We start from the raw sequence: 72089 nt of genomic DNA, 5'->3' as shown, positions 1-72089 counted from the left end.
AATCCAAATAAAAAACTCCCAAATGTTGAACTCATGATTATGTCTAAACCTTTGCACTGTAAAACAAAAACCTGCAAATTAACAATAATTCTATCTTGTCCCATCTCTTTTTACATATTATAGGAGTTTCTAAACCAAATAATCTCATACTTAAGTCTTTCTTATCTTTTGACTTATCTTTTGAATCAAGTTGTGAAGTATTTTAGTTATTTTTTATTGTAGTCTTGTTTACTTAGACTTCCACAAGGCCAAAGGATTCAACAGACTGCACTACCCAAACACATTTATTTATTCTCCTTCCACTTTTGTGCCAAAACTATGTATCATTATTATTATTATTATTATTATTATACATTTTTGTGTATATTTTGATTTTTTTTTCAATATTCAAACTGTATTCAAACTGATACTTATACCCATACTATAAGTGTAACACTGTAAAACATATTAATACTACATTATGCACACATGTATTTACATCTGAAAGCTAATTTATTTGAATAAATAAATAAGTATTATTAGTATAATAAATTAGTATAATAAATATTTCAATAAATGAAATAAGTAATTTAATAGGTTTTTGTTTTTTGTTTTTTTTCACCCACTGCTTAAACTCTCATATTTAAATCCTAATTTGGCTGGTCCTTATTTGTATAATTTTTCACACTTAAAGCTGTTAATTTCTTGAGTCTAAATCTTGTCACGTTTTCCCTTTACTAATCCTCTGTCTCCCCCGTGTGGTCGTCGGTAACATTGCACCATTTCGATTTAATGCTATTCCCTGCAATTACACCTTTGGCCTATTCCAAAATGTTATGAAATTTCCAGGTACAATATTGTAGCTATTTCTATGTAACCTACTATATAATTTATACTAGATATGTCCCATAACCCTCTCTTTTACAAAAAACCTATATTTTGCCTGGGTCATTTCATTAGCATATCCAATCACTGAATTTAACTGTACTACTTCTGAGCTGGGGGATAAAAATCTTACAAAAAAAAAAAAACCTCCTGTCTGCATTGGAAGCCATTATCACGTCCTAATAGCTTGCTCAATGGTGCAATGTGTTATGAGGGTTCACCGGTCAACCAAGACACAGCCCATTAGCTTAGCAAACGTTGCCGTATTCGCGTACCTTATTTGTATCACATTAGCTAGCCGATGTGGCATAGCATATTCCAACAACAGCTGCAATTTATCATGCAATTTTGGCACTGTTTTGCATCGCTAGCACCATACAAAGCAATACCAGAGCTATAACTTCAATTCTCTGTATCAGTGGAAGGGTTCGGGGGAAGCTGCAGAGCCAAATAAATTAAACATGTGTCATTGGGCATGCTAAATGGCTTGCAACACATAATCATCTAAATAATTATGAGGCTCCCATTAAAGTGAGCGAGATGGATGGAGGATGAGGCAAAACTGCAGCTAATGGTCCACAGTGGAGGAGAGGGGAAATGCAGTACTTTCACTCTGCAGTTTTTCAGCCTGGAATAGTAGACAGACAGACAGATATGGGACCAATGCAGGATTCATCATGTGAAATACAGTATGTAGGCTAGAGAAGTGTCTCGAGTATCCCTTTGTCTCATACTTCTAGTACTTCCTAACTTGTGTAGTAGTGATTATTTAGTGAGGGATCCAGCTTTAAGTACCTGCCATTGACTAAGTCCCTATACTTTGACTAGTATAAGGACTGAGAATGGTATTTTCACCCCAAAACACAGTTAACTTCTACAAAATTGATCCAAAATTGCGCTTTGTGATGTTCTTTTTTTGTTTTATCCTGCAAGTAACTACTGAAATGGTAAATAGCCACATTTTTCATTTTTATATAGCGCTTTTCCACCTTCAAAGCACATCAAGAAACCACTCACCCATTCACGCACACATTCATACACCAATGTACGCAGACGCTGGTGGGTTATGTGTCTTGCCCAAGGACGCAATGACAGCATTCATCTGTGCGAGCTGGAATCGCATCGTCAAACCCATGGGTCAGTGGATCTGAATGATGTTTATGTCGAGAGCGGGATTCGAATTGCTAACCTTCGGATCAGTGGACAAACACTCTACCAACTGAGCCACTGTCGCCTGAGCAGCTCTGTATATATAATAGTTCAAACATTATGAGACGTTGTAGGCCAAATTCAGACAGTAAATAGGCTTATTACATCAAATTAATCCACTGACTCGATATCATGGGACCGATATCTGATCTGTATACTCATGTAATACCAACAGTTTGAATCATGTGTTCATAATTGTTCATTAATGTATAAAATGTAATATTGATCCAAAGTAACATTTCTATTAAAATACTACTCAATTTCACCTACTTTTAAAATCTGAACTCATTCCAAGTACTTAAAAGTGTCCTGTCACTTTTGGAGTAAAGGGTCTGTCGTCTGCTTGTTTCCATTTAGTTGCTATTGCTTTGCCTTGAATTTCCCAAAGTATGGCATTAACCTTACATGCAGTATTTCCATGGAGACAAGCTAATGACAATAGGCCAAGTTACAGGTCTAATCTATGGAGAGAGGACAAAATTCACATAAATGTTAGACAGATAGTTTAATGCCATACTGTGGGATAGCAGAGCGGTGAGACCCACTGACCCACAGGTTGGCGGTGCGATTTCAGCTCCCACAAATGAATGCTGTCATTGTGTCCTTGGGCAAGACACTTAACCCCATCGCCCACAGTGTCTTCGTACAACGGTGTCTGAATGTGACCACTGACCATTGATGTTACAGACAAAGCAAGAGCATCTCCATGGAGACAAGCAGGTGACAAAAGAACTGTACTTTACAAATAATATTAATACTTTACAACTCAAGAACACCCCTGCTTTACAATAAAAATACACACTTACCTTTATTATTAAAATGATTTGACTTTTTCATAAATGCAGCGCAGTACAGTACATTTCCCCTTCAGTATAATTTGTAACCTACAAAATGGGTTATTACACATGTTTTTGTCGCCCCTCCCAGGTCGTTTCAGATTCGTGGCTTCTATCTACACCACAAATGAACCTGTATTCATTATCGGTGGCAGAACTTTTTGAACTGGAGTTGCAAATTGATCCCACGAGTTAAAAAGTGCACTCTGTTCTTGACTTTTTCCACCTCGCTGTTGCTAAACCAGGACCCGGGGCACAGTCAGCGGGACAATGAGATGATTAGCCCAATCAGAACCCGCAGCAAGGGATTGTGGGTAGCCGGCGTCCGCGTAGTCGTCTTTTTGTGCTTCCTCATTTCATTAATCAACAACCTTAGGCCCCAAATCAGTTCTGCCGATTGTGCGCTTTGTTCCCCGCTCGGCAATCAGAAACGAAAACCAACCGAGTTCACCACCTTTGCTCCGTTCGCTGACATTATAAACCGAGCTTTTGTATTCTTATTGTTACCTGCAAAATGCATGTTCCCGATTCCAGCGCGACCTGTATTAACCTCGGCCGACGAGACATTTCTGAGCCCCGAGCTCATTCTAACAATAGAATTCATTTTATCACCTGTAAAAACATAAAAAGTAAATCTCCGAAATGACAGTGTTTTAATAGGGCTCATGTATCAGCCTAATGATGCGTAATGCCGCCATACATCGCCGTATTTGAGCGTATTCACGGAGGTTATTGTTCACGGAGCTATTGTTTCACATTTTAACAGTTCATTAGTGCGACCGGTGCAGACGCTGATGGAGATAATAGGACGGACTTTAAATAACAGGACAAAGTGTTTCAAAATGATGAGCAATATACATGTATATTCACGTATATTCATGTGTGAGTCTATGGACAAATGTAAAGAAGATGTGAGAGGAAATAAACGACACAATAGAGTGGAGTAGTTCACTTGCAGTAGTAGTAGTAGTAGTAGTAGTTGCTGTATATAGTAGTAATAGTAGTGGTGGTAGTAGTAGTGCTGCGCAAACTTTTGACAGCAAGTACCTAAAGCAGGCAAAAGACGATAATTTGTAACAGTAGTAGTAGTGGTAGTAAAGTGGTAGTACTAGTAGTAGTAGTCTAGTAGTAGTAATAATAGAAGTAGTAGTTGCAGTAGTGGTGGTAGTAGTAGTATTAGCAGTAGTAGTAGCCTAGTAGGAGTAGTTGCATAGTGCTAGTAGTAGTAGTAATAGTAGTAGTAGTACTAGGAGTAACAGTAGTAGTAGTAGTAGTAGTAATAGTGCTGCTCAAACTTTTGACAGCAAGTACCTGAAGCCGGCCACAGTCTACAGGATAATTTGCCCGGTTTAGGACCCGAATTCCTTCTGTAAGACATGACCTGTTGCCGCGGTGCTCCTCCGGTGTGTGGTGTCAGTGCGACTCTGAGCTGCTCTTTCGTATTGTAACCACAAAACATCGATAACATCCAATAAAACAGAGCGTCAGGGGCAGACGGAGTGACGGACACAGAGGTACAAAATACAAACTCAGGAAACGTCGTAAAGTTGTAAAGTTAAACTGTAGAATTTCATCCAAAACAACAATATTAATCCAATATTAATCCACAAGATGCTCAAAACTTTAGCTTGTGGTACACGGTCCCTTCGCTCCCACATCCCACTGCAGTCTTTGTGCTCTGGGATTTTAAACCTCATCCGATTCTCCTTATGTATGCAGTCTGCGCTTTTTGATGCACACTTAAAAATGGCTAAGACTGAAAAATCCTGTAGTTTGTTACGGGTTTGAAAAGAAAATATTTGGCCTTGTGAGTACCACCAGATCTAAACCAGGTCTAAAAGAGGACTATACCATCTGAAAAAAGACTTACCCAAAAGAAAACTAAATGTGAATTAAACTGATTCTGTATAGTCTGTGGAGTAAGAGGATCTATAAAGTCTGTATAAATAAAAAGTAAATAAACAGTGTACAAATGAAATACAGGCTACTAGAAAATAGGCACTGAGTTCAACATAAGGAATTCCATGAATGTTTTATTTTCCATAAATATGTCGCTATGGAGCTGACTGGAATTTTGTAAATAAAATACATTGATTGATTGATTGCATCCACAAACAAAATCAAAAGGAATTCTGCAGCTGCTCTTCTCGATAAGCATTGTCCCATAATCAGGAAGTGCACGTAGTATAGTAGCTGCGGTTAGCGTCATGGCAAAACTCCACCCTGGTCTCTAAAAATTGTGAAATTAGGATGTGCGGAATGCTTAACGTAAGAGTGAGGACTAACAATGGACCACAGCAAAGCGTTTAAAATGAAGTACCGTATTTTCTGGAGTATAAGTCGCACTGGAGTATAAGTCGCACTGGAGTATAAGTAGCACAGGAGTATAAGTCACTCCGAAGTATAAGTAGCACAGGAGTATAAATCACACTGGAGTATGTCGCACCAGCCAAAGATTGCATAATAATGAAGAAAAAAACATATTTCCCATATAAATCGCATCTGAGTATAAGTCGCACATCCATCCAAACTATGAAAAAAAGAGCGACTTATAGTCCAGAAAATATGGTAATTATGTTTTTTATGGTTTTAAGAATGTAAAAAACACCTTTAGTTAAGTACTTAAGCCAGAATTTTCAGCTTTATACTAAAATTCCAAACGTTGTAATGGAAGCTAAACCCAAAAACACATCATTTTTAAAAAGTCATTTGTCGAAATAATTAAATTGTTCCTTTTTCATTATAAAAACCCACATTTGTCCAGATACCATCCTACTGCAAACAGACAGGGGGCTTATCCAGGGACCACTGATTGCTCTCTGCTCCTCTGGGATATAAAATGTGCTAAACCTTATCCAAACAAAATGAACCAATCAGAGACACATCCTGCAGCCAATAAACAAACAGTCTGTGTGAGCCTATGGACCAGAGCTGCTCAAATGGGACCCGATTTCCCTGCGGAGCCCTACATCCACTCAGCTACACAACGAATGAGCAGGACAAACACGAGGAGGGGGATTATAAACAGGAATTGTGATACTGACACTGGTGACCTTTAAGAGAGTGACCCCTGTTGGTGATTAACTCAATAAAGTCGTCATTCAATCGGATATGGCGCTGAAATTAAATATTGAGTTATAGAGCTGATCTTGTGCGTAAATAGAGTTTGGTTTGCATAAATTGTTAATGTTCTTTCCAAGCTGTTTTCATATTCAAACTGTTTCAATTGGTTATATTGACAATTATGTAAAGTGCTGTGATAGAGACCAACCGATATGTTGTTTTTTTTTTTTTTCCATGTGCCGATTCGATTGTTTGGAATACAGAGCAGCCGATGTGCTGATTTTGATTAGTAATGTGTGTGGCAGGTTTGAGAAAATATCTTTTATATCCTGCTAGTACCACCAGATCTAAACCAGGTCTAAAACAGGACTATACCAGGTTTAATCTAGGACCGACCCAAGTGTAAAATAGGACTAAACTATTTCTCTACTAAGTAAAAAAAACAAAACAATAAAACAAGCCACCCAAAATAGGACAAAATGTGGATTAAATTGACTCTAAATTCAATAAATGGACAAATCGGTATGGCTTTTTTACGGCCGATTCCAATACCAATTTTTCCCAAGTTATGTCATTTAAATTGACTACAAATTCCCCCCAAGCCCTTTTTTCATGTTAATGTGTTCATATAAAGGTTCGTGTGTACGGCATGTGCTGGAGATATATCGGCCAACTGATATATCAATCTTTCTCTACTCTGAGGTGGTTGCTGTTGTCATTTTAGACTTGAATTGCATAAAAATAATGATCTGTTTAGTTTATGTTTCCTCATATTTTGATGTAAATAACCCAGATGCCCCTCAGCAGCAGTTAATTTAACACTATCTTTAATCTTAGATATTTTAGTCGGCCGGAATAGCTTTTTATGATTTCATTATTTAGTTGCATTGAGGAAGATACAGTCTCTGCCCTGAGATGTCCAACTGCTCTGATGACTCCACAAGCTCTTACTATATTTGCTAGTCAAACGTCACATTTGTAACTTAATGAATGAATAAACTTTATGAGATGTCAAATCCCACATTTACTTTTCTAATTCACTTAAAGCCTCATCATGTAAGTTGAAAGCCAAACAAAAAAAGGAAAAAAAAAAAAGAAATAAAATAGAATAGAATAAAAGCATATATTTTCATGTTTTTATTTCACTCAAAATTCTTGGAAAAATATGCACCCTCATTGTGAGCAGGTTTTCATCTATACAAACTTGACTGGGCCTGGAGGGAGGCCTGCTCCAGCTCATTTTATAATATTCCAAAGTGGGGCATAAGACATATCTTTAGACGTAGTTTTAAACATATTTTAGACGCATCTTCAGACATATCGTTAGACGTAGCTTTAGGAACATCTTTAGACATAGTTTTAGACATATCTTTAGACGTAGCTTTAGACGCATCTTTAGACGTAGTTTTAGAGATGGCTTTAGACGTATGTTTAGATGTATCTTTAGACGCATCTTTAGACACATCTTTAGTATGGTTTAAACTCTGATTCAGAATCATGCAGGTGACATGGCTCCACCATTTGTCTGTCGTTCTCCACATATTCTCCTGCGATGATACAAACAGGTTATACGGCTGCAGAAACAAAGCTTGACGTCACAGTGACCTGCTGTATTTACTGTACACAGGTGTAGTGTTGGTCATAATTTAACTTGTCTCAAGAAGTCTAAGTTGTTTTATGGCTCAGTGCTATAATTTGAAAATAAACAGTTGACTTTAGCAGAGTTCAGTCTCCTAATTCCAAGGTGCCATTTGTAACTTTTAGAAGTTCACTACCTCCATGAAGATAACATTTATTTATTTCTTAATTCTTTATCAGGGACCATGTACAAATGCATCAATCTTACAAAAGAAAAGATTATTTGTGCCAGATTTAGCTGCTGCTGGTTTCCATGTGCAGTCCCTGTGCAGGTGAACACACATTAAAAATACACGTACATTATAAGAGCAGTTCTTCATTAACATTAGCAGTAAAATACAGTAAAATGTCACAATTTAACACATGTTTCCTACAGAACATACAGATATTAAAATCATTATGTGCAAGTTTTTACAGTGAAACAGAACAGCACAAATGCACCAGACTGAGGCTGACACACTTGATTATCTGAAATGAGCTTTTTCAAATTTCTACTGAATTTATTCAGATCTACAGACAGTTTGAGTCTGGAGCTGATTCTCTGTCTGATGGATTGAAAAGAAAAGGCGACTGAGCAAAGGCCGAGGATCTTTTTGGAACTGTGCAGTTTGGGTTCACAGACGACCCAGTGGATGGAGGAGTTTTGGAACAAAGTTTACTACATTTTTTCAGTAGAGCTGCATTATTAATGATTTTGAATACATTTTAGATTTGAATACACAAATTGTTCAAATTGAGCATTTTTTCTATATACTTAAGATATTACAGTGGTGACATGTTTGGTTTTTTTAAAAATTGCCTTTAATAATATGTGGATGTGAGAGATTTGAGCCGCTCTCATTGGCCTGAGCAGGACACACAGTGGGTCATGTGGGGATCATCATGGCATTGAAACATGTGAAAATGGCCTTGACCTTCAGGCTGTTCCTTGTGTGTCTTAGGGAAGAGATGTTGAATCAGAGTGAGTTGCGTACTCTTTTATATGCTTTTTGAAGGACAAAGGCCCAAATAAAGCCCAAGGTACTTTGTCTCTGTTGCAATATTTATTTTTACTTCGTTAACAAAGATGTTTGGCCTCTCTTTAATTTTGTTAGTTTTCGTAAAATACATACCGACTATTTTATTCATGTTTAGTGTCAGACATGAAGATTGGAGCCAATTACCAATTTTGTCCATAGCAGAGGAGCAAATAACCCCACAGCATGAGGCTGCCACCCCCATATTTCACAGATGGGATGGTGTTCTTAGGTTTGGAAGCTTCCCCCTTTTTTCTACAAGCGTAACAATACAATCAATGTATGACCAAAGAGTTCTATTTTAATTTTGTCAGACCACAGGACAAATTAAGATCTTTGTCCCTGTGTGCGTTTGCAAACTGTAATCTGGCCTTTTTTATGTTTCTTTTGGAGTGATGGCAGAGAGTACTTGTTTCACTGTGGATAATGACACACTCTTACCATCTTCAGCAGCATCGTCACGAGGTCTTTCGTTTTTGTTCTTGGGTTGATTTGCGCAGACACTGAAAAAAAAAACAACATATGTGTCTTTTATAGAGTATGGATATATAGTATTAGAGTTTATAGAGCATATTTGTATGTAAACTTCTGGTTCCAACTGTAAGTGAAAGTGTTGATAATTTATTAGCGTAAATGTAGTGATATTGATAAAAAATTATACATATTTTGGTCAACAGTTGCAATACAAATCAAATACTTAATTTTTCTTATGAATTTTGTGTATTTATTTTTGTTTGCTTAAAGCCAAAGCTTGAATTTGAAAACTTCACTCAAGATGTTACTACAAACAGGGTAAAAATTGTCACACCGGTAAACTGGACTCAAATGCAACACGAAGTGAACCGTCAAATGTCTCAAACTACAACAGAAAGTGTCCTTTAAGCAGGTAATTCAGAATATGCTAAATCAGGGACTAAATAACTGAGGAATAAAGTCTTACTTAATGTCAACGAAAAGCTCTTCCACACTGGGGATTCAAATGGGGAAACAGGCTGGACCAATAAACTCAGGAACAGGTAACTCCAACAGATATAAATGCAAACAACAGAGTATATCGGAGGAGCTTGAAAGTTGCTCTTGTCTAGTCAACAATCTAGCAAGAACTAACTGAACAGAAGCAGTATATATAGGCTACCCTGAGCTGATTAGCACAATGAGAGGCAGCTGCTGGGAAACCAGGGAGGTAACAAAAGAAGGGCCGGAACAAGCTGAAAAACGGAGCCGGACTGAGGAAAACAAACAAGCAAACAGGTAGAACTATGACAAAAATAACCATTCAAATCATATGAAAAGTACTTTTTACTTTTCTGTCCAGTTAAAAAATGTAGTGAAGTAGAAAGTACAGATACTGCTCTCAAATGTAGTGAAGTAAAAGTAATTAAAGCCACAAGCGGCACTTTGCACTTGGATGACATGACACTCCCTAAGGGAGCAATAACACTAATGTCACAATTAAACAACTGCACCCCTTACAGTTTATGTGTAGGAGAATTCCAGAAAAGAAGAGGCAGAAATACTAGTAAATAGTCTACAGGCTACATAGACTAAAAATGCACTTGTGAAAAAGTTTGAGCTTATTATGTTCATTGTTCAGGAATATTGTCTCAGAAGTAGGCCTTGTCTCTGTTTTTTTTTTTTTTTCTTTTGCGGCTTTGGGCTTTTAAAAAATAAATGTTTTGAATTTTGGGCAAAACCCTACGCCCTGTAGGGGCTCGGGCTTAATAATATTTTTTAGCTAAAACAATATATCAGTTAGCATTGCGATGACACATTATATGTTTTTTGAAAGCTCTCGACTTTCCCCACATCACCGTGGGGTCAATGGCGAATGGCGAGCGCTGACGTGCTCACCATTCGCCATGGGCCTAAAATATGTATTTATATCAAGTGAAGTTGTCTGTAACATTTTATCAGTCAGTGCAGAACGATGTAGCTCTCACACTCTCAGCAAATGATGCAATTCAAACGCAAGCTATAATCACACAGCTTCGAAGGCGTAATTAATTTAGCAAAAGACCATAAGCAGCTGTCTGGGGATCCGTTTGCATTTATTCGACACAGTGAATGTTCTGTGTTGGGGTGAAGCTCGGGTGTCGTTGTATCAGATGACAGACTGAGATGAAGACATGTAAAAGGGATGAGGAGGAGGAAAGAAGGAGGAAGAGGAGAGATCGACTTGAGTTCCAGCTGCTGTGTTCATTTGTGCACAGCACAGGCCTGTCCTCTGCACTACCCCATAGAGAGAAGAGAGGCCTGGAGGGATACAGCTAATGCAAAGGAAAATACTGTCTCTCCAGCACTGTGAAAGGGAATAACTGAAGTCAAAGGACCCATAATACTCTATTTTCTGATCTATGTTATACAGGAAGTGGTCCACTATGTTTTTACCCTCCATACGCCTTCACTAGAATCATTTGAATGATTTCAGCTCTAGAATTGCCAATCTCTAATGAACTAAAACATTTTCAGCTTTTAAGATGTAGACAGACTAATAATAAAGGGTTATTCAGTATGTGTGAATGGAACAAGGAGGAGGTAACAGCATTTTAACATGGCTCAAAGTTCACAAAAGTCAATTTTGTGTAATATAAGACCTTTAAAAACTGGAGAGAGCTTATAGAAAAATGTAATAAGGATGTAATAAAGATGGTGCGCTCTTACGATTAAACAAATAAAGATTAGGAGAGCAGATCTGACAGGAAGTCAGTGGAACAGTTTCTGTTACTTTGTCGTGTTAGCTCATTATTGTGGTCTATATTGAAGTGTAAAATATGTGAAACTAATGTAAATTGATAATATATCTTCCTTGTGTATTCAGTGGTGGAAGGTAACACAGTAAAAGTAGTAACGTTTTGTACTCAAGTAGATTTTTTTAGGCATCTGTACTTTACTTAAGTACATTTTACAGCGGATACTTTTTGCTTTTACTTCACTACATTTGAGAGCAGGTATTTGTACTTTCTACTCCACTACATTTTTGAACTGGACTAAAGAGTAAAAAGTACTTTTCATATGATTTCAGGGGTTATTTTTATCTTGTTCTTGGTAACATCCTGACTAATGTTTTGTTCAAGTTTCAACTTTAAGCAAACAAAAATAAATACACAAAATTCATAAGAAAATGTAAGACATCAATTCATATTGTTACTTCTATATATTTTTGTTAATCAATATCACTCCATTTACACTTTAACAAATGAACAACACTTTTTAGAGATACTTTTTTTTTCTTAAGTAGATCTTTTCATGTGATACTTTTACTTAAGTAACAAAACTGAGTACTTCATCCACCACTGGCTGCATTGCTCTGCCTTTATATAAAATGAAGTGATGTTTTGTATTGTGTGTAAGTAGGTTGTTGGCGTTGTCATGCTCAGTGTTGTTTTTCCTGGTTCACTTTTCAAAGGTCAGAAAGGTCCAAAGTCTAAGGTGAGGTCTAAGCAGTGTCTGAAGCAGAGTCTAAACAAGGTGAGATTACACCAGTGTTTTATAACCCTCCCAGAATGAGGGTTACACATTCTACAAATAAGAAATTTAAAGCAAAGTCGAACAGGGTGAGTGTTTTATAACTCTCCCAAAGTGAGGGTCACACATTCCTGAGATGAAAGGGGCTACAGATGAGAAATGTGGCCTTAACCAAAATGACCAGAACATATCTGTAGTCTTCCCTTGGTGTCAATGTTTATTTAAATTCGTACAAGTTCAACAAATGATCAGGTCAACACTAAGACCTAATGCACAACCTTAAGGCCTGTGGGCCAAATGTGGCCTGCCACGTCATTTTATGTGGTAATTTACCACGAGAAAGTAAATTAAAAAGTTTGACTGTCATTTTAAAATAAGCCTATGCTGCTTTAATGCGTGCATTGACCATACCTAATGAGACTTTCCCAACAAGTGGAACTTAGAAATATTTAAGACTATTGATCCCAAAATGCCCAGAAAAAGGAAAATTGATGCAGATGGAAGGCAGTTTGAAGAAAGATGGGAAGGTGAATACATGCTTGTGCTTCAAGGAGAAAAACGTGTATGTTTTTTGTGCTATGAGGCGGTGTCGGGTGTCAAAGGGTTAAGGTTACAGTCAGTACAATGTACTTTCTGACACCAAACACAGAGCTAAGTATGCAAAAGTTAGCCTTCAAGAAAAAAAACCAACAAATTGTCCAAGAATTAAAAGGCAAACTGTGATCACAGTAGAATATGATCACAAAAACATGTGGCAGTGAATCTAGCTTTACTGTAGGTGAGTCTTTTTTAGAGGGTGTGGTTTTGAAGCAGTGCTGAAGATCTGAGAGGTGTGCCCAGACCAGATACAGACTTTTAAAAAATGTCAGTTTACCAGGACATATGCAGTTACACAGACATATTTTACATCTATGCAAATGCATTTGTCATATATTTAACTTAAATAAGTAATAAATACAGAAACAGTTATATAACACGTTAGTAGTTACATTTATTTTACATTACTTTTGGTTTCATTTATACTGCTTTACAGTTACATCTGGCTCTCTTGAGGGCAACCATTTCGCTGATGTGGCCCTGTGTGAAAATGAGCCCTCTGGCTTACTGTATCTGTGTAATAACTGTGCATTTTGGTTGTAATTCGTCTCGTTTACCACCAGATGGAGACAAGAGGTTAAACTCAGCGCAGGAATGCAACGAGGAGGCGTCCATTTATCTTCATTGGACTCTGTCAGTGCATTTCATCTGCGCTATTTTATTATGATGCACTGCTGGTGTGTCTCAGATAGGTGTAATGCAATGCCCTTAACAACAGGCTATTTATCCCACCACTTTGAAAAATAAATATTGATTGGACTGACTGTAACTGCAGACGTTAACCCTTTGAAAATAGAAAAAAAAGATTAATAAAAAATAACTCCTCCTCCTCCATCTCCTCCTCCTATTACTACTACTACTACTACTGACACTACTAATACTGCTACTAATACTATAAATGCAACATTACATCATAATTAACATTGTTGTCCAGCTTATTGGAAATATTATCAACCAAACTTGTCATTGCGCTGCTATTTGTCGACTATACCTAAATGAATGTATTTAATGAATGGGGGCAGAGCAGATCCAAAGATAATTGAGGATGGGGACTACAGAGGGAATCCACACGCTGTCACGAATTACCTCCCACCGGCATCTCTCCCCCCGCCCATCTGTCATCACTCTACCCTCCCATTGGATACTGCAAAGCATTCGATGGGCTCTGATTGGCCGAGAGAGACGTCAGTCACACGTGCTCTGTCGGCTCTATGCTAATGAGGAGGATAGACACGGAACAGGGAGAAGGAGAGCATAGCGGGCATTCATAGGAAGCCCGTGTGTCCTTCACAAGTTACTCGCACAATTTTGTACATTTTGGAGCTTGCTGTCATTTATCTGTTCGCTTTGCTGGAAGAATTACATGCAAAATGGCACAACCGGACCACAGCAAGAAGATATTTTTCGAGAATCTCTCCGGAGCAGGGAAAGCCATCGCTGTACTGACCAGCGGTGGTGATGCGCAAGGTAAAGATACGGGGAGTTTTAAGCATTTGTTGCCCGTTATTAGCTGCAAAATCAATTTAAAATCACTTGTCATCACCTGTACATATGCTGATGATGACTTGAAAGTGTATCTGCTGATCTATACCATTGCGCAGTTGTTAAATCCAAAGCGATGCTAGCTGGTGCATTTTTGCTAACGCGCTAACTGACCTAACTGCATCCGCGCGCATTGATTTGATGCACGTCGACGTAACGTTTCTTAATTAAGACGTATTATTGTAAAGATCACGACTCAACTGAACCGGTGCCTTTTATGATAATATTTGATATATTTGGGGATAGATACGAGTGCATGGGATTGGCACTGTTGAAACTAGAATGTAAATGTCATTTTTTAAGTTTTTAACTGTCATGAATTAGATGAGTAGCTGAGAATAGAGTGTAGCCGCAGTGGAGGGATGCTCGTATCCTGTGTACGTGATGAGCGGCATACATCCTTTTTACGTGCGTCTTTTTTGCGTCGTGCGTCAGAGAGGAAACCCCAGTCACGTGCTCCCCGGTTCTTATCCTGATTGGTTAAAACGACCCAGACAATTATAGCAGTATCCAATTAGAGAGACAATTACGCTTTGACGAGCACTTTTGAACAGTGAAGTGCTAAAAGAATGGCATCCTTTATGTGGGTCTACAGCCTAGCCTTGTTTGATTACATAACTCCAACAGTGCATCAGCAATAGTCTAGTCCTTAACAACAATAGCGGGAAGAGAGCCAAAACTGTAATTTATTTTTTATGTTTATTCTATAAACAGTAATGGGAAGAATACTTTGAAAATGTATTTAGTTACACAATACTGTGTACCTACATTAAAATGTGGTCCCAACAGAGTGCTTTATTCTGAATATTTCAGGCAGGGTTAGTGTTAACATGCTGCTTAAATTGCATGATCAAGTACTAAAAAGTTCCTGATTCCTTGGTTTTATGAAAGTAACCGTGTTTTAAATACCACCAAATGAACAAGTAACTGTACTCCAATACAGGTACTCAAAAAATTGTATTCAGAATATGTATTCTCGGTACATGTATTCAGTTACTTCCCAACACTGCCTACAAACATGTTTCTATTCTTATTGTACATGTGATTATGCTGATGAGGGGTTTACTGATAACCTTGGCAAAGTCAACAAAGGCAAGTTGTAGATTGTAATGGCAACTTGTATATTACATTGTAATGTAATAACCGGTGTGTTCACATTCACGCTGGTTCTGTTTTGAAATGAGCCCTAGTTTAGTCCTTATGTGTTGGTTTGGTTATGTCCAAGTCCTCGTCAGGTCCTGGTCAAGTCCTGATCAGGTCCAGGTTCAGTTCTGGGTTTAGTTCCGGGTTTAGTTTCTGTTTAGTCCCACTTTTTATATAGTATGTGTCCAGTGTGAACTCAGCCTTAAACAATTACCAAGTTTCGGTACAATTTAGAGCATTATTCATTCGCTACAGTCAATCAGTCACTCATTTATATTAAGCCAAGTAGGTGAAGTGTCTTGGCAAAGGACATGCAACAAATACTTACAGTACCTGTTGCTGGAATTTACCCAACAGCCTTTCAGTTAGTGGGGTGAATGTGAATATGTCTGTCCTAATATGTTGTTTAGGGCCAGTCCAGACCTGCCAACAACATTATGTAGCTATTTTCTTTACTATATAGGAATGACCTATCCCAGCTGACTTGAATAGTTTGTTTTTTTTCTTGATGGAATGTACCGATTATATTTTACACCCATATTTAATGAAATGGTGTGTGCAACAAAACCTTTTTAAATTTTTATTCTTGTGTGAATGCTAAAACGTGTGCATGCTAACTTCAAGGCTCATCATTATGCACTCTTGTTAGTTATTCATTCCTACAGGGTAATTTCTGAATGACTAAACCAGCACCAGTTTTCTCTCCAAGCACGTAGCATAGCCCTCCTATGTACTTCTACCAGAGACTCAGGAGCACGCATGACAGGATCAGTGCCTATAAGGCCTTTGTGCACCCTGGGCCTTCCACTGTGGCTGAGACCTAGTCACGCAGAAGAACCAGCACACCACACAACATACCAGCACCAGGGTTTTATAAGTCAAATAAACCACGAGGATTGTAATAAACCAGTATCTTTTATTGATATTTGGACTTTTCAGCGTATCTGCTATCAGGCTTAAATCTCCAGCCAAGGCCAATATTTTGTTTTGGTCAATTTGCTGCTTAAAAATCCACCCAGACCTATATCTTAACACTTTAATACAAAGAGACAGCTGCACAAAACATGAATACACACGGCTCAAAAAGACCAGCAGAGTTTATCAGCCATCGGTTGCTCTGTATTGGTATGGGCCATGAAAAAACCCATATTGGTCCATCTCTAGTCACGATATAAAAATTTCAAACTCGATTTCAATACTAAGGAAAAGGCTTGATTCTCGATGCCAGTTTTGATATCATGATGATGAAAAAAACTGTTTTGGTGTTTTAAAAGTTCAAGGTTACTCTAAGGTCAAATGTTGTCACGTTTATGGGATTTCTTTCAGATAACTTAAGTATTTATTTTTTTGATACGGGTTTTAATAGACTTTAGTATAATATTTTCGATACGTTGACAACCCTAGTACATTCATGACATCCATTTTGTGTTTTGTCCTAATAAGGCTGTGTTCACTGGTTTGGTCCTAGTTTAGTCCTGATGTGGACTTTGCTTGGCTCAGTTCTAGTTTTGGTTTAGTCATGGTCTAGTCCAGGTTTAGTCCTAGTTTAGTCCCGATAATATATATGGTGTATGCTGCTAGTGAATGTAGTTTAAATCTCCTCCTGTCTCTCCCTTATATGGTATTGTAATAAACCAGTTTATTTTATTGTGCATTCATGACATGCATTTTGTGTTCTGTCCTAATAAGGCTGCCTGATGCAGACATGGGTTAGTCCAGTTCTAGTTCTAGTTTAGTCATGGTCTAGTCCAGGTTTAGACCTAGTTTAGTTCATATTATTTGCGTGGTGTGTGTGAGATAATGTGCTCTAAATCTCGTCCTGTCCTCACTGATGTGATTAAACCTGACTGTGCACTTGAGAGCTGTTATGTAAAAGGGCATTAGGTCACTGTCCTCGCAGTGGACAGCAAGATGCCTCCATGGCATACGTGCAGGCAGTCTGCTCGGACCCTACTGAAATGCACCATGTTTAGAGGGAAAATAAAGTTTGTTTTTAAAAAAAAATGTTTAAGGGGAGGATCTGTAGACAAGCAAATGGTGAAAGTAGTGAAGAAAAAAGATGTCCCAATATTAAAGGGGCACTACCTGTCTGCCTGCTTGTCTCTAGGGAGAAGTTAGTGCTTTGCCTGGAATGTTCCACAGTATGAGATTAGACTTAATTATCTCCAGATGCACCAGGCCAAAGTACTGGTCAGATCTGAGGAGAGAAAACACCACTTAAAAAGCTTGTTTTTTAAGGTTATTTTGCACAATAAAACCACTTTTACTTTTACTTTCCACACAAATAATTACATTTTACTCCTTTAAATCTTATTATAATAATTTAACAGAAAGTAATTTTTGTGGTTAGACACACAATAACAAAATTTGAAACACAATATATTGGTACAGAGAAATATTGCGATAAACGATTACATTGAAACTACTTTATGTCGATGACAATTACATTTTTTTATTAAACAGTATAATTTAAAGGCCTTAACTGCAGCAAACGAATGGCAGAATCAACCACTAATGAGCGATAGAAGTGATCTTTTCTACCCTTTACAGCTCAAATTTTATCATATTACTTAAAAATGGCAAACAAATCTAATTTTTTGTACACTATCTAATCTAATTTATTGTACACAGGATAAATATTTAGCCCCAAAATATATTGTCCAAGTCGATATAGTAATTGTTGTGACAGGCCTATCTGTGGTATAGTTGGTGCTCTACTATTACCATAAGTAAGCAAGTCAATCTTTTATAGAATATTCAGACATGATTGGCCATAAACTGATCAAATGATTTAGAGTTGGAAATAATCATTTGTCCTTTAAATATGGACCCCAAGCATTGGTGTATTACATTTACATTCTGACAGTGGATGTTGCCTTTGCTTTTAGACTTTTATTACAATAGCATTTTTAAAAAAAAATAGATATAGAGTAGTTCTGAATTATGTTTGGGGAGTGTACTAGTTTACTCCCATTTCCTGTTCTGAGAAAAACGTGTTACAGGGACCCCATGTGTTACTAGAGCTAAACTGTGAATCATTACTATAAAAAGGATATGAGACACAAGATTTCCTGTCTTTTAGTGTTCAGTCAGCTATCTGCATTATATTTGAGATGAATCAATATTATAATCATGAGAAGGTATAAACTGGATTGTAACTGTTTTATGTTAAACTATTGCTTTAATCTGAAATACAACTGTCTTAATTGGTGCATATGTTAATTAAAATATGTGCAACAATCAATGATACTTTTCAGAGATTTGAATGTTAAAAACTGAAGTAAAGTCTTGTACTGCTGCTGTTGTCAAAAGTATCAAATCTGATACTAATCAATAGTAAAACTAATATTGAAACTATACCTATTTGAGCAGGTATCAATACTAAAAAGTCTCATTCACAGGACAGAAATGAACCTTTCCCGAAGAGCTTCAGAATGATCTTGAGCTGTATCAGAACAAATACAAAACCATACAGACTAGTATACGTCTTTTATTATCATCGTGGTATGGGAATCGGTATCGAGTATCGGGTCTATTCCTCATGTTTACTTTAGTTGACTACTTACAATGCTACTGTGGTTGGTCAGTGCAAGTTTTCAATGCCAGCTTATCTTAAACATGCTGGTCTTGTCTCATTATTTGCCCCTCTATGATAATATAGTGTTCTTCTGTTGGTTCAGTTCTATTGCTTCTGCTGTAAAAGATAAGTGCACAAGAGTCTTTTTATTCTCCTCCCTAGAGTCTGCAGGCTGATAGGGACAAGTCAAGTTTCTCTTTAAGTTGTTTGTTTAACACTGTACTAAACAGATTTAACCTCTGAACCAAGTCTAGACCCGACTCCTCCAGGAAATGTCCCCAGCCTCTAATGGCCTTTTGTTGGACTCTGGCTAAACATTTTCAAAGTTATGGGTCAGCATGAAAAACAAATATTTACATTCTTATTAGTGCTAGGCTGGTCCACTGCACTGACCAGCAATCCTGATTATAACCAACAAACTAAACACATTGGACTGGAACAACATTGGAATAATCTTTAGGATTCTCTCAACTTATTTTGTTATATATGAAAAAGTTAACTTAAAAGAGTAATATTGTAGTTCTTATTTATTTTACTGAAATGGGTCAGATCTGTTGAAAGGTGACCCCTCCCACAATAAGACTGCATGTTATCAGGGTATTTTTGAGCATGAAAACACTTGTCATTTAATAACGGCAAAACAGGGTTGATGCCTGTGGAACATTATGGGCAATGCAATAACTTCTCCACGGAGACATGGATGGTGCACCTTTTTATCCTCGTCAAATCCTGGTTCAGGTCAAGTTTGGATCTTATAATCTTAACTTTAAAGGTCCTGTATTACACAAAATTGACTTGTGTGAGCTTTAAGCCATGTTATAATGCTGTTACATCCTCAAAAACAGACCTGGAGTTGTGTTTTGTTTCATTCACACATGTTTGAATAATCCTTTATTATCAGCCTGTTTATGTCTCCAAAGTTCAAAATGCTCTGTTTCACATGTTGATGTCATGAAGCGATAATTTCCAAGTTAACAGCTCCCTTTTTACATACCTTTTGTTCAGTAGAGATTGGCAACTCCCGGTCTGAAATCATCCAAATGATTCTAGTAAAGGTGTACAAAGTTTAAATATACAGGGTTTGTGTGTTAAAGATGTGTGAATGAAACAAAACACAACTCAAGGTACGTTTTTTATGAGGAAACAACATTATAACATAGATCAGAAAATAGCGCAATATTGGCCCTTTAATGAATTTTGTGTTAGTATACAATACACCTAGTTATTGAAATATGTACAATGTTTTTCGTATCTCGTTTTGTCTTATTGTTTAGCCCTAACTCTGTAGATGTTTTCTATGCAGATTTCTTGTTTTCTGCCTTCTCACTCATTCTCACAGCTCTCTGTATCCCTCGTCCTTCGGTTTGGTTGCTATGCTGGACTTATGCCAGGCCTTGTCCACTCACGCGGCTGTAAAAGGAAACCTGCTCCATTCTCCTGTTGTTGAGGCCTTTCTTCCGTAGCCAAGTTCCCGTCTATCCCTGGGCCTCTAATATAGCCGAACATCACCGTTTATTACTATACCACTGCTGTGTTCCCTTGAAATGCAAGTCACGGGATAGGACCTTTATTAGCTAGACTTCACAGAAATGTTTAGTGTTTTAGTGCTGAAAGGAGGAGGAGGAGCTGGGGACAGAGCTGCTGACCTAAAATGGTGAGCTTTAGTGGGATACAAACTTCAGGCGTACAATGTGAAGCACGCAGTTTACACATGGACTCATATTTAGATAAAGATGGGACATTCCTACAGCATTCCTGATATTGTTCCGGCATTTAAGGCATGTTACATACTGTAATTTAGCTTACAATATAATTCACTCTCTGTTCAAACGTAATCTTGTTTTCTCTTTGAGCTGCCTTTATTCAGTCAGATGCCCTTCCAGTTGCAACTAATCCACTGTATAATTGACAGTTGATTAGTATCTGATTTTCAGTACTTTTGACAAGCCTAATTTCCACACATGGATTTTCTTCTACAATAAGATTTACTATCTTTTTATATCACGAACATGCTTTTTCTTTGAGGCATATCGTTATTCAGTCGGATGCACTTCCAGTTGCAACCGGCCCCATATCTTAGGGTGTTGCCTATGGACACGACACTATGCACTCAGGCAAGATTTGAACCAGTGATCAGTGGTTGACGAGGCAATGCTGGGCCAACTGAACTTACATTTTAAATTGACAACATGTATTTTCCAGTGAACTAGCTTATTTGTTGTTGCATATTTTGTCTAGTCAATAGATACTTTGCCATTTTGCAGACGCAGACTGGAGCAGTGGCACCAAACCACTGAGCACTTAAACTCTCATTTATTGCACTTTGGATCGGAAATGATAATGGTGTTTTGGTGCTGTATATTGAACAAAGATGGTTTCAGTTATTGCTGGATTTCAGATGACATCACAACGTACTATAGGCCAATGGGGGGCAGCTAAAATGAATATTGTTAAACTGCATCTTTATTTCATAATATTGTGAGGTCGTTCTATCTGTCTGTATTGAGTGATAAGACGATACAGTCATTATCGTCTCAAGCCTAAGTCACATGACAGAAACAACATGCAAAGTGCTTCCATGTTTATCCAAATTCTATGTTTTATGTTTTTTAATAAAATGTTTATTACAAAAGTCTTTGCTTACATTATGATTAGAGCATTTTCCTCTAAAGTCTTAGCTCATGATTCTGTGACTACATGTTTTACCGGCCACCACTGGCAAATAAACCAAAATTTTCCGAATGGTAATAAGGGTGGAAATGTCCAACATCAGACAAATATGAGGAATTTTCCAACCCAGAATTCAGACCCATTTTATGGCAAGTTCTTTCAGTTTGCAAAGACCTGCTGTGGTGTAACAATAACTAAAAACCTTTTTGTCACAACATTTTAACCCTAAACCTTTTATTTCTTGTGTGTGTCAGGGATGAACGCTGCAGTGCGAGCGGTGGTCCGGATGGGTTTATATGTGGGAGCCAAAGTGTATTTTATTCATGAGGTAAGTCCATTATCCTCTAACTACAGCTTTGAGAATGTGTGTGTCAAAATTAAAGTGTCAGTCAGCCTTTTTTGGGGCTATTACACAATCTTTTTTTTCAGTCAAAAATATGTTAAAAACTCTGCACCTTGGTTTAGGTTAAATACATTTTTACTTTTGTTTGAGAACTTAGTTTTTCTTATTTTTGAGCTTATCTGAGCTTTTTCAGCTTTTTGGTGGCTACTTACTAATATTATAAAGTTTTGACTGCACTATTTCTGTACTACTGCACTGTGTATCCTCGTGTTTATGTATGGGATTGTGTTAAGCATTGTGCAACTATGTTTTTGAAAAGTGATTGAACATTATTATTAGCGATAGACCAATATACCGGTTAGCCAGTATATCAGGCCGATATTTGGACTTGTTAATGTATCAGCTCTCGGCCTTAAATCTCCAGCACAGGCAGATATTCTGATTTGGTCAATCTGCTGCCTAAAACATACACACAAAGATTTATATGAACACTTCAATACAAAGCATGCACTAAATGTTATACACAGCTCTCTTATAGAGTATAGTAGTAAATTTAAATGACATCATTTTGGGAAAATAATCAAAATTGGCCCAACGTATAGGCCCAAAAGTCAGTGGAGCAGTCAAATTATTATTTCTATTGTGCACTGACACTTTTTAAATACATTATCAACCAAATAAGGGTTCAAATGTGGTGACTGAAGGCTTCTATAGAGAGAATATTTACAAATACAGTATACATAAAGAAAACCATATTCTTTTTGGATTTAAGAATGCAAGTCTTTGTTATAAAAAGGTCTTTTTGTATGTGTTTTAGAGTCTGCAATCCACAACAATTACGGTTATCAAAACACCACTTACTTGTTATAGTCGACAAGTCATGATTATTCGATTAATTATTTCGGCCCTAACCACAACAGTATTTAAATGTCTTAAAAGTAAACAGTACTCTTTAAATCCTTGCTATTAACTTACTTCACCTTTGTGTACAAAGGTCCACCATTATTAAACCCTCAGATTATTACAGATTAAACATGTTTCCCTGCTGGGGTAGTTTGAGTCTTTGAGGCAGTTTGAGCTGTGCCTGATTTTCTCTCATGTTTTCATCTGCACATCTGTCTTTTCATCAGAGTGTGATTACATAACCTGCTGGAGCACACAGGGAGCAAGTCACTCCCCCTTTGGCAAACTGCATGGGTCTGTCACTTGCAGAAATAAAATAATGATGACATAAATAAGATATATGACAAGGAGTCTCTTGTTTGACCTTATATCCAAGCACAGTATAAACCTACTTTCTCTGAGCCCCTATAGGTCAAGCACTTTCTGCTACATTTGCCGAAGCATTATCATCTCCATGGAGAGTAGCAGATAGCATCACTGATTTCCTGCCTATTAAATCTAGTAATAATAGTTTTAACGTATCAGTTTGTACTTGATAAGAAAAGAAGATAAGACCTTGGGGCCAAGGTCTTATCTTCTTTTGATCTTTAACCCTATAGAAACTCAAAAATATGAAGGAACTTAAAATAGATCATAACTTTTTGTTTACAGTGATTCTTATTAGACCCATCTCTATCTGTCCATGTTGTTGCTAAGCAGTTGTTGTACGAATCTGAAGACGTGTGTATGTGTCCTCAGGGCTATCAGGGCATGGTGGACGGAGGGGACAACATAAAGGAGGCCACATGGGAGAGCGTCTCCAGCATGCTGCAAATCGTGAGTATTTACTTTATATGGGCTGTACTACTGTGGCTCTCAGATCACATATCAAACTGAACCAGACATTTATAAGCAAATCTAAAGCTTCAGTATCATATGGATAAAATTGTGCTGTCGATAGAGGCTTGTTTGAAAGAAGGCCTCGGGATAGTTTTGTTATTTGGAAATATTGACGCACAAATGTAGTGTAGTTTCATTGATTTTCAACCAGTGTGCTCAGGAAACTGTTGGCTTAGATCCAGGATACACAATTTTACAAAGATGTGAGTCTGGTCTCCGGTGAATCTCCCTGTTTTCAAATGGGTGTGACTGACAGACGGATTAGCCAGTCAGGGACACGCATGGTCTGTCCATAATGAAAAAAAAAAAATCTAGGCTTAAAAAACATCGGCAATTTCTGCAGAATTAATGGACGAAGCACAAACTCTTTTAATCTGAGGTGAGATAAATTTGATTTTATTTGTAAATCATAAGCGACCAATGAGCTCCTTTGTTTCACATGTGTCACTGAAAAAAAAACAAGTCTGATTGCACCATCACATTTGCCCCAGCTTGAGACGTGACAGAGGACATGGGACCAGGCTGATAACAGTCTGTATAAAAAAATACACAGAGAGATCAGTCTGGATTTGTCAGGCAAGAAGAACTGTAAATCCAAAGTCAGTAAAGTTGATTCACACTTGCATTTCATTGAATAATTTTGTATTTTGGAGTGTCCTGGCCAACTTCTGAAACAGCTGGGAAAGCAAAACTATCATCACTGTCAAATAGAAAGATATTTTGTGTGTGTGTGTGTGTGTGTAGTTTGGTCATCTTTTTAGTAACAGGTGATTTGTTACAGAAACTTTTTAATCAGAAAAGTGTGCCTCGGCACAAACACAGTTGAAAAACACTGCTCTATTTTAGAGCTGCAGCTGTCGATTATTTAAGTAATCTATTGATTATTTACTTGGATTAATCAAGTAATCTATTATCTATCTATTAGATCTGTTAGATAAACCTTTTAAATAGATGGACCTTTATTGTCCCCAAGGGGAAATTCTTAACTACATAATTCCACATGTCTTACTTGATATATTTGATGGCTTCTGTGTGTATTTAACATGTAGAAATGAATGAGAGGGAGTGTCCAAATGTTTGACTGGTGTTGTTTAAACATACACTATCAGTCAAAAGTTTCGACACACCCTCTCATTCGGTGTGTTTTTACCACTTTTCTACATTTTAGACACATTTAGCATTTAGTGTATATAAAATGTAGAAAGTAGTCAAAATTAAGAAAAAATGAATGAATGAGAGGATGGATCCAAACTAGTGTAAATGCATAAAATAGAAGATAAAATATACATACATTTCATCATGTTCATCATTTGTCATTGTGTGATGTCCTGGTTTAGAAATGACTGACCGTTCTTCCTGTGGTTTAGCTGTTGTTTTTAATATAATACAGTACAATACTCATTTTAGTTGCCCCCATCTGTATTAAATATTATTGACCTATAGATTGTTGTGATGTCATCTGAAACCCAGAAAATACTTTATCTTTATTGATGTATCTGCTTCCTATTTCTTATATTGTTTATTATGCAGTACCAGAAGTGACCATCCATTTCCTCAAACAGCTTGTGTGTCTCTCCAAAACTAAATTATGGGCAATTTCTCAGCTCATAATCACCCGTTCAAATGGGCCGGGGAGTGGTTCAGTTTTTAAACGTGTTAGAAATCCATTTTCTCTGGCCTCATCTGCATGACTGAGTCTCTGGCACTGCTCCAGTCTCAGAGAGTGTGGACAACTATCTAATCTAATGCTGGGAATAAATGGGCTTTCAGAAATAAAAATCCAATCTAGATGTGTAAACTACTAATCTGTTGTGTGATAACAGACAGTGAGGTTTACGAGTAGACCGCCTTCACCAGGAGGGGTCATGATAAGTGGATTATTAGTTGCTATTAGGGCTGATGACTTTTTTTCTGACAAACATTGCGATTATGGCAAGTTTTGTTTTAATAGTTGGATTATAACCGAAGTGTACACCTATTTAAGATCAGAGGGACCAAAACATTGTGCTAATAAAAGTGAATCAAGAGTGAGACGGTGTGCGGGAGTTTTCTTAACCTTTCAGACCAACTGTTTCTCCTCCTATGCACCTGTCATCCATTCAGGTGTGCAGAGTCTACACAGAAGCATACTATGTAAACAACAGCAGGAGCGTTAATATTTGAGATTTAACTCTGAAATATGGACTGATGAACTAAGGCCAGAATCTCATGTATTTCAAAATGTTTGTAGAGGTCTAAACTACAGGTACAACAAGACATTATATTTTATTCTTTGCAGAGGATGTTCTATGATCGAAATAATTGCAGTCTTTGCGATTTCATAATTGTGTCAGCTCAAATTGCGCTTTCGATTCTATGATGATATTTCGTACAGTCACGAGAACACATTTAAAGTGATATACTGCCACAGAGATATATTGTGATAAGCGATAATATTGAAACTACATTTTTTTTTTTTCATATTACAAAAAAAATAACAAAAATCTCCCCACTTTTGCAAAGAAACTACACACATGATAAATATTGAACCCCAAAATATATTGATTCAGCTAAGACGAGCTGATATAGTAATTATAGTGACAGGCCTAATTATAGGATTGAATTTTTCCAATATGAGTCACGATTATCTAGGCGGGTTAATCAATAGTTAACCTATAATTGAGTTGAATATTGAATGAATGAGAGTGAAGCCTAGAAAGATATAGATACTGGCCACTTCATTTAATAGATACTTCAGGTCATAATTTGGGACCTCATCAAATGTAAAGGGCCTGTTCCTGACCTGATTACTTTTTTATTCAGAAAATACACTCACTCCATTGTTGAAATTTAATTAAAACATTAGAGTGATGCTTATGCTTGTTTGATGTAATTACCGTGATGAGCCTAGGTTCATAATATCGACTTATGGTTCAATATATGAAGCTGGAACAATATATTTTGGGGCGCACTATTTATCGTATGTGCTTTTTCTTTGCAATAGTGGGGAGAAGTTTGACATTTTTATATAATAACGTAAGATTTGAGCTGTAGAGGCTAGAATAAATAACTTCTATGGCTAATTATCGATTCATTCTGACATTTATCTGTTGCAGCTTAGACTTTTTAATGATGTCTGTTTAAAAATTGGCATAAAGTAGTTTCAGTATAATTATTTATTGCAATACTTGTCTGTAGCAATATATCGTGTTTCAAAATTTGTTATCATGACAGGTCTATGTGAACCATGAGGAAATAACTGCCAAGGACAGACACTACTTGATAAGAATTATTTTAAAACAACTCTTGATTATTTCAGACAGTTGTTTGATTGTCATGGTTCAGCATCATGGTGAGAAAGGGTATGTGGGTGAAGCTACCAGTTAAGTCTGAAATATGTCTGTCCAGCCTCACAGGTAGAGCAGGAGTCAACTATAGCAGATTTTAGAATGCTTTCTTCACTCATGGTTCAAAATCACTGTACTGGCTCTTTAATCCACTCAAACCGTGTTACTCCTGCTTCTAACTAATGAATGACATACTGGGGAGACAGTGTGTATTTCTATATCCTGCAAATTAAGGCTGAAAGATTTGAGAAAAAAAAACAAAAAACACAAGTGTAGTGATTGCAATTCGATTTGCAATTTATGTTTTAATAACAGGATTCTGTTCAAAGTTCACCTTTGGAGACTGAAATATGAGCTGACAAACTGTCACAATAACACATTTTTAAAGTGTGATAACAACAACACACACACTGAGCTGCAATAAATGAACAGCAGAATGAAACACTTTAGTACTTAGTTTTCATCTATGAGTCATAAAAGTTATTAGTTAAACCTTTTACATCTTAAATCTTGTCTTATAGTGAAAAAATAACAAAAAATTCCAATACCATATTTCAATGGTATATTTCAAATTTCAAAACCATAAATACTGACCCCCAAAAATATTTTTCCAGTTTTCTTAACATTGTACGATAAGTCAATATAGTAATTATTGTGACAAGCCAAAACTAAACTACAGGGTTAGCATTTTATATGGAGAATAAGACAGGACATTTTGTTGTTTGTGGATGAAATTATGGTCCTTAAAATTGTGAGCCTTTGCGTTTTTCTAATTTTGTCCATTGCAGCTCTATTGCAAATATGATTCTCTGAAAGCCTTTCCATTTCTGTGTAATTCCCAGGGGGGCACTGTGATCGGTAGCGCTCGGTGCAAAGAGTTCCGCTCACACGAGGGACGCCTGAAGGCAGCACACAACCTGGTCCAGCGAGGCATCACAAACTTGTGCGTGATCGGCGGAGATGGAAGTTTGACCGGAGCTAACCTTTTCCGAGAGGAGTGGAGTGGACTGCTGACGGAGCTGGTGGAACAGGGTACGCCAGGACAAATAAACATCAATGTTTTTAAAATTCCTCCCAGCCAAAAGAATACAAATAAACTAGAATGTAGATATGGTGGGGATGCTGGTTTTCTATCAGCTGATATTTCAAAATCCATTTTGTGTCCTATCAGAAGCAAAAGATGAAATTTAAATATGTCAACTGTGCAAATGGTTGTAGGAGTGAAGGCGTTTCGCTGCTCATCCAAGCCGCTTCTTCATTTCTGTTCAGATTGCTGGGGGACACTGCCTTATATCTGTCTGAAGGGAGGGGCTAACCACACTGAAACTGTAAACAGCTATTGTCTCCAGTTTTAGCCTTAACAACCCTATTCAAGCTTTAATGGCCCCTATTGTTCTCTTTTGTTTCTGTTTTTTTTTGGGTCTGAGGACGGAATCATAGGTCTGTGAGATTATGTCTCAGGTCCCCATTCCTGTTCAAGGAAGGATTGTCTTTCCTAACAAAATAGCTTCTTTAACTCGCCTCTTAAACCATTTCTTTTCTCTGGCTAAGATCTGTACCTCACTATCTTCAAAGGAGTGGTTAGTGGCTTTAGATGGAGATGCACAGCAGACTGGGGTCCAGAGGAGCTCTCACTGGTTCATCTTCTTATGGAGTGGCTGTTTAGTTTCTCCAGTGTAATGTTCACTGCACTCTTCACTACACAGAATGGAGTAGACTACATTGCTCGGGGTTTTGTCCTTTGGGTGAACCAGTTTCTGTCTTAAAGTGTTTGTAGTATGAGAACCCTTGAAGTGCATTTGACAGATTCATATATTTTTCTATTTATTACTTGGTTTGGTGGGATAGTATCTGAGGTAAATAATCACCATAATTTTACATCAGTTAAGTGCCAGTTTGTTAAGAAAAGTAGCAAACAAAAAGTTGTAAAATACAGGAAGTAGCTCTGAGTTCTTCGTAAAATTTCATTCAGATCTATTGATATGAATTATATTTTTTTAAAATGAGTAGTCTAATTCTAAGTCATATGCATTCTATGTCTAGATTATGAAGTTCACAAGACGTAAGTTTGTACATTAGATTGCCTGCAATTTAGGTTACAGAAACTATAATGGATGCATTGTTGGGTTGCCTTCACACTTACACAAACTCATTACTAGATTAAACTGAGACTAATCCTTGAACTAAACCTGGACTAGAAAAAGACCAAACCTAAACTAAACCAGGACCAACGCAGAACTAGAACAGGACCAAACCAAGTCTCAGGACAAAATTGAGCTCAGGCCAGGACCAAATTAGGTTTAATGAGAGCGCTGGTATGAGGTGATGATGTTTGGGGGAAAGCTCAACTTCATTATTTTTCTGGTCTGGCTGTTGAACTTTGCACAGTATTACCAAAATCTATTCCATGCGTCTCTTGGAAATTGGACACTTGACACTGACAAAAGACAGTAGTTCACCTTTAGGTTTCTTTCAGGTGTGATTGAGGCAGAGTCGGTTCAGAAATACTCAGCTCTGCACATCGTGGGGATGGTCGGCTCCATTGATAACGACTTCTGTGGCACTGACATGACCATCGGTACCGACTCAGCTCTGCATAGGATCATAGAAGTGGTAGACGCCATTATGACAACAGCACAGAGGTGAGACCAGAGAAATTATAATGAATTACTGAATTAAACAGGAAGTAATGGTTTTATTTTGACTGTCAAGGCTTTCAGTGCTTTAATATAGTGCAGCTTGTGCTTATAGTTTGTATGTTGTGAAAAATATTGGACTTGAAATTCAGTTTTCCAATGATATTTCAGCTTTTATAACTTGAAGAGATGCATTTTGTAATGACCCTAATCTATTTTGGATCATATGTCTGAAATACTAGCTAATTAAATTTAATTATGCATGTGGCTCTTTCACCTGGAATGAGATTGCTTGTCGATGTGTAAATGCCAAATTAGCTGGCCAGCTATTAGCAACATGATGCTAACATGTGAATGAAACAAAACCTACTTCAGTGAAATTTCTAAGGTGGAAACCAAAAGACTGAAAACAATGGCAGCATTCAACAAGAAACACAATACTGATACTAAAGGCTTTTTATCTTGCAGTCACCAGAGGACTTTTGTGTTGGAGGTCATGGGCAGACACTGTGGGTAAGCATGATTTGAATGGATTTATTTGCATACTTGTACCCTGAATTCATTCTCACTAGACATGACAGAGGTCCATACTAATCAGGGCTGTAGTATGAGAATATTATATCCACAGCAGCAGAAAGTAAAGTGTAGGGAGTGAGCTAGCTAGAGATTTGGAAGTGAACCATGAGTGTAATCTGCCTTTTTTTAAATAGCATAAAAATACACAGTTTCCTACTTTCCTGTTTAAATATTTGCTTTTATATGAGCTCCTGTGCAGTGGGTAGTATTTTGTGTGTAGTTTGGGTCAGACCATAAATATTGAAAAGTTAGTGGTTATTCAGGTGTGTGTGTCTTTAGTCAACTACAGCTCTAATAATAATAATAATATATCTGGTTTCTTGTTGTGTTCGGTAGGTACTTGGCCTTGGTGAGTGCTCTGGCGTGTGGAGCAGATTGGGTGCTGATTCCAGAGATGCCTCCTGAAGACGGCTGGGAGGAAAAGATGTGTCAAAAACTGTCTGCGGTAACAACATTTATTTAAAACTGCATTATATTATTATTAATATTACATTTATTGTCTATATAACACTGTGATTTCTTCCTCAGATTTAGTAAAACAGTAAGGCCTAGATGATATATGAACATTTTGTACCAAGACCATTTAAAAACTTGTATTTTAATTTTATTTATTTTATATATATATATATTAATTTTTTATGTTTTCTTTATTTGTATTTATTTATTTAACTTTATTTTTTATTATCAACCTTTATTATTATTATTATTATTGTTATTATTATTATTATTATTATTATTATTATTATTATTATTATTATTATTATTATTATTATTATTATTATTATTATTTTATTTGTTTTTTATTCAGAAAATATATGACTAAAGTTTGATTAACCACAGGCATTTGGTTAAATTTGGTTAATATTTAGTTGCACAAGTCCGTTATTGCTATTCTTGATAAAAAATAATATACACATTTGAATATTTGATCATATTTCAGTTACTTTGTATTTTAAACTGTAGTTGTATCACATTACCCAACTGATTATTGACCTAACATAGTATCACAACCCTCTTTAAATGTATCATCTATATTTATATGTATGATTTAAAACCATCATATTGTCCTTACACTCAGACGCGTTCGAGGGGCACCAGGCTCAACATTATCATAGTAGCAGAGGGAGCCATTGACAGACATGGAAAACCCATTACCTCTAGTCTTGTGAAGGATGTGAGTACATTTGTATTAAAGAGAAGGGGAAACCAGGAGCAAGGAGGCCTCAGCGGAGGTAACTCAACGTGCAGCCCAAATGTCCTGTTATATTTAGGGCTATGTTCACTCTGCCAGATGCTAGCTTATGTTGTGAACATTTTATTACTAATCTTATGGTTTGGCACAAGTTCAGGTCACTTCTGCATCTTTGAAATTAAAACCTTTGCGTTCAAATATGTAGTTTTCTCATTAAAAAATTTATTTGGTTCGCGTTTTCCTTAGAATAAAGATGATGAATAGTAGACCTGTCACGATAACAAATTATGAAGTGTAATATATTGCTGAAGTAAATATAGGAGATAAACGATAATATTGAAACTAATTTATACCACGTACACAAAAGAGCAGATTTATCAGATCTATATCATGAGGTGAAGTTATTAATTCAATTTTCTACAGCTCAAATCTTATCATATAGCCAAAAAATAACCCCAAAAAGTACCACGATCAATATTGACCCCCAAAAATCTAACATATAGTCATTTTAGTAATTATCGTGACATTACTGTAATGAATAGTTCCTGAATAGCTACTGCTGTCAACGTCTGTCTAGACTAAAATACTAGTTGTCTTCCTGTTTATGGTACATGTCCCATTTCAAACAGGAAGTAGAAAGTACACCAGACGTTTATTCATTTCTTTACATATATGGCACTTTTTTGCATTGTAATTAATTATACTTTAATACAAAAATATTGCAGTGCAGTAGTGCTGTAGCTCAGTGAGTGAATTCTGGAGGTTCTGAGGCCTGTCCATATAATGAGGATGAGAAAACCTTGTATGTGTCCTGTATCTGCAGGTTACAGCACTGGCAACACAGGTTCAGTTGGGATTGTAAATACCTTTTTTTTTTTTTTACAATAAAAGCACAGTCTACATATCCATTAAACTACTATTTGATGTTGTAGACTACAATGTTTTACTGTAGTGTGAACATAGCCTTAAAATAACAGTACATTTATCATAATGAATGGTTTGTGTGGGTCTAATCCAGCTTTGAAAAGTACACACTGCTCCTGCCAAGTTCCCAGTAGCAGAATTAATTGCACAGTGAAAACATTTTTGGGTAAGACTTTATTAACATCTCAATCTCCGGTCTCCAGGCACCGTGCTCTTGAAAGCCCACGTCAACGCCCTCATCTAAGTTTTCTGTCATGTTTCTGTTTCCCCCCTTCGACTTTTATAGAACCGAGCAGGCCTGAAAAGACTCAATATCATTATAATAGCAGAGGGTGCGATTGATCAAAACAACCGACCCATAACTACTGACTATGTGAAGGATGTAAGTACAGAGCCATTGTGTATGCTCCCATTTTATTTTCAAAAACCAGCTTGGACCTCCTGTTTACCACCTCTACTGCTGCCCCCTACTGGTGTGGCTGTTGATTCTTGTTGCTGTGTTTCTTGGAATGCACTGTCAAACCACCCTGAGTAGTTTGTAAGTAAAACAAATCACATTGCTTCCACCACTTCTGCTATACTAAACTTCACAATATTTATTTTAAGAATCAGGGATCACGATTTGCTACTAAAAAAAAAAAAAATGATGTATCGGCAGAAGTTGCATTTCTTTGTAGTGTAGTAATGCTTCAGTGTTGGGGCTAACATGACTGAAAAGTTAGAGAGGCTTGCTAGTGCTTTGCTGTTTCCCCTTTATCTCTGCTTTGTGTTTTGTGGTCTTTCCTAACTGTTCAACAATTTTTAAAATGTATTTATTTTTTACATTGGTCATTTGTTTTTAGACCCTTTAAAATGCTGTGTCAGCTGATTGTTCAAAATTCAGGAATAGAGGCAACGGAGGCAGAAAATGGAGTAGACTATAATGCATATTCAAGAGTTAACTGATATCAGGTCTAAATGTTAATGATTTTAAGTCTTTAACAACATGATAAGAAACAATGTTGAATTTCCAGGGTAGAAATCAGTTAGTTTGCTTATCTATTACAATGCATGGGGGGAAAAAATAAAAATTTTCAAGTCTTAAAATTACATTTAAAAGAATAAAATAAAATAAAAACATCATGTTGGTCAAGTATGTAATATATCTGTAAATTATTAGTATTATTATTAGTATGTAATATATTTGTAAATAAAATGAAAAACTATTGTGGGGGTCAACATTTCTGCCAAGTATTTCACTTTCATCAAACAATTCTGTCTACCTGTTTTTTGTTATCTTAAAAAAAAAACAAAAAAAAAAAAAACACAAAAAAACCCCCCAGAACTAGTTCATTTTAAACAGTTTGCAGTGGTCCAAAGTCATTCCTCACCTACCTGCAGTTCGGGCCTCTCAATTACTCTCCATGATGAGTTTATAAGGTCTTTTCACAACTCAATTTTGTTGTGACAATAATGCTAACAACAACTTGCATGCTAACAGTGCACTTCCTGATTACTGGACAACTAGATGCAGACAGCACACAGTGGACATATTTTGACCTCAAGAGCTGCTTATAAAACATATCTGTTCTGGAGCAAGACACATTTTGCACAAATAAATGGAAAAACAATCAAGTGCAGGCCCTTTACATAAATACAACAAATATATAAATACAATTGTAAATGTGTTTAAACCAGGCACTGAAATCACCCATTTATCTGAGTGGTTATCATTTGTCAAACATACTTTTCTCCATTGAAATCACAACTTGTTCCATTTCACTTTTGCCTCCAGTTGCCTCCATTACAGAGTTTAGAATGTATTTACCATCTTTTAAAGGGTCTGTTGTGTGACTGTGTGTGCATGGATGTTGGTCGCATTTGAACATACAGGACAAAAGTAACATTGATATAGATTTAATGCGTGTACCTTTGTTTCTCACTAGCTTGTTGTTAAGAACTTGGGTTTTGACACAAGAGTTACAATCTTAGGACATGTGCAAAGAGGAGGGACGCCGTCTGCTTTCGACCGAATCCTGGTACGTAGATATTTATTTAAAAAAAAAAAAAAGGATTATATTTGTTTCATGTTGTATCTTAAAAGTAATATAAATTTAAGATTGCATATTAGTAGTTGACTAAGTGGTAATTCGTATGCTAGTTAGTGTTTTTCAGGCATGTATAAAGCACTAATAACCAGATATAGAGTCAGGTACTTGCATTGGGCTCTCCCTGTATAAATAAAGATAAATGAAATGAAATAATAGTTTATGTACTACAACATGACTTTCAAATATTGCTAATAAACTGCAACTGTAAGACTAATAATGGGAAAGAGTTATCTAAAGCTGCATTATGTAACTTTTCCGGTGGAGGGTTCGGCATCTGCCTGTCCTGTCCCCACAGAGATAATGTCTTGCTTATGCAACGTTTCCTGCCACCTGCTTGTCTCCATGGTGATCTCATTGACACAAACGTTCCACAGTATGGCATTAAACTTACTGATCCAAAAAAACAAACAGGTGACACCCCCCGGCAACATACATGTCAGATCTGTTTAGAGGTGCCCCGTTTATTGCCATGATAGTGTGGAACATTTGAGCCAATGAGATCTCCAAGGATACAAGCAGATGGTAGGAAAATGGACAAATACTAAAATATTGCCATACTCTTTGATAAGTACTTCATAGTAACAAAAATGTAAAAAAAACAACTGCTGACTATACCTCTACTGGTCTGCCACTGATTCCGTGGATCAATACAGTTTGCAGAAATCTGGCATACACTACGAAAAAACCTAACTTCAATAACCTTCCCATGAAATAACTTGTCCTTTCTCAAACACCAGGCCGTCCATGTGTGCACGAAACACAGCGATTAGACAGATCCACTGTATCTGATGGTTATGTAACAGAATTTGTGGATTTATCTGAAAGGCAACACAAAATCTCTCATGTTGGATGTAGTTACTTTAGTATTACAAGCACGTAATTTAGATGTACACTGTGATGTAAAATATGGTGTTGCCTGAGGTCAAACATACAGAATAAAGCTGTTGCCTGAAGCCATGTTTATGTTCAACACTGAGTAAATCTCTTCACTCGTTTAAGGAAGTGCAGTTGGACATTTAAATTTAAATCACTTCACTGCAGTGTACATTATTTACAATTATTAAAGTGAACATTATTAAAGTGTTAAAGGTGCTGTACCTGATTTTCATAAAAATGTGAAAAACAGAAGTATCAGTAGTTCATTTTAGACTGTTTCCCATGGTCCAGAGTTATTCCTCACTTACCTTTTGCATTTGGAACATCCTAATTATTCACAGTGATGAGTTTATAAGCACAGTTTTGCCATCACTATAACAAACCAGTTGTTATAGTGATGGCAAAACTCTGCTTTGCTAAATGCTAACTCACACTTCCTGTTTATTCGAAAATAAGTTGTTGTTTTTTTTTTAATTTAGATGCAGACAGCACATATCAGACTTATTTTAACCTCAAGAGCTGCTTATATAGTATATCTACTGGCGCAAGACAAATTTGCTTAGCTCAAATATGTGGGAAAAAAATCGGGTACTACATTTTTGTGGTGACTGTGACATTCTATTGTTTGAAAAGGAGTTATTTAGTATCATTGTGGTATCAAAACTGATATTGAGTAATGAGTTTCAGTGAAGTATTACTATCGTGACAACACTATATTTTCTCCCTAAAATATTGCATTATTAGTAAACAGTAATCCTATTCATACTCATGTGTTTGCAGTATTGATGGCATGTCTTTGTTGCAGGCCAGTCGAATGGGCGTGGAGGCGGTTCTTGCCCTGCTGGAAACCACAGCCAACACTCCGGCCTGCGTGGTGTCTCTGTCAGGGAACCAGTCTGTGCGGCTGCCCCTCATGGAGTGTGTGCAGATGGTACGGCTCGAACGGGACAACACTAAACAATAAAAAGTAAAGGCGTAACTATAATGGCAACAGTGAGGTATCAAAAGTCTTGCTGTTATTACTATAATCTAACAAAAGGAAGCTCCAGTGTCTAAAATAGCAAGGTGTTTTTGTTTGCATAACACAATTTAGAGAAAGACTTATGCTTTATTTCTGGCTTTTATTTGGGTATACATTTAGTAACAAACTATAACATATTAAGATCATTATTTACATCTTGTTCATTCTAAACCGCAATATTAACCTTGGCTTAGTCCTAATAGAAATGGCTCTTTGAATTGACTGATAGACCCCATCTCTTCATAGAGGCATTTTACAAGTTTGTATTGTTGAAAAATGGCTGCATGGCATATGAACCCTACATGTATGACCCAGATTCTCAACCTTTTGATTAATAACAAGCACAGAGCAGTGGGTGGAGCTAGGGGTAGGTGAAAACAGACATATTGCGAGCATTCAAGCCTCAAATGCAAACATGCAAAAAGCTATGAGTAAACTTTTTTTTTTTTTTTTCTACAAATATAAATGATACCTAATTCAGAGAAAAAAAAGCCTTCTCTAATATAGATCCCTTACTGTGATATTTGGTTATTTTTAGCATCCCTAATATTTACAAATCAAAGAACGATGCAATATTTAAACAGCGGTAGATTCACAGTATCAGAAGCTAAAGTGACTGTTGACCCACATCACAGATCACTGAGTGTGGAGTGGCTGTAATGTCCACAAGAGCTCTATTTACACAGAGGAGAGTTAATGATTATTTAAATGTTGGCACCAGTGGCTCAGGTGCACAGTGAGGTAATGTTAACTCATCAAAACAAGGCAATAACAACAGTTCTGACTTTTATTGTATTTTTTTTTTTTTTTTTTACAAAGCCTGTCTACAAAAGGTTATTATATAAGTGAATGCATAACTTCAAGTTCAATTAATTAAAGCCACATAATGAAACTTTTTGCCAAATTATAGACTACAACTAAAAATCATGTTCGTTGTTTCACTATAGATGGTTTTATTGAATTAAAAAGTAGAAAAGAAAAACATGCATCCTTCCTCTGAGCAGACTTGATTCTCCACAAACCTGACTATTTGACTTGAAGAAGGGCTTTCTCCTGCTTGTTTCCATGGAAATGTTGGCTCCTTTTGGCTCTAACCTTTCACAGGATGGCATGAAACTTATCTGTCTCCATGGAGTTTAACTTTCTATTTCCCTGGACTCATGCAGTTGCTTTTCCACCTCCAGAAAGTTACAGACCATCACTTTAAACAAGCGTTTTCATTACATATTACATTGCTACTGCTGCTGCCATAGTTATTTTTCCTATTGCACCTAATCAGCAGTTTGTGGTAGTAATGGTAGCAGTGTGGTAGCAAACAACAAGCCTGTATGTAGTATTACTAATGCTATTTTAAAATGATTTTTGTCAGACTCAAGAGGTGCAGAAGGCGATGGATGAGAAACGATTTGAGGACGCAGTGAAGCTTCGAGGCAGGTGAGATGAACAAATGATTCTAGTTCCTCTTTTGTATTCAGCATCTTAAAATCTTTGGTTTAACATGAGGCATGAACTTAAAACTCTCGGAGAAGTGACAACACACTACCAGGCTGTGTTAGTATTTCACACAGAGCTTCTAACTCTAACCTTACACTCCATTTATCAGTGGGTTCTGTCAGTCTAACAATATACACACTTATTTTGAAAGAGCCTCATATTACTGGGAAGTGAGATCTGGATCAAATAATGCTTTGCTTGCAACAGTGAAAACATATCACATGGCTTTATTGAACTCCGGGCATCTTCCTGTTGTTGATATGCAATGCTTTTTTATTCACATCAACTGTAATACTTTATACTCAGATATTGCTGGGTTTCAAATGACATCACAACTTTGTATAGGTCAATATTTAATACAGATGGGGGGCAGTTAAAATGAATGTTGTTTAAAGGCAGATTTTGTTGATCTGATTTTGCTGATGTTAAGCCAATGAAGATCTTAAGATGCTAAATACTAGCCTTAGCCTTCTTTCAATTAAACAAATTATTTATTTATTTCAATTTCTGACAATATAGAGATAGATGTATTTACCAGTGATGACCCAGCAGTTTATCGAGTTGTTCCACTGTGTTTTTGTTTACATTTTGCTGTTGTTTTGGGTAATATATCTCTATGACAGTTTTGCACTACTGCCACAACCATGGCAGATTTCCATGGTTACAGACATTTTTGACATTTCATCCCGCTCTACTGGTACTTTGCAGCTGATGTCATCAACATATCCAGGGAGGGTGATGCTAACTAAAGGCACTACTCTGTCAGAAGCTCATTTAGACTATAATCTGAACTTTATTGTAACACAATCTGACAAGAAAGAGCTGATTTAGTTGGAACTACAACAGGTGAGCTGATTTGTGCTGTTAAACAAGTCTCTCACACATAAAATCACAGCCACAAGCTAGCAGCTAGCATTAGCCAACAGTTTTTCAGTGAGTCAATGTTGAAAATCACAGAAACAGGACCATGAACACTAGCATTGATCACAGGCTCCTGAAAATGTGTTGTTTAAATGCATTTTGTATTTTTTGACAGTGTTTGCTCATTTTTGCATTGTGTGTCTATGATAACTGCTGAACATTCCACTATAGAGATACATGTAGAACACCCCCAGTGTGATGTCACTGAAAAGTATCAATAGGGTCTTTTAACCATAAGAAATAATCAAGTTCAGCATTTGGGATTTTACTTTTCTGATATTTGTTGTACCAAAAGCATAATAACTTTCTTTAAAACCTTGTGTTTTCAGGAGTTTTGAGAACAACTTGAGGACGTACAAACTGCTGGCTCATCGTAAACACGAGTCGGAGCTGCCGGTGGTGAGTGTGACCTTAACTGTCCCTCTGTTTCCTTCAACAACACAAAACAAAAACAAGCAACTTTCTAAACTGTTTAAACTCAAAACAGTCATCCCCCTCACTCTCTGTGCATGTGGGATAAACGATAATATTCTTTGTACTGTATTTCATTGAGATAGGAAAAGAAGCCAAAGCAACTGCAAAGACCAGGATCCATTTCAGCTTAGCCAACATGAAATTACTGCCATTACACACATTTTAAGATTACAAAAAATAGATTCTTCAAGATAAATATAATGATTTTTACAAACCAAAGAACAATAAAATATTCAGCAAACCAAGGCTCTAGTTTAAGTCCAAAATATGAAGAATTATTTTGAGTTTTTGAAATCTGCGTGGTCATGATGACTCAGCCTCTGCAGCCAAGGAGACAGGCTGAGGTCTCGAAATAAACCACTGCCAGTTGCTGTAAAATTAATGCTATAGATCAATAATGGTGCAGTGCTACTACTTCAAATGTTATATTTATTGGATTGCAATCACATCGTTAATGATTTTCTTGCATTTTTCCTGTAGTTATAATATTATCCCTGGAGTAATTTACGGGCACTAAATGAACAGTTTGTTGTGTCGCTCCATGTGCTGGTAATGAGTCACTAGCGGCATTCACAGTTTGGCCTGGACTGGAGCTTTGCCTGGAGAAGTGTTTTTGAACCCTTGCTCTTTTCATAACTATTATACTCCTTTCATTTTAGGGAAATAAGGTGACATAATATTGCAAAATTTGAATATAAAGCATGTTGTTTGATAAAAACTCTTTGAAAATCCCAGATGAATACACTTTGTGATTATTTTTAGAAGTTAAGATACATATGTGGGTCTTGAAACAATATGCTGAATTTTAAAAGCTAGAATATAGGTATCGCTAAATATCGGCCAGCCAAATATTGATGGTAGTATCGGTTCAAAAAAAATCCAGCTTTTATGATTTTTTGTTTTTTACTGTTTATTTGTTAAGGATAGATGGAACAAACTAATATGTGGGGAAAAAAACAGTAGCTATTCGTTATAGAAGTGAAACCGAATGTAAGGATTGGACTTTTTTTATGTGTGTGTGTTAGAGGCGGATACCTAGACCTGTCAAGACAGCACATTTTGAAGCACAATATATATTGCTACAGAGAAATACTGTAATAATAATGAAACTACTTTATGCCACTAATTAAGATTTAAACAATGTAAGATCCACTAATGTATCTTAGTTACCTGTTTGTGTAAATATACAGCCATATAATGCTTTTCTATTTCCATTTTGACTCTTTAGTCTGTTCAAAAAAGGCCCACAGTAAATGGGCAGTGAAAAAATATTTCTTGATACTGATATCGTTGACTGAAACTGATATATTGCCCATGTCTAGTAAAATGTCTAACTTAGCCTTAGAGATGGTACAATAAACATTTATATAATTTATCGTGATTAAAAAGGACAGATCATAATCGTTCTTGGGCCATTTTAAATAGCCCTAATAATCGCAGAGATCATCACCTTTATATCACCACAATGTGCAGAAAAAAATGACTTCTCCAAGACGATCTTATAACTAAGTACAATACTATTCATGTAACCTATTCATAATATTAAAATTAACATTACTAATATCCAGAATATTTTTAAACTGTCAGCAACTTTAATAATTATTCTGATAGGTGTTAATTGCAATTATTTTGGCCATGATAATTATGGCACTAAATTTCAAAATCGTCCCATGCCCATCTAGCGTGGGGTAATATTTCACCTATGTCACTGCGTACTATAATGAGATAACGCACGCTTTAGCTATAATTAATGAACAAACTGAAATTGATTTGAGATGCTGATTTCTTGCCCCTTGCGTATTCTCTAACCCTTCATTATCTCAATAAGGATCTTTAGATCGCTCATAAGAATAAATATAATTACCAGCCCATCCAAAATGCTGTAATGTGATTTGCTGCTGTAAAATGAATTGAGGTGAATGAACAGTTTGTCTCCGAGCTCTGGTTTGGTCCCTGGAGATCGGCTGTGACAGTTCATCATGTGGAGCAGGTGTTGTTTTGTTTCACATCACACAGGGAGGTTTTCTGCCTAGGGCCCTGTCTGCTCTGTCTAAACACGGCTGAATGTGACAACTACAGTAATATATATTTGCTCTTAGTTTTTTTTTTTTGTTTTTTTTTAAATCAAGTTTAGTTAATATAATTTATGCGTTGGCTCTTTGTTATTATATTGTAATGTGTGAACTACTATAAACTGGCCTGTTACGATAACAAATTTTAAAGTGCGATATATTAGTCAGCATAAATGATAAACGATAATATTGAAATCTATAAACAAATAACTATAACTATAACTCTATAAATAAATAACTATAAAGTACGATTATCTTAAAGAGTATTCTAAATGTGCAATATGGTTCAGTATTGTTGAGCTGTATAAATAAAGCAGAATGCTAAACTTAAGTAATTTGGGATGGAGAGATAGATGAAGGGATGGAGGGAAGATCCAAGCTCCTGATCAGTTTTGATTTAATTTAGTCACTTTAAAACAAAACTACTGCATACACAACACATACACATTTAAACATTCATTTTTACATGTGGTAATTGAAGTAAAAAAATTTGTGCATTATGATTAACTATTAAATATGGACAAAACGGAAAAAGTGTATTCATTTTGAATGATGTTTTTGACTATACTGTTCTTGTTAATTGATGTAGCTTTTTTAAGGACGAGCTAAAAACAGGAATATCTCTTTATTGTTTGTTATATCAGTTGGTATGCATCACTGTGGCACCATTTGTCTTGTTGAAGCTAAACACAAACACAACTAAGACTCAGATCAATGCAAAATGTGTAAGCAAAATAAGGCATGTCTCTGAGTATAGACGTGTCAAACTCAGAGGGCTGATGTGCAGAGGCAGAGTGCTAGACTCAGGTTCAGGTCCTGTCCTAAAGCGTTTGGTAATGCTCTTTGTCAGCACAGTGTGAAGTCTCCACAGAGCAGAGACGGAGAGGATCGATTCACTCCCGCAGAGAGGAAAAAAAACAAGTCTGCAACATACTGTACACTTTGAGTTCATGTTTACTGAACCTGAATTGGCCTATCGAAATCTAAAAATATCTATTGATTACTGCATTGCCTAGGGAGGTTGTGCAAAATTGTCACAACATTGAACATTTTTAGATTGAGTGGCAAAAGTTTGACTGTCAAGGGCAGTAATGGCATTTTCTCCTGTAAGCTCAAAACACTAAATCTAAAATGTGAAAGAGCTACTAAAGCTTCATAGTAAATAAATAAGTCTACAGCTCTGCTAAATATTTAGTTTGTACCTGACATTTAAAACAAGAAAGTCAAGCCAACAGTAGTGGAAAACCAGTTAACCGTTAGCTAAACAGACTTTGGATCAGATGCAGCTGAACTGAACCTTTCTCTCCTTAACATTAACGTAACATGAGTCTGTGTGTTGCTGTTGCTGTGGGCCAGTTTAAGTGTCCTTTATCTCCCCCTACCGTTAGCTAACACGCTAGCTAAGCTCTGCACAGTCACAGCAACGAGAAACTACTTCTAGTTTCCCTTTTTCCATATAAAGCTAATTTGAAAAAAAATGTGTATATATATATATATATATATATAAAATCTCCATGGACAAAAGATTATGTCACGGCATAACTTTTATTGCATACAATTCATATTTTGTGCCAGAGGTTAAGGTAACTGTGTAATCTGAAAAATGTTTGGTATGTCCTTAGATTTAATAAGTTACATATCACTGTACAGTAAGATGTATTGTATTCAGAGGTTTCAGGCAAATGATTCTTTTCTGATTTGAAATATTTTGTCTGACCCTTTCCTCATTTAAAATATATAATATTTGAACAGCATTTTTGCTGTTTTTGCTACTAAACTGCACATTCATTTTAATGGAGAATTTGAGAAAAAGTGTTGCCGCTAAAATCTGATATAAAGTTGGTTGATTTGTGTAAAACATTCTATATTAGTGTGTTTCAACAAGTCAACAATGCACTGCTTCAACAGGGAGGCTTTAAAACTGCTTTGAAGTTCCTATAGAACTTAATTACATTGGCAGCCCCAGTTAGTATTACAATCCAGTCGACGTTGGCAGCGCCCACGGTAATTTCCGGAGTAAGGTGAATAAAAATAGTGGACATTTGCCATGCCAAATCCTTCAAATCAGGAAGGAATCTGTATATAAATAGACCACTAAAAAACATTTTATTTTGTATTCATATGTTTTTATTTTTTACACACTTAGCAACAATTATATTTGAGCAGTATATTAATTCTACTAGTTGTTATGTTTCCTTTTGTTCTTAAGTCATACATGTCTACCCATAAGATTATTTAAACATTACTTATTATTCAGATCTCACATTTTTTCCCGTAATTGTGTTATACTCCTGTAAATAATATTAGTTTACCATTAGTTTGTGAGTTTTTCCATGCGTCTTCTTTGTGTCCACACAGAGTAACTTTAACGTGGCGGTGCTGAACGTGGGCGCTCCCGCGGCCGGCATGAACGCAGCTGTGCGCTCCGCCGTCAGGGTGGGCATCTCCGAGGGGCACAAGATGTTTGCCGTCAGTGATGGATTTGAAGGATTCAGCAAGGGACAGGTGCGTGATGATTTTAAATGAGGCACGTTTTTCATATAATAATATTAATACAATCTTAACCCAAGTTTAGGAATACCTGGTTTTCTGTAAATGTAAAAAAATCCTGGTATTTTTGCTCTAGCACCAAATGTTGCCAGATTATTAAACCTTGCTACTGGTTTGTCCTCCCCTGAGCTTCTGAGTTAGAGATTAAAGGTCACAAATAAGCTTCTTGAGAGTTGAATACTGCAATACTGTTAAAATGGCTTGAAACTGAAATGAGGATATGAGCAGTGTTGAGTCATTCAGATGTACTTAGTTTATTAGTTGGTATAGATTTTGCTGTTTAAATGTGCGCCATTTAACATGTCTGGTTACGTAGCACATGCACGCCTCAATGGAGATGTTATTGCTTTGCCCTGAATGTTCCACAGAATGGCATTAAACTTATTATCCATCGTACTTTTTTAATTACTATCATTTTTATTGGTGCTTATCTACATGGAAAGATATGTGTTTAATGCCAAAGTGTGGAACATTCAAGGGAAAGCAATAATATCCCCATGGAGACAAGCAGAAAGCAGAAAAGTTACATAGTGCACATTTATTTATCTATCTGTATTTAACCAGGAAGTCCCATTGTATTGAGAATATTTTTTTACAAGAGAGAACAGGGTGACTTTGTTATCCTATCCCTTGTGTATTTATGTGATTAGTCTTTAATAAAAGTGGTAGATTAAATATTCACTAAGGCCACTGCCAAAATCAGACTATGCCAAGTGACCCAGAGCAGCATTAATGAACTGGTGTCTATCTGCTGCACTTCACTGTTTTTACTGCCATAGCTTTAGAGATAAAATAGAAAAACTGTCTCTTTCTGGTTTCAGTTTTGCCATGGTTATATATAATATTTAATGTAATTTTATTTTTATTTTGCCACAATACTGCCTACCTTGTGACATCACACTTCACAGCTTTGGACTCAGGAAGGGCATCTTTCATAAACATTTACCAAGTGTATTTATTAACTTATTTATGTAATTATTTATTTCAGTTGTGTATACTTAAATAGCAATGTAATGTAGGTTGAGGTAGTTTCCATTCAAAAAGGAGCAGTTAGCAAGAAGAGACACAAACAGGAGTAGATACTAAAAATGTGTTTGTCTGATAATCAAAGATAATGATGTATGTATTTTTGCATTATGTTTTCATTTTTGCTAAATGTGCTTTACGATATATCTTAAATGTTGATTGTGTTGTTCTTCGCAGATTAAAGAGATTAAGTGGGCAGATGTTGGAGGATGGACAGGTCAAGGTGGATCATTACTGGGAACGAAAAGGTATAAACAACATATCTTAATAATTTCAATAAAATAATTCCCTAATGCGTATATCAAACAATGAACATGTTATTCCTGAAATAAATACTGGAAAGTCCATTGATCTTTTAAACAATGATCCTGTGTTTCACCAGAACACTCCCTGCAAAACTCATCGAAAAAATTGCAGAACAAATGAGAAAGCACAGTATCAATGCTCTGCTCGTTATCGGTGGATTTGAGGTACGTGTTTACACAGTCAAATGTAATTTACAGTTAATAAACCACTGACACAGTGGAATTAACATAATCAGTTGGTTATACCGTTACATAAAGTTAACAGTTACACTTTGTAAATAGTAATAACATAATGCCAATATAGTTTAAAACAGTTTATAAGGCTACATATTTCAAAAGTTCATTCTAGATATGCTGATGTGAAGATTCTATGATATATTTAAATATATAGATGTGATGTTATGTATAAGATTAGGGCTGCACAGCATTTGGAAATACTACATCGTGTAGCCTGAATAACCTTAATGAACAGTATTTTAAAGGTATAGTATGTAACTTTCTGGAGGTGGCACATCACATGCATGATGAAAGTTAAAATCATACTTTGGAACATTCTCCATAGACATAGATAAGTAAAAAAAAAAAAAAAAAATGGAAATAAACAATTTTTTTTAACTAAAAGTTACATACTGTGGCTTTAACATAGACAATTCAAATTTCAACCTTATGTCTTATCATGATTTGGGTCAAATTCTTAACAATTCTTCACACGTGATTCTACTGTGCAGCCCTTAAAACAGTTTATTGCTGTTAACATGCATTTATTCTCATTAAAATCAAGCCACACTTGCCTTTTTCCTAGCCATTTCACGCAGCCTTGTTAGCGGCTTACACTTACCTCTGTAGTAGTACTATTGTGTATGCTAGGCCTGTGTATGTGTTTAAATGTTGTTGTTGTAGTAGAGTGGTACCTGTCTATTTCGCTGCTGTCCGTTGTGATAGACCTGGCTCCTCCCTTGGCACCTTCACTTTTGCCTTTCCTTTGTGGCAAGTAGCACCTGTCCCTCACCTGCTCCCCCGCACCTGTCGACCCTGCCAAGTAATAGCGAGTCCGCAGACTTAACCCACGGCTCTGCTCTTAGGCCTTGCTGTCCCTGTTGGAGTTACAATCGGCACGCGGCAGATATGAGGAATTCTGTGTTCCTATGGTTATGGTCCCTGCCACTGTGTCCAACAATGTACCGGGGTCAGACCTCAGCATTGGGGCAGACACGGCGCTGAACGCCATCACGACTGTAAGTGATGGGGATGACATGCTGACGAGGCTAATGTGGAGTGCTAGCATGTGCATATGAGAGGAACTTTGAATAGTAAATGTAGCGCGGAAGAGGAGGGGGAGAACGATGAGACAGGAGAAATGGCTTTTATGTTAAGTTCTTATTGGAGCGGTATGGCAAAATGGTTAAAATGTTAAAATACTTGGATTACCTGGATTTTACATGGGGTACCATGGGGTGGGTAATATGACAAAACTGAATTACTACCAATTGTTGATGTCGATTCTGAGAAGTAGTTATATTAAAATGTAGTGTTTTTGTGTTTAATGCATCTTTATGCTTAAAAATATATACATGCTGTCTACTTTTACTGACCCACGCCTCCTTTTGGTCACCTCTGTGAGTGACAGGTAGAGCGGACCAATCACAGCAGATATTGCTTTACTGGTCTCTTAGAGAAAATATTGTAGAGCTACTAATTAAACTTATCAGAGACAGAATCAGAATAACTCTAAAAGTACCTATGATGTAGCCTAGCGTCATAATTGAGAACGCAGAGGCTGGTACGGAACATCCACCAGATATTATAAAAGGACACTTAAAATACCTGCAGATAAGTTTAGAATAGCAGCCACTTCTCTCCATCTCTCTCCCTCTCTTTCTTCTGTCTGAGGTAAGTAGAGTGAGTGAAACATGGAGGCATGCTGAGTGCTGCACGGGTCTATCAGCCATGTTTGCTCTGTCTGCTCCTCGAGTGTGTGCTCTACTTCACGTATATGTCCTACAGATGATTAGCATGTTGTGGTTTTTGTATGCAGACATCATACAAGCAGTAGATGTAGATGCCTGCTTTTAGTTCTTTTTATTTTTTTAAACAGGCATAGCAACAGTCAGTTTGTGTGAGGTTAATATACTATGTTGTTGGGATTTAACTGGGATGTAACTCTTTTGTCAAGTCATCATTTCAACACATTCTTGCGTATATTACACATAATTAATCGAAAAGGCTTGAAGAGGTGAACAAGAAAGCCCCAGAATCCTACCTAATGTTAAATGCCACAGTGGTTAGCACTCTTGCCTCACAGCAAGAAGGTCCTGGGTTCGACTCCTGAGCAGCTTGGGTCGGTGTGGAGTTTGCATGTTCTCCCTGTGTCTGTTTCGTGTTTCCAGGTGCTACTGTTTTCCCTACCACAAAAAAAGCATGTACAGTATGTCCCCTCTGGTGCAGGATTCCCCTGAAAATGAAATTCCAAATCCCAGTGGGACTATCCCACAAATAAAGAATCATACATAAATGTAGAGAAATAAACTGGAACTAAAGCTGGACAAGAACAAGACCAAACCAAGTCTATGAATATGGTGATCAAAATGATGAGCTCGTCACAGTGACGATCTGCTGTTTTGGTCAAATCATCACATTGTGACTCACACAGCAGCTGCTCAGACATAAATGCTTCTCCTGCCCACACGTCCAGTTATTCAGCTTCAGGAATGGTCTGAGTGAGTGACTGGTGGAATTAACCAATTGCCATGATATGTGAACTTTCAGAAGAAGCAGATGACTGTAGTTACCTCTAAATAGTATTAAGAAGATAATAAGTTGTGATAAAATCTAAACTGTGTTCTCGCTCCAAAAAAATCATGATATTGTTTCTACTGAGGAGCAGGGGACCACACAAGAAGCAAATTTTTAACAAAGGTTCATTAAATAAAGATAACATGAAGGTGTAGGTCAGTGGTGTATGCTGTGATGTGGGTGTGTGTCATGTGGGCATATCACCCACCCTGCATCAGGATAACCTGGACCAAACCAGGCAAGTGTGTACATAGCCTTCATGTTCCACTTTTTTTTTATTTTTTTTTATTATTATTATTATTTTACTTAGAATATTATATGGTCACACAGGAATGGCAAAAACAGATGTGGCCAAGCTATTGTCGCATAAAAGCCCTGGCAGGTGCATTTGAAAACAACATCCGGATTTGTTGGATACAATAGCACAAAATTACTATTATGTAACCTCATGAGAAGGCTAAAAGCATTACAATAATGGAGATAGGGCTAATTATGTTGTCATCACTATAATTACCACCATTTTGAGTGTCTGTCCACATAAAAGATTTGTCATTTTGGTTCATAATAGCATCACCATTCTTATAAAAACAATCAAGCCAACCATCCATCCGGTCCACTGCATTTTCCTTTATTTCATTCCAAACTTCCCCTTGTTTCTTCCAAACCTATTTCTTATCTATCCTTTGAACCCCAAACTTCAATCTTCCTCTTCCTCCTCCTCCTCCTCTTCCTCTTCCTATCTCTCTCGTCTCAAGTCTGCCAAAGGGAAGCCATCTCCCCTATCACACGGAAAGAGCCGGAAAGACGGAATACGCTCTAGCTAGCACACAGATCTATACTCTGTGTGGATGGCTAACTTGGCTCTAACGTATAGTTTTGTTCATATACCATAACTACTATAGGCCCTAGAGTGTCTACTGCAGCTGTACGATGCGAGAGGGGCGTTTGAGGACTTTTGCGTCCCCATGTGTATGATACCCGCCACCATAAGTAACAATGTCCCAGGCACTGATCTGAGCATTGGGGCAGACACGGCCCTCAATGCCATCGTGGAGGTAAGGCGATTTGGGAATATTGCTTAGGATAAAAGGTATCGGTAATATTTTATAAAGATTTTGTTGACTTTAAAGTTGCACTATGTAACTTTTTTCAGCTTGTTTTCATGGAGATGTTAATGGCATGCCAGGAATGTTAAACAGTATAGCATTAAATGTATATATCTTGCATTTATTCAATTACAGATGTTTTATAGTAAAAAAAAAATTAAAAAAAATCACCCCATGGAGGTAGATAGACTTGATACTTTGGAACAGTCTAGACAAAGCTATAACATCTCCATAGAGACAAGCAGGCGGCAGGTCATTCAAAAGAGAAGTTACACAGTGCACCTTTAAAGAAAAGTCCCTAACACATTTGGAAACTCGAAAATATTCTAGTTTTCAAATACATTTTAGCTATTCACATTAATTGATTATTGATTATAATGACACCTATTTACAGTTTAGTAAATCAAGGCATTAGAACTCATTTGATTTCTGCATTTGAAATGTTATAATAATGGGAAATACCATACCATACTGTACCATAAATTAAAAAGAAACTAAAGACTGGTGTATTTTATTGAATAGATTATGACCTATAATGACTTTCTGCGCAATCTCAAAGTTATAGTGGGCATATGAATTCAATTTATACACGTCATTTCCTGTAGCCTTCAACTAGCCTGACAGTCTGAGCAGTGAGGATGTTTGCTGTCAAGTATCGTATCTGTATGTATGTTACTTTTGTTACCATTAGGATCTCAGTTGCAATATGTAGCGTTTACTGTAGTAGCGTCACTGTATTCGCCATATTAGCTGTATGCATGCCTGCCTTGAAACGAGGGATGCTGTTATGTGGAATGTACAATGCTACTATTGATACTTTGCAGTGACTTTACGCTGGGGGTGTTCTACGTGTATCTCTATGGTAGAATGTTCAGCCGTTACCATGGAGACACAATGCATACATTAGCAAACACAGCCAAAAAAAGGTTAGCAGAATCTACAACAGGTGCACAACAGTTCCTCTCCAATACAAGCTATCTCACAAGCATTAGCCAACAGTTTTTTCACCTAAGTCAGTTCCTTATGGTCAGACTGTGTTATAACAAAGCTCAGGTTAAAGTCTAATAGAGTTTCTGACAGAGTAGTGCCTTTAGTTAGCAATCACACCCCCAGAGAATGATGACGATATCAGCTGCAAAGTACCAATACTTTCTATTATCGTGTATAATTTGATATGATCTTAACATTCTGAGTTCTTTGCACACTCTAGACCTGTGACCGCATCAAGCAGTCTGCGAGTGGGACCAAACGGCGCGTCTTCATCATCGAGACCATGGGGGGGTACTGCGGTTATCTGGCCAGTGTGGGGGGCCTGGCTTCTGGAGCGGACGCAGCTTACATCTATGAAGAACCATTTGACATCAAAGACCTACAGGTGAATTTATACTGTAAAGAAAAATACTAGAGGTAATTACTAAACCCCATGTTTATTGGTATCAGCACGAGAATTTGCTACAATTGCATATTACCAGTATTGTGGAAAGGAGTAGTTCTCAAGTAAGTTTGAAGTGGGAATATGGAATAGTAATGCAGTCAATTACACAAATATTTGTTCTATTTGTAGTATTTATTTATTTGACTGGGACAGCACACTAAATAAGAAGGTTCATGTCATGGATAATGTATGTCATAATGTAAAAATACATTAAACAGATACTTTGGTAACACTTAATAATATAGTAACTACATTTTTAATAGTCTTACTTATTTTCTTTACTGAAATGAAGCTGTATATGCATGCAAATTCAATTACTGAATATAAAACTTTTTTAGAGCAATAACTGTAATGTCTGTCTTCCTCCACTAGAGGACATTTGAGTCTCCTTCTGCTTTAATTGTGATATCTGGAGCGCCATCTGCTGGTGATAATCCATTATTTGCCTCTTATTTCTACAGGCAAATGTGGAGCACTTGACAGAGAAAATGAAGACCAGCATCCAGAGAGGACTGGTTCTTAGGTAAATAAATAGTGCCAATAATTGTTTTCAGAAAATACACATATATGGATAAATCAGGACTACATTTCACATTTTGTTTGCATTTAAAATAATATCATGACCATCTTATTTTATTTTTGTAAGACATATTTCCAATATTCATTTGTTCTAGTTTTCAGATACCTATCTTGAATACTTGTGCAAAGATTTCTAAAACTAAAGCAAGCATATATTTTAAAATAGTGGGTTATTATAATCATCTATACAATCAATTGTAATATGTGTGTGCCACTTTGTCATGAAATATTCTAACAGTAATTGCACACATTTTGGATCTGATCATTTTTATTAATGACTAGATGCAAAGACTGACTGTATTACAACAGAAATCTGAATTTTAACTATATGAATTTTTGCTGGGTCCCATCTGTATTAAATGTTATTGACCTATATAATGTCGTAATGTCATCTGAAACCCAACAATTGTATTTTGGTATCTAATTATTATATATAAAGCTGTCAACAACTTGATTTACAGTTAGAGTTTTGTTTATTATTTGATGCCACTATTTCAAGTTGCATTATTTATATGTATTTATATATGTATTATTATTTTAAGCACAATGCAGATTATTTGCCATGTGAAGGATTTACTATTATATTCCTCCAGTTCCCTTTCAAGTTAATATTTCTACTTGTCTATACAATTACTTTGGTTTATTATTTGATGCCACAATTTGAAGTTAATGTTTCTTATTGTCTTTACAGGAATGAGAACTCCAACGACAACTACACCACAGACTTTATCTACCAGTTGTACAGTGAAGAGGGCAAAGGAGTGTTTGACTGCAGGAAGAATGTACTGGGACACATGCAGCAGGTGGGCCCATTCACTAAACAGGAGATTACAGCTTTTAAAGAGCGCTTTGTACAGGATTTTAATTAACCACAAAACAACTAAGAGAATTTAATGAAGCGTGTACCTCCTCTGTTTTGTGTTTACTGATTACTGATTTACTTACTGATTAGGCAGGATTATTGTGTTTTGGTTGTGAGTGTGTCCTGGGATTAATGCAGGTAAAAATAGATCAAAAGCAGTGATTATCTCGCAGAGGAACGAGTGGAGAAAGTAAACAACTGCTAATTAAAATAAAACAGAAAGTATGTGTTTAATAGTATCAAGACAAACTCAATTTCACAACCTCATATGTTCAAATAAGCAATTATGAACTTACCCGGTACTTAACAAGAAAAAATATGTATATTATTGTGTGGAAGCTTATATTATTGTATACTTGTCACCAAAAGTACCAGCATTTACAAATGTACTTGTGTCTTGGTGCCACAAATTGTTTTTCAGAATGCTAAATTGTGGTGCCATTGTTCTGTTTTAATTAGTTAAATATGAGTTATAATAGCAACTTTGGGTTTTGTGACCAATATTTTTAATTCTGATTCTGGTAATAATGGGTCGCGTTCTAGTTCGCGAAATGTGAATTCACAAAACTGGGGTTGTCTTGTTGGCAGACTTGTAGCTTGTTTGCTAACTAAAGTTAATGTTGCAGAATAACAGTGCAGTCAAGGGCTGAGTCTGAATGTCCACACTAGTCCCTAACCCCCCATTTACTACATAGGCCTGCACTATTTAGTAGACTCTAAAGTGCACTCATTCACAGAGCGATTTGGACACGCAGCTTACTACAATTGGGTCACGTGACTTTGGTGAAAAAAGTCTAAAAGATAAACACTGATAAAACTTGATTTCTGTAATAAACAATGCTCAGATTTGGTATTTATGGACCAATAATAAACATACATATTTTTGTCAAGATGGATCTCATGTAAACTGAGTAGATTTTTACATTTTTGTCTGAGATGTGGAAATGATCAATCTTTTTAACAACTCAAGCTAAGGTAAGTGGCTAACGTAAGCAACTTTACACAGCAACAGTTTATTTGAGAGTGTTTTATTCATAATCAAGGATCAACAGTTTGTTAAACCAGTGCTTCTCTCTGCTTCATTCAGTTGTGTGTTATGGGAAACTTTGAGTGCTACTTTTTCACCAACTGGACATTTGGATACCACTAAAAATGGTGTGTAATAGTGTCCTAAGTAGGGAATAGTGTGGACATTCAGACACAGCCAAGCTCTTTTCTTATCTGTAAATGTATTGTGTCATGTTGTTGCTTTGGATTAATAGTGACAGTTAATATTCCAACAATCACATTTCAGATCAACTGTAATGTCTTGGCTTTTAAAATATCTGCTCTTGTTTTTAATAGAGTTATCATAGTCACCCAGTATTTAACTTCTCATTTCATTTCAAAGGGTGGAGCACCGTCTCCTTTTGATCGCAATTTTGGCACAAAGATTTCGGCTAAGGCCATGCAGTGGATCACTAACAAACTCCAGGAGACGTTCAGACAAGGTAAAGCAGCCTAAATGTAAAAAGTAGCCAGTTTTATGTTAGTAGTATTGTGTTGTATAATATATAGACCCAATATATATTATATGATCGTGTTAGCTGTAACCTTGCCTTCCAACATAGATGTTTTGTATTATAGCCAATATAAACCCAGAATCTGTCATGGAGTCATTCTGTCTGATATTTCAACATATTTTTATTCATCTTTTTGAGGTTAATTATCGAACATTAAGAGCAAGCATCGAATAACAAGCTACAATGTTTCTCACTTTTTTATTAATTTTATACAATACAAATACAATTTCCATATTTTTATTTATGTCACTTATTGGCTTTATTAATCAAAGACAATTTATTTATTTATTTCATTATTTACTTCAAGCATTTGCAATACCAATTTAGCTCAGCTTGTTTTTAAAATGGAGGCATCAATATACTACAGGGTCATCATTGTCTCCTCTATTAAAGAGAAATACTAACTTAAATTTACCCAGAATGCATCTTTCTTACTGACCGGCTAAATAATGCATGCAAAGACTAAACTGTGTGTGTTTCTATCCATTTTCCAAACTCATGGATGACTTAAGGCGAAGGTAATAATTGTTTCTCTCTGGCTCCATGACCACCCGTGTCCAGTGTCTGTTGACTTGTTGTTTAAAGGCTCTGTACCCGATTTTTTCCATGTATTTGAACAAACTTTATCTTGCTCCAGTACAGATATATTGTCTAAGCAGCTATTGAGGTCAAAATAAGTTCATTGTGTGCTGTCTCCATAAAGCGTTTTATTATGCATTAATCAGGAGGTGTGCCATTAGCATGCTAGTTTATGTTCGCTTTACCGTCATGGCTAAACTCTGCACTGTTCTCAGAGTTGTGAAAAGCACTTATAAACTCATCGTGGTGAATAATTACGATGCTCTGAATGCATAAGGTAAGTGAGGAATAACGTTGGACCACCGCAAACCGTTTGAAATGAACTAGTTTTCACGTTTTTCTCAATGGAAAAATCTGGTACAGCGCCTTTAACTATTTAAATCACTAAATGTACTAAATTTGTGCATTGTGCAAACATTTTAACCACATCAAATGCAGTGCTAGCCTTTTATGTTGCACCCATTCCTCTTTCTGTTTACAGTCTATTTGCTCATTATAGTTTTCAGTAGTATTTTGTCAACATCAGCAACTTGTAGTGAAGTACAGCTGAGGTGGGTGGTAAAAACAGTTATTTATCCATTAATTGGTGTAAAATGCAAAAATGTCAGACTTTTGATTATAACAGTGGCAATAAATAATAATTCCCCCTGTCTAACATTTGAGTCTTGATCTATTTACTTTCAAATTTTCAAAAAAATTAAAAAAAAGAACAAAAATAAGACATTTTTCTCCTGCAACCTTGTAACAAAACTTCTCTAATGCAATATTTTACACCTTTTTCAGTCTACTTACTCTGATGGACAATATCCGTTTTAAAATTCACTTTCAAATTGTATTACTTGTACTGTAGTTGCTCTTGCATATAGTGTTAACTTGTTCACTGCCCACCTCTGAAGTACTTGTACTACCTGTTTCCAAAATACAGCCTTTGTCTTCATGTCCTCTCCCCTCACACACATGCACCGATCCAGTTTTTTCAATACTAGAGCTTCAAGTATCTGCCAGTACCCAATATCAACCGATACTAGTGCAGACTGATAATTGCATTTAATTCCTTAAAACAAAAATAAAATAAGACAAAACTGGCCAAAAGGTGTTAGAACAGCTTTGTGTAAATACAAATTCAAACATTAAGAGACTTTCTGGGCCGACTACGACCAATAAATAGTGTAATTACATTGACGTATAAAAGTCCAACCAGGATATCAGCCAATATTTGGAAGCTGATATCTGATTCAGCAGATTTTTCAATATCAGCGGCGATATCGGATGGGTGCATCCCTACGCACACGCACACACTGATTCATGTCCAGCCCTTGTCCACACATGCATCCAATCCCCAAACACAGAGCCCCTCCATCCTTATTGACACCTCTGATAAATATGTGTTCAAAAAAACAAACAAACTATGTGAGTGTCACTGAAAAACAGCTGTAAACACATCAGGTGTAATAACGTCTAACATAAGCCTTAAAAATAGGGTTGTAAAAAATTGTAACTATTGAAGTGTTGATATAAAAGAAAAGAGAACAAAATATGGCTTTTTCTAAAGAATGTTATATCAGTCTTCTGTATCAGTGTCTAACAAGAAACAAGACGACATGGTAAAATGAAAGAAGCTATTATCTGAATAAAGATTGTTTTAATCATAATCTATGCTGTGTCAGAATCGGCACTGGCCTTTTCCTTATTAATGAATCTAAGATAAAATGTTAGAATTGGAACAACACTAGTTATAACATAAGTGAACTTTGTGATACTTAACTCAAAGGAAAACATATCCCAGTGCAGTGTCTGTAGGTCCTAATGGCTCCAAAAGTCTCCATGAGTTACTCCTGGAGAAGTACTGAAGTTTGTGTGTTTGTGCAGGTCATAAATTGTCTAAAACTGCCACACAAACTTACGTACACCCCATAGACTTAATCAGAGGTGCCAATATCACTGGAGGACACTGTTTTATTTTTGTTGTGTCTCTGACGGCGTCTCTGTCCCCCCAGGCCGTGTCTTCGCTAACACAGAGGACTCCTGCTGTTTACTGGGCATGCGACGCCGGGCTCTGGTCTTCCAGCCAGTCGTGGAGCTGAAGGACGCGACTGACTTTGTGTGAGTATTTTAAAGCTGCACTGTGTAACTTTTCTGGTTGAGACGTTACCTGCTTGTTTCAAGGAAGATGTTATTGCTTTGCCTGGAATGTTCCACAGTTAGGCCTTACTCTTAGATCTCTCCACGAAGACAAATACATGAAGCTACAAGGCCAAGTCACAGGTCAGATCTGTGGAAGAGTGAGCCTGCTCCATTTATGAATGCATGGTTTTCAAGGTTTTTCTGAATCTAAGATAATATGTTGAAGGCCCAGATTTGCTTCCAGTGTAATCGAAGAAAATATGTCTTACTCCAACACAGGTCAAAATAAGTCTGCACTGTGCTTGTCCGATAACCAGGAAATGCACATTAACATGCTAGTTGTTGTATGCTCGTCACAGCAAAACTCCACTCTTGTCTCTGAGAGTTATACTTATAAACTCATCACTGTGAATAATTAGGATGCGCTGAATGCATAAGGTAAGTGAGGAATAACTCTGGACCACTGCAAACTATTTAAAATGAATTAGTTCTGTTTTTCCATGTTTTTAAGACAAAAAAAACAGGTACAGTGGCTTTAACGCAATACTGTGAAATATTCCATCCAGGCAAAGTAATAGCATCTCCATGGAAACGAGTAGACATCATACCCACCTCCAGAAAAGTTCCATACTGTATCTTTGAAACAGAAGGAACCACAGTGGATGCCATCAGCCAGTATAATACAGCGTTACAAATCTGTGAATAGCAATAGTGTTATGTGGGAGGTGAAGTGACAAAGGGATTTGGACAAAACGCACAGGATTGGAATTGGATTCACCCGGAGAAGGAACGGCTTAAGTCTTAACTCCTCTGTGTGCTCAAAACGCTGGAACAAATGACTACTGTAAAAGTCAAATCCCAAAATGCTATGTGGAAACGGTGCTTTAGTTATTGCTGTCATTTTCTCTGTATGTACCGTCGACTTAGAGATTGGACGAATAAATCGTATCTACTTATTTTCTTGTAGTAAAGCAGAGCAGTACTGATATCAAAAGACTTCTATTTGCAGTGGTGTTGTAATACCATTTGCATCAGTATTATAACACACATTTGCAGATAAGCATTGATCTTTTCTTTAAAGGTGCATTGTGTAACTTTATGGTGGACAGTCCATCACCTGCTTGTCTCCTTGGAGACGTTATTGCTTTGTTTTGGATGTTCCACAGTGGCAAGGCAAGTTTATTTGTACAGCACAATCCGGACACAAGGTAATTCAAAGTGCTTTACAGAACAAGAAAGAAGTTAAAATCACAATACAACAAATCAAACCATAAATAATCACAAATAATCATCATAAAATTAACATTAAAAGAGAATAGTGCATAATAAAAACCTTTCAGTCAAATACACAGCTAAACAGAAGTGTTTGAATCTGGATTTGAACATTGTCAAAATAGAGGCCACCAGCAGGAGCCGGGCGGGGTCACCTCTCCACAGATCTGAACCTTAACTTGGCCTTGAGCATCACGCATTTGTCTACATAATGTAGATTAATTTAATGCCATACTGTGGAACCTCAGAAGCAAAGCATTAACATATTCATGGCGATAAACACATTTTTCCCCATGTTATAATGTTGTTCCCTCAACACAAACCTGCCTGAAGTGTCATCCATGCAGGTTTTGAGCACAACAATTTCCCATAAATATTCAAAAGCCTGATACAAAACATTACTCTACAACTTCACAAACCTAATGCGATGTGCATTAGCGGGATGCACTCTGATTGTGTTGTGATGGTGTTCTGAAGAGAGGGTGACTTAGCGCAGAGAGCAAAGGGAGCAGGGCATGAAAAACAACTGCAGCTTATTAAACATTTTAATATGTTGTTTTCTGTGAATATGGCATTTTCAAGAATATAAAAAGCAGCTTGGTGATTTAAATCTGGTATGTGTTAGCAATTAATAATCCCATAGGGTATAAATTGTACAAGTTTTTGTGAGGGAACAGCATTATAACCACAAAGCAGTGAAATTAGAGCCCGAAGTTGTAAGTAGACTAAAAAGTGGGTCTTATATAGTTAATGCATTACCATAAGTCTCCAACAATTTAATAGAGTGACCCTGTTCCCTGTGTCCATTATCTTGTCCATTAGCACTGTAGCCCTATTGCTAAACGAGTATTAAAAAGACAGAGAGGTCATGTATTCACTTAACACATTTTAACTGGACAAATGTTTGCATAGGGCCACACATATTAGAGCTATTAAAAATGATCTATATAAATATCTAGATGGATTATCAGCTCTGTCTCTCTGTGTTACAAGATGGAAATGTATTTAAATGGCACCAGGTCTTTAGCACTGCTCATTAGATTTGATTAGCCGGGGCCTAATGAGCTCTGTGGTTAATGTTAATGAATGTATTATAGACAGTATCTCTATTCATTTTTAATTTCTCCTAAGGAAGTTTTCCATTACAGATGCAGCAGACCAGAAATCACTAAGAGGGATGCTTGATGTTCAAAATATTACGTATTTATGGTAATAGTGTTAAATAGTAAACATTAACCAGTGAAATTAGGTTAAAGTCAGTGAATCTCCCGCCTATCTGTGACTATTGCAATCATATGTTTAAGTCTAATTCATTAAGTTTTATGTTGTCATGGTAATTAAAAAAATTACTGAATGTTGCTATTACTTCCTCGACTCTAAAGTTGATCCAAAAATATGTAGAATGAGTGACGTATCGGTGGTGATCAGAGGGGCCGATGGCACAGATTGGCAGTCTTACTTCTGTCTGTCCCAGGGCAGTTATGACTACAGTATATCTTCCCATATCTTGTGTATATAGTGTTTTAAGAGTGTTTCCTACTATTCCTGGTCTTTTTTGGTAATTTTAATGCAAACTTTCTGGTCAAGAACAATTAAATCTAAGTCTGCACTTCGTTCACTGGCCGTTGCAATTTCGAGTACTACATGACATCACATAGGACTGCCCTGATTACAGCCAGGTGTTTTTGATCACAAACACCTGGCTGCAGGGCGGAGTTTGAAGTGTGGATACCTGTTAGACCAATCACACTGTTCTTTATGCCTTCAGACCCCGCCCGCCCTCCCCCCTCAGTCGTCCCGTTTAGTCCTTCAGTTACTGTCCAGTTCAGCAGCTCTGTTTGAAATGTGGTTGTACGTTGGATGTAGGTGTTTAATTCTACTTTAAGAAACACAACAAAAAACAGAACAAATATCTTCCACTAACATCACAGTGTATCAGATTACAACCCCCTTCTTTACATGCTCTGTTTTGTTGCAGCACAGGCTAAAAACCTTAAAACAGAGGGAACGGCATTTACTATGATCCTTTGCTCTATTTCAGTGCAGACAACATGAACAAAAATATTACAAAGCACCTTTATAAGTGTTTTTTTTCTTTTTTTCATTGTTACGTCTTTCATTTTAACACTATGCTTTATGTCAGAGGTGCTCAGACTTTTTCAGTATGTGAGCTACTTTTAAAATGATCGTGTCTGAAAGATCTACCACCTAATACAAAAATGTTAAACATATATTTATTTGTAAATGTATTATGAATTCTTACATGTACAGTGCATTTTGATGTACCTTGCACAACGTCATGAGATAATACTGCACAACACAATTGAACTTCTTACATGTTCATAATTACTTGAATGATGATTACTGCTCTGATGACACTGAATAGAATCAGTGAGGGATGCAGAGTTCGGGCAGTAGCTTCTGACAGCCAGGAGTAAAACTGCATTTTTCGTTTGAAAGCGATAATAGAGTTAATCATGCTGATTATGGTTTTGTCTTTTTTTATAGCCATAAAAAACATGTTAAACGAAGTATCAGAATTTACTGCATTTTTTCACACAACTACTTCTATTTTATACATCCATCCGTATTTTTTTCTTTTACGCATCGAATAAATGACTGGGAAAATCCCCGCAGCCCCCGCGCTCTCATTCGTCACCTTCGAGGGACAACAGAGGCAGATTACCGTAATGACGGTAAAATATTTAGACAGCCCCATGTCTCCGCTTTGAGACGGCATTTGAATTTACATGAGAGCACCACTGGTTGCGGAGTTACGCTGCTGGAAAGTCCACAACCGCGCTCTATCGGCGACGATAGGATCCGACGCTATAGGGTTAAGCTGACTAGCGCTTGTTTATGCGTGTGCAGTGCCCATGATGTGACCTAGAGTCAGGTGTAATCTGACTGGTTGTCCTGTATATTACTCATGTGACTTTACTACAGAATTCCATATTTCTTACTACATATATTTGATGTCTCTAAAATGTAGAAAGTAATAAGAACAAGAAAACATTGAGTGAGATGGTGCATCCAAACTTTTGACTGAAAGTGTAAAATCTATTTCGCAAACACAGTTTTACTAACCCCTTTGTTTTTGTCATGTCTTGCAGTCACCGTATCCCAAAGGAGCAGTGGTGGCTGAAACTGCGCCCCCTAATGAAGATTTTGGCCAAGTACAAGACCAGCTACGATGTGTCCGACTCGGGACAACTAGAGCACGTCGTGGGGAGCCGTCCCAAAGAGCTGGATGCCGCGGCGGCGATGTAGACCCCTCTAGAACATACTACATGCATAACTACTGCTGCGTACGGTGGCCTGTGAAGTCCAATTATTATGTATGTGTGAGATAGCAGCTCCTTGAGGCATCTTGTGAACACTTCTCTCCCGTCTATGTCTCAGACTCAGAGTCTTTAGCCTTCTGCCGTGAACCTACATTTCAAATACGACTGCACAATGTAGATATTGAACTTGACAATAATTTAACATATTGATACTTTGCAGCAACATTACAATGGGGGTGTTCTACATGTATGTCTATGGTGGAATGTTCTTCAGTTACCATGGTGACACAATGCACACATTAGCAAACACAGCCAAAAAAGTTTTAAGATTGTCTGAAAACTCAAGAAAAAATACAAAATAGATTTAAACAACATGTTTTGTTCCTGTTTAGGTGTTTGATTTTCAACACAAAAGGTCAGAGTGACTAACTGGAAAAAAAAACTGTTGGCTAATGCTAGCTAGCTTGTCATTGTAATGCTTTTCAAAAGGTACTTGTTTAACAACACAAAATGAGCTCACCTGTTGTAGTTCTAGCTAAGACAGTTCTTCATGGTCAGATTGTGTTAAATTAACTCTTAAACTTAAAGTCTAGCAAAGCCCCAGACAGAGCAGTGCCTACGGTTAGCATCACACTCCCAGGGAATGTTAATGACATCAGCTGCATCAGTATCAATTAATATAACAATAACAAAACATTTCTGTAACTCATACGGATGTTACCAGGTTTAAGACGAGACTTAAGGACCCCAAAACAAATGGAACTGATCAATTTAATTTGGTCACAAAATATTTCAAATTTCCACTGAGGAAAATGATTCTGCCTAAACCTCTGTAAGAAAACGACACAATTGTTGCTATTTTTTACTTGCATAATTTCATCTAATTTATTACAACGGTTGCTATATATCCTTAAACGCATAAATACATTATTTTGTTTTACTTTTTTTTTGTATTACTTTAACTTAATAATACTGGAAAATGTGGGCTAAATTATTAATTAAACTTGTCCACGTTAAGACAAACAAAACCAGTCCAGTAATTACACCTTAACCACAGTTAATTATAATTACATTTATATTGATCAAATGAACAAACCAGCAATACAAGACAATGAAACTTGGAAAGCTTTGTGAAATATATATATTTTGAAACTGATTATATACGATTAGTTGAAATGCTGTGTTTGTATCAGAGGTGGGTACGATGAACATAATCTGGTATTTTCAAAGGATAGACGCAAAAATTTGAAAAAACTAAGTCAAACCTGAAGGAGCACTGCAAGAAACACAAATGTTCAAATCATTTCATATTGTTTTGTCACTTGTGGTTCCTCGTCCCACTGTGAGTAAATCTACAAGTTAATACTGTTACTTCAATAAAAAATATTACTTGAATAGGAGTAAAAGTATGGTGCTAGGAAAGTACTGTGAAAAGTACAGTTTCTTCTAAAAGTAACTCAAGTAAATGTAAATGTAAGTACTACCCACCTCTGGTACGTACAGCTTAAAAGTTGAGCCACTGTAAACTTATCTGTTGAACTGTACCCAGGTGTAACAGTCACATATTGTGCAGTCCTATTTCCAAACCACTCTATCTACACTTTTGTGTGTCTTGTTTAGTGTCACTGAATGAAACTTGCACTTTCCTCTGTCTCCAGCAGCTTAGGGCTTTGTGAAGACAGAATTTTAGGCGACAACCATATAAATATATTTTTTTTGTTGTAAAATCCAGTCAGTATATCTGCCTAGGACCAGCGAGCAGTTTACCATATTTATGACTGATGCAATACATTTCTGCTGCTGCAAGACCAGTGTGCGTGTGTGTGCTTTTCACCGAGAAAACTAATATTTATCTTTTTAACATTGTATTTTATTTTTGCTCGTAAAACATATGAATATATATATTGATAATAAGTGTAGGCACTGCTGTATTAAGTAGCTGTCTGTCTTAACGCGCAAGATTAGATGTTAAAGAAATGTTTCCCACTGAATAAATTATTCAAGTGTACACCAGTCTGTTTGCATTTATTTGCATTTTTACATTTCGGTGCTAATATACAATCAGATTTGACCATGTACAAAATCCTCATACATAAATGATTACAGATTGTAGTGGGTTTGTCAAAAGTATCGACAATCAGATACTAATCACATCCTAATATCTAAGTAAAGAGTGTTTTTAATTCAATCACCGTGGTACAGTATTGGAATCGGTATCGAAATTGTAGTATTGTTAAACGTGTAGTCTTTTTTCACCTTCTCGTCTCCACGTCGATGTTATAAGAAGAACACATGTTTCTCAGAGCAATAAATACATATATGTAAACGAATCAATGCAAAATGGATACGTTTAATGCCATACTGCGAAGCATTCCAGGCAAAGCAATGACATCTCTGTAGAGACAAGAACACAGGACCCAAACCGCACCATCAGAAATCTTCCATAGCGCTCAACTGCCACCACCTGCTCGTCTCCGTGGCGATATCATTGCTTTGCCTGAAATGTCCCACAGTATCGCATCAAAAAATTAAACCATTACAAGTGGTTTTATTTGGAAAAACTGCTTTGGATAACGTTCATATATGCAGTGAAAGGGGACGCCTCTCCACAGACCTGACCTGTGACTCTGCATCTTATCATTTGCACATCTTCCCATGCCTGATAACACACAGAAAATGAATACCTGTTAAATCAAACACGTGTATAATTCAGGGGAGCATCGCCGATTTGCATTTTGTATTAGATTTCCGTGGTTAAATTAATACTCTGCTCAATTACCAATATCTTGCTACCTGCGTGTGTCCTGATATGCAATTGTTTCTCTTGATTAGTATGAGTTTGGCATTGTCCCGTTTACATAACCACTCCTTCTATTACCCTGTCCTCCAGCAGATGGCGCCAGAGCACTGTCCCTCCTCCCCTGGCCGGGTTCATTGAGTCCATTCTGACATGAATTCTCTCCATCAGCCTGTGTCCACTGCTCCCACCATTTCCCTCCTTTACATGACTTATTATTACTAAAGTGTATTAACGATATACGTGTGCACATTCATAAATTGGAATTCATCGTTTTTGTTGGGTTTTTTTTTTCTTATTTTGCTTTTTTACCCATGGGATCTATTAATTGTGTATTCCTGTAATTGGTCAGCGCAAATGAACCCTTTATTCAGTCTTAGCTCAACATAATTACATGCTATACGTTTGGGATAATCTCTCGGCAAAATCGCATTAAGGTAAAAAATCATTTTGGCCGGAAAAATACGAATAATTGTACGTGAATTTCCCAGAAGACCAAATCATTACCATCTTTAACTTTTTATGCACCTACTAAATGCGATATGACTCCACCAGACCCATGTGGCTGTTTCTGTATTTATTTATTTTATATATTTTTCTTACCAGTTATGAAATGAAATTAGTCAATGTAATAATTTAGCAGGAGTCATGTGCTCTTATGTGTTAGAAGAGGCAGTAGAAAGAGGTACACAAAACCAACATATGCCTATAAAAACGCAAAAACAAAGCCTAAATACACACTGAATATGAATTAAACAGTAAATACATCCATGTGAAGTGATCCTTCTCCTGTCAGTTCCATCAAACTCTTTAAGCACTTCCTCGCTATCGATATTGGTGTCAGGATGAATGTTCATTAGAGCCAGTCCACTGAGCCCGGTGTCCAGCGTCGTGTTGGGAAAATACATCTCGAGACGCCTCAGTGAGCTAGAAGTTTGCTCGTTTGAGGCGCTGGACACTCGCGTAGTCAGAAGAACTTTAAGTATCATGAGTATATTTACATTTTTAACCCCTGACAAATGTTTATGTTGTTTCTTTTTTGATCATGAACCTGCCTCCACAGATCCACAGCTCGAGTGTCGTAGTTGAGGGTGAGTTGTGTTGTATTAGATGTATGTACCATGTGTTTACAGTCTTTCATCCATCTACACCAAACTGTTACTCTTACTTAACATCAGTCTGTCCAGGGACTACACGTGGAAACTAGTATTTTTGCTATAACCTGGCACAAAACTGTACATTTTTCCTGTTTTTTAAGGTCAGTCTGTTGTCGTGCACTGCCCCCGTCCAAATAAAAGCAAACTATACCATACCCAGACTGGACATGTTCTGTTTTTACTGTATCTCTTGCCAAACAGCGTCTGAAGGTCTGACATCGCACCTGGTAAAAAACTGTCCTTTTAGCCGTGGGAGCGTCAGGCACATCAGTCTCTCTATTCTGAGGAAAAGATGATCAATAAATGGAACGAACAGGTTACGTCGCCAAACTCCTCTGGTGTTCCTGCTGCTGCGTGTTTGACCTTTTTGTGTCATATCAGTCACAGTCCTGGACACTGAAGGTTTGACAGGTTTGTACGAGAGCTGCGTCTTTTCAACTTTTATTCCGCGTTTCTCAAGCAGGCGTCGTCGCTCTTTTTGGTCGAGCTGAGGCGCTGGCGTTGGGTAAAATAAGGAAATCAAAAGACAACACACTACTGCAACTTTTTGTGTCCCCTTGAGTCCAAATACACGCATCGAAACTGTTGCAAACGCTCATGAGTGCTGCTGTTATCCAAGAAGACGTGAAGTCGCAATGTCTTAGACTGTTTTGAGGGCATTTTGTACCAGCGTACCCCTCACACTTTTCCACTGACACTCGGCCCAAACATATCCCAATCCCACGATGTTGCTTGGCTGTAGTTTGAGTTTCGGTAACTTGATCAATAGAGTCATGGTTAAAGTCTCATCCGTTGTATCTACAGTGTAACTAAAACAACAGAAACCCTCTCGAACTGGAAAGGAACAATTGCTCCGAGTGGCTAATGTTTGTTTGTTCTTTCATCTGACAACATAGAAAACCACCTCACATTTTAACACTTTTAAATAATGCCGTTTTGAATTTGTTTCCCACGTATTTCTTTCTTGTTGTACTACTTTTCTCATTAAGGTCCACATATAAAAACACAGACAAAGCTAAGGGCCGATTGAGGGCCATGGACTGGTCGCGAATACAGTGAATACTTCAAATCTGTGTGTTTATTACAAGTTAAACTGAATCATTAGATCTTTATTCATGTTTACATCCTCAATGGGACACATTAAATATTTGATATGGGCTTGTTAAAGTAGATTTTCAGAAATGTACAGTAAAAAGTACTGTTTAAGATAATATGGGCCAATTCACCTGGAAGCTTGACGGCCAAGAAAAATTGGTCTGAGGGACGCATTTGGTCCCCGGGCCACAGTTTGGTACATCTGACCAGCACATCTGACCAGTGGGACATACCCTTACATCATATATTCAATACAACATCATTTCCAGGAGCAAACAACAGATTTACAATTGTATCATTATTGTATTATAGAAATAATGGTATTACAAATAAAAAAAATAAAAATAAATAAATAAGAGCAAATAAAAGCAAGGATGAAATATGCAGTAGTGAAAATAAATCCATAAATAAATGTAATTAAAAATAATAATAATATCAATAAAATAAGAAAAAAACTAAATGAATAAATAAAAAAAATAATAATAATGTTCAGGTAAAATCAGTCAGTGTTTCTTCATTGAGATGTGTTTGTCCCTCAAAATAATTCCAGGCCTCTAAAAATTGCTGCGTGAGTCTCTTTAAAGTGTATATAATTGTTTCTAATTTCCAAAAATACATAACGTCTCTTATCCATCTGATGAAAGTAGGTGAGGACTGTTGTTTCCAATTAAGTAGAATGACTCTTCTTGCAATGAGCGAAGTAAAAAACATAACATCTCGTGCGTTGGTTGATACAGAGCGATCCCAAATACAGTATAACACTTAAAGGGGTTTCCCACATATTTAAATCATTTCATATCCAGTGTGTGATCCGTTTATAGGAGCCTGTTGTATATATTGTTCTATGTTTTGCGTCACCATCACATTGATTAAGAAACGCTGTGAAATTGCTGCGTTCATGAGCGTGGCCCTTAACAGGTACATTTCGTTTACCGCAACTGACAGTAAGGTCAATGATCGCCTTGACATCGCACCTAACACGTTCCAGGGCGTCTTGTCAAGAGTGACTCAACGCACCCATGATGCTCTGCTTTTACTCGCCACAAATGCATAGAAATTGTGAAGCATGTAAATGGGATCTCTCGTGCGCTTGTGAAGATATACGTTTGCCGACCATTTTCTTGGCATCCCTCCAGTCGCTGAGTGCTTTTGTACGGAGAATCGTATCACCGTATGAAAACAGCGAGACATACAGAACAGTCCGTCTTGTGAAATGCTGTATTTTATTGTCAGGTTTAAATCCGCACTGACACAAAAAAACTCCTCTGGGACTTTTCGTTGTCCTCCAAAAATGATCCGATATGGTGCGACCCAATTTCTGGCGTGTGTGAAATGTTTTTTGTAAGGCGCAGAGCTTTACCGGCGTTCTTAAGTTTGTCCGTTTTTATTGTGCTGATTTTAGAAACGTCTTGAAGATGTAAAAGAGATTCTGGATCTTACCGGGACTTGTCTGATTACGTTTTACTGAGAAGCTAACGATTACCTGTACATTGACAGTGGCTGAGCTAATGAGCTGCTACGGGAGCGCGAGGAGGGCTAGAGGTACATGGAAGTGCGGGGCAGAGATGTTAGCGGCCGAATCCGAGTTGTCCACAGGAGGTGTGAGGTTCCCACGCTCAGGTGCTCTTACTCTGAGATTAAGTTGAGGAGTAGCAGGCGCAAAAACATGACCCCAAAATGTGTCGGCCAGATTTATTTTACCAAAGCTTTCGTCGCTGTTTGTCTCATTTTTAGCTAGTGGCAAAAATCAGACCAATAGCATTTTACGTACCTAAAGATGCACGTAGTTAATATTATTTTTATTCAATCCAAATACACAAATAACAAAAATAATACAGTTGTCTCTCACTATATCGCGGTTCACCCTTCATGGTCTCACTGTTTTGCTGATGTTTTTTGTGTAATTTCGCATGTTTTTTTTTTACAGTATATGAACATGCATTGTGTCCTGCGTCCTGATTGGCTGTTGGACTGTAGACCATTGTCCATCAGTTTCCTCCGTGCTGTGTCTCCTGTACAGTACAGAATAAGTTCAGACAAATTTACATAAACGTTGGATCACAGTGTGACTCTGAAGTGCTGTACGTTTGCAATTTGTTTTCTCCCCGACAAAACCCACAATGTCGATGAAACGTTCTGCCCCAACAAAGACGCCTACGAAGGTTTGAACTTTGAGAGAGTTTAAACAAGAGAGAAATGTGAGAAAATGTTAACGCCTGTGTGAGAAAAGTGTATAAAGTGTGTGGTGAGGGGTTTTACAGCTGCAAAACATAGAGAATAATTGTAAAAAACACAGCTGAGGACTTGCGGATTTCACTTATTACGGGTTATTTTTAGAACGTAACCCCCACGATAAACGAGGGACCACTGTTTATGATATATCCCTGCATATAGATAACTTTTCTGGTGGGGCTTTTGCTAAATAATTGTCTCCATTGCCTGAAATGTTCCACAGTGCATGCTACGTCGAGGATGATCTCTCTGCAAAATCACAGTAATTTTTCCATGTTTTTGAGCAAAATGCGTCCCAGTACAGACACATCGTATAAGCAGCTCTTGGGGTTTATAATCAAGAAGTGCACATTAGCATGCTAGTTGTTGTTGTTAGCTTTACCGTAACTGCAAGACTCTGTACTGGCCTGTGGTGAGAGTTGTGAAAAGTGCTTAGAAAGTCATTGAGGTGAATAATTAGGATGTTCTGAATACACAGGTTAAGTGAGGAAGAACTTTGGACAACTGCAAATGCTTTAAAATGAATCAGTTTAGTTTTTCACGTTTTTAAGACACCAGTGGGTACACACACCAAACGCTCTATAATTTCATCACACCCTAGTGGCCACTGCTGATATATGTAAAGGAATTTTTTTTTTTTTTTACCAGCTACAAAATTAGTCCATGCAATAATTTGGCTTGATTTAAAGAATGCAAAAGGGGGAGACATAGGGTCATCTCCTCATTGGTAATCAATACTAATTAGCATTTCATTTCTGCCCCCGTTGCTTCGTTTGGCCCAGAATCTGAGTGGATCTGATGTTATTGAGCTGATTAAAGCTTGCAAATGAAAAGCCTTATTCCTCCCTTTTTCCTCATCAAAGGCCAACCACTACGCACCAACTTTGTCTTCATTTAATCCTACATTGTTCGCTAGACAAGGCCCAATTATAAACCCGCAATGAATCTCCAAAATAGCCAGCGGACTTGACCTTTTTTCCAGATTAAAACACATTTCCTCTATCTCCCGTGCAGTTCCTTTCGAAGCAATCTAGCGCTAATGAAGTAGGTAGTGATAGTAGCGACTGGTAACAGGTAGTAATGCTTCGAAATAAATAGCTTAAAGGCGCTCTACCTGATTTGTACGGCCTTAAAATCGTGAGAAACAGAACTAGTTCATTTTAAACGGTTTGCAGTCGTCCATAGTTATTTCTCACTCACCTTATGCATTCAGAACATCCGAATGACTCACCGTGATGAGTTTATAAGCACTTTTCACGGAGCAATTAGATGCAGACAGCACAAAGCAGACTTTGACCTCAAGAGCTGCTTATACATCGTGTCTGTACTGGGGCAAGACACATTTTTGCTAAGAAAAAAAAAAAGTGTACCGGCCCTTTAAGACACAGAATATAAATATACTCTTTGATTTCTACAATTACTTCTACTAGCATCAATCTATCCCCTAATTCAAGTACCAATATGTCCTAAAATACAACTATAAAATGTAGGATTGGAACTGCAACCTCAACAAATAAATACTGTATCTACTACTACTACTACTACGACTTGTACTACTACTATTATCGTACCATTTTATTGTTAGTACAGTTACTAAATGCGTTTTCCCATATTTTTTTAATAACTTGCACCAATATTTTCCAAATAGGTGGCTATAAAGGCCAACGGTGGGTAGTACCCGAGAATGTAGTAATAGTACTGTTACTTCAAAACAGTATACACATGTAGAAGTACAATAGTGGTCCAAGAAATTACAGAAAAAGAGTATTTGGGAAAGCTATAGTACTCAAGTAAGACTAATTGTGTATCTAGTCAATTTAAAGACGGACTGTGTAGCTTCTCTGCTGGAAGGTCTGCCATCTGCTTGTTTCCGTGGAGATGTAATCGCTTTGCATAGAATGTTCCACAATATGACATTAAACGTATCTATGTTGCGTTTAGTCAGTGATGTTTTCATTGCACCTTGAAAACCCGCTTCTCTCCATTGATAAAGACAGTAAGTAACGATAATAACGATACTGTAACATCTCCATGGATACGAGCAAGCGAGGGACCCATCTCTAGAGAAGTTACACACTGCACCTTTAACCAGTATGATCTAAAACGGTGAGTGTTTTTGTAGCTTTCGTGATGACGCTCGTTCTGTCCAAACACAGAGCTATAAAAGGCGCGGGGATAACAATAGCAACGAGACCAAACACGTGTGTGCAGCCTCAGATTGGAAAAGCAATATTTTTCTTCAAATGAATCACGTTCCTGACATTCTGAATGAATATGTATGAATTAATAAAGCCATGCACAAATAAATGAGCCCATAATACGGTTTGGGAGCCACTGTGAAATGAAAAGGCTGAGGAGGAAGTATAGATTTTAGATATGATCAGATCTCTGCTGCGTTGAGTTAAGGTTGAACTGAAAAATATTCTCAGTGTGAATGTAAATGTGCTGTTTATCAAGAATCTGGTGTGTCTTCTGCCAGATTATTGATTGACGCTGCGTGTTGCCGGCGAAAACACGTCTTTCCGTAGAGATAAAATCAATGCCGGCGTATGTATGTTACGACCGTCCACAGGTTTGAGAATGATGAAACATTTCCACAGCGATTTAAAAATAAATGCTATACATTTAAGTGGAACTAACATCTCAAATTCTTCCACAAACGCATTTCAAATACCTGGAGGAATAAATGAAATCTTGGGGTATAAGGAGCAGTGTGATTGGTCCAACAGGTATCCACGCGACTGCAATGAGGGCAGTTCTGTGTGATGTCACGTTGTACGTGAAATTGCAGCGGCAGGACGGTTTTTGGCAGTTTTTAAACACAAACTTGCACATTTACCTGTTAAAACACCATATATACAGTTTACTTTCAAAAACAGTTGATTTCGTGTTTGTCCGCCGATCCGAAGGTTGGCGGTTCCAATCCCGCTCTCGACGTAAACGTCATTGGTCGCAGGTTGACGGTGCAACTCCAGCTCCCACAGATGAATGATGTTGTTGTTTCTCCTCGGGTAAGACGCTTAACCCACCTCGCCCCCAGTGTGCATCGGAGTATGAACGTGTGTGAATGGGTGAGTGGTTCCTTGATGTAAAGCTTGAAGGTGAAAAAGCGCTGTATAAAAATGTGACCGTTTTACCGTTTAGTGTATTTTAGTTCCACTTTAATGGTGAAACATCCTCAAAATGTCACCAAATAAACAGGAAGCTGACATCAGTGAACATGGATGTCAAGATGTTTGCTTCTGTGCTTTTGTAATTGTGATTATACAAGTTGCAATATGATCATAAGTACTAAAAAAATAATAATCTAATTCAGTTCAATTCAACCCCACGAAGTAAACCTAAAAGTAAAATGCTTTTTTATCTGGTTAGTTATGTAAGATTTCATAAAGTTGATCACACACTTGAGTAAAAATGGTCTAAAAGGACAGTATGAATGAAAGAAAAACTAAAATGTCATTATTTTTTGGTCATAGGGTCAATAACTATGAATAAATGTAAAATTGTAAAAAAAAAAACAAAAAAAAAACTTCAAAATCTTCTCACAACAATCGTAAAACTAAAATGGACTTAACAGAACTTAACTTTTTTATTCATTGACTTATTTATGGACAATAACATATGATATGAAACAAAACAATAGGAATAACATGAAAAAGGCACAAATCCCAAACCTAAAACATCACATCTTTCTCTTATCATCAGTGATTGTCAGCTAATAGTAACGAAACAACACACATTGTACTGTTTTATACACAGGCCCAGTCTCAAAGTAGTCAGCTCTTTTACCTCGCCAATGTCCCCTAAGTTTCTGTTGTAGTACATGGTCAGTTTTGCATGTTCTCTCCGCACCTGGTTGGGTTTCCTCTACGGTTTCTCCCATCAACCTAAAACATGCGCCATAAGTTAATCCTCCATCTAAGGTAGTCCAGAGACTTTGGAATTCTGTGAGTATCATAGCAACCAAAGAGCCAATCCGCTGTC

General features: G+C 36.9%; 1 protein-coding gene across 5 annotated transcripts; it reads left to right on the top strand.

Moving 5' to 3' along the window:
- Window positions 1-13899: 13899 nt before the first annotated feature.
- Window positions 13900-62837, top strand: pfkpa (phosphofructokinase, platelet a). 5 transcript variants are annotated; one of them, XM_055230191.1, is made up of 23 exons: window positions 13915-14155; window positions 21875-21948; window positions 23605-23682; window positions 27914-28103; window positions 29548-29713; window positions 30176-30220; window positions 30620-30728; window positions 32686-32781; window positions 34325-34417; window positions 36171-36296; window positions 37756-37820; window positions 39131-39200; window positions 43706-43852; window positions 45101-45171; window positions 45306-45393; window positions 46311-46463; window positions 48924-49076; window positions 50338-50502; window positions 51024-51085; window positions 51833-51944; window positions 53394-53493; window positions 56142-56247; window positions 60654-62831. In XM_055230191.1, exons 1-23 carry the CDS (start codon window positions 14059-14061, stop codon window positions 60808-60810), a joined length of 2523 nt encoding a protein of 840 aa, XP_055086166.1. In that variant the 5' UTR covers window positions 13915-14058; the 3' UTR covers window positions 60811-62831. The 5 variants fall into 5 exon arrangements, with proteins under 5 accessions (XP_033841547.1, XP_033841546.1, XP_055086166.1 ...); XM_033985656.2 differs by lacking the exon at window positions 46311-46463 and having other exon boundaries at window positions 13900-14155; XM_033985655.2 differs by lacking the exons at window positions 32686-32781; window positions 46311-46463 and adding an exon at window positions 31362-31457 and having other exon boundaries at window positions 13900-14155.
- The last annotated feature ends 9252 nt before the right edge of the window (window positions 62838-72089 follow it).

The sequence above is a fragment of the Periophthalmus magnuspinnatus genome, chromosome 20 (genome assembly GCF_009829125.3).
Source record: "Periophthalmus magnuspinnatus isolate fPerMag1 chromosome 20, fPerMag1.2.pri, whole genome shotgun sequence".
NCBI lineage: Eukaryota > Metazoa > Chordata > Actinopteri > Gobiiformes > Gobiidae > Periophthalmus > Periophthalmus magnuspinnatus.
The sequence above is the reverse complement of the archived record's forward strand: the minus strand, read 5'-3'. Positions and strand labels throughout refer to the sequence as shown.

Coding starts and splice junctions, on each gene's coding strand:
- pfkpa (XM_055230191.1), top strand. CDS start 14,059: ATGGCACAACCGGACCACAGCAAGAAGATATTTTTCGAGAATCTCTCC. Junction 30,221..30,619: donor GTCATGGGCAGACACTGTGG/GTAAGCATGATT, acceptor TGTGTTCGGTAG/GTACTTGGCCTTGGTGAGTG. Junction 51,945..53,393: donor TACTGGGACACATGCAGCAG/GTGGGCCCATTC, acceptor TTCATTTCAAAG/GGTGGAGCACCGTCTCCTTT.